The sequence below is a fragment of the Seriola aureovittata genome, chromosome 17, assembly GCF_021018895.1.
Source record: "Seriola aureovittata isolate HTS-2021-v1 ecotype China chromosome 17, ASM2101889v1, whole genome shotgun sequence".
NCBI classification, from domain to species: Eukaryota; Metazoa; Chordata; class Actinopteri; order Carangiformes; family Carangidae; genus Seriola; species Seriola aureovittata.
The window spans coordinates 8,037,519-8,095,336 of NC_079380.1; the positions used below are offsets into that span (position 1 = coordinate 8,037,519).

General features: G+C 41.3%; 3 protein-coding genes across 8 annotated transcripts; 2 read left to right on the forward strand and 1 right to left on the reverse strand.

Annotated features, from left to right (window-relative positions):
• Nucleotides 1–603: 603 nt before the first annotated feature.
• On the forward strand, nucleotides 604–32,862 carry slc1a9 (solute carrier family 1 member 9). 3 transcript variants are annotated; one of them, XM_056401919.1, is made up of 11 exons: nucleotides 604–736; nucleotides 9,710–9,868; nucleotides 10,837–10,989; nucleotides 11,769–12,022; nucleotides 13,833–13,938; nucleotides 14,083–14,209; nucleotides 16,122–16,355; nucleotides 17,192–17,386; nucleotides 20,076–20,210; nucleotides 20,365–20,803; nucleotides 21,444–23,969. In XM_056401919.1, the coding sequence occupies exons 2-11, from the start codon at nucleotides 9,715–9,717 to the stop codon at nucleotides 21,624–21,626; spliced, it is 1,980 nt and encodes a 659-aa protein (XP_056257894.1). In that variant the 5' UTR covers nucleotides 604–736; nucleotides 9,710–9,714; the 3' UTR covers nucleotides 21,627–23,969. The 3 variants fall into 3 exon arrangements, with proteins under 3 accessions (XP_056257894.1, XP_056257893.1, XP_056257895.1); XM_056401918.1 differs by lacking the exon at nucleotides 604–736 and having other exon boundaries at nucleotides 9,514–9,868; XM_056401920.1 differs by lacking the exons at nucleotides 604–736; nucleotides 20,365–20,803; nucleotides 21,444–23,969 and adding an exon at nucleotides 32,569–32,862 and having other exon boundaries at nucleotides 9,514–9,868.
• On the reverse strand, nucleotides 30,141–36,845 carry kcna7 (potassium voltage-gated channel, shaker-related subfamily, member 7). 2 transcript variants are annotated; one of them, XM_056401922.1, is made up of 4 exons: nucleotides 36,282–36,845; nucleotides 35,936–35,971; nucleotides 34,770–35,523; nucleotides 30,141–31,365 (listed from the first exon to the last, which is right to left on the reverse strand). In XM_056401922.1, exons 3-4 carry the CDS (start codon nucleotides 35,457–35,459, stop codon nucleotides 30,427–30,429), a joined length of 1,629 nt encoding a protein of 542 aa, XP_056257897.1. In that variant the 5' UTR covers nucleotides 35,460–35,523; nucleotides 35,936–35,971; nucleotides 36,282–36,845; the 3' UTR covers nucleotides 30,141–30,426. The 2 variants fall into 2 exon arrangements, with proteins under 2 accessions (XP_056257897.1, XP_056257896.1); XM_056401921.1 differs by having other exon boundaries at nucleotides 34,770–35,556.
• Nucleotides 36,846–38,545: 1,700 nt separating this feature from the next.
• LOC130185776 (branched-chain-amino-acid aminotransferase, cytosolic-like) lies at nucleotides 38,546–57,014 on the forward strand. Of its 3 annotated transcripts, XM_056402421.1 has the most exons (18): nucleotides 38,546–38,784; nucleotides 38,875–38,913; nucleotides 39,147–39,244; nucleotides 39,866–39,932; nucleotides 40,042–40,133; nucleotides 41,995–42,099; nucleotides 42,193–42,260; nucleotides 43,299–43,395; nucleotides 47,103–47,174; nucleotides 47,648–47,848; nucleotides 47,966–48,076; nucleotides 49,755–49,874; nucleotides 50,248–50,411; nucleotides 53,094–53,236; nucleotides 53,371–53,456; nucleotides 54,129–54,269; nucleotides 54,779–54,853; nucleotides 55,334–57,014. In XM_056402421.1, the coding sequence occupies exons 1-18, from the start codon at nucleotides 38,703–38,705 to the stop codon at nucleotides 55,373–55,375; spliced, it is 1,803 nt and encodes a 600-aa protein (XP_056258396.1). In that variant the 5' UTR covers nucleotides 38,546–38,702; the 3' UTR covers nucleotides 55,376–57,014. The 3 variants fall into 3 exon arrangements, with proteins under 3 accessions (XP_056258396.1, XP_056258394.1, XP_056258395.1); XM_056402419.1 differs by lacking the exons at nucleotides 38,546–38,784; nucleotides 38,875–38,913; nucleotides 39,147–39,244; ... (3 more) ...; nucleotides 42,193–42,260; nucleotides 43,299–43,395 and adding an exon at nucleotides 45,013–45,370; XM_056402420.1 differs by lacking the exons at nucleotides 38,546–38,784; nucleotides 38,875–38,913; nucleotides 39,147–39,244; ... (3 more) ...; nucleotides 42,193–42,260; nucleotides 43,299–43,395 and adding an exon at nucleotides 45,520–45,724.
• Nucleotides 57,015–57,818: the final 804 nt, after the last annotated feature.

The following is a 57,818-nucleotide window of genomic DNA, read 5'->3' on the forward strand; positions in this document are numbered from 1 at the left end:
CCGTCACAGGCCCACAGGTCATCCTTCATGATACAGAGTAGTGTCTCGGCTATGACGAACCTGAAACTCCTCAGCTTCTTCATTGGTTTATTTCCACAGTAATTCTGTGTATTGATAAAGTGTCATGGTTCATGGAAAAAGCCATACCCTTGTATGCGCAGTATGTAGCAGCTCCACCCCACGGGCCTCCATGCACTTTGAGGCGTCGGTGACTGACATTGATATGTGTCAGAGGATCCCTCACAGGGAAGCTACTGTACAGATTTATTCACTCAGTGCAGAGTCATAGCGCCCTCCGGTGGAAGGGAGGGTAATCATTATACCCCCCACACCCCCACCCCCAACCATCTCTACTCATTTCATTTCCAGAACTCCCTCCCTGATGAAAGGGTACAACTCAGTTTCTTTAATATCAGAAATAATTCAATAAGAATTGTCTTATCTTTTTCACAGTGGTTTTCATTAATTAATTATTTGAATGACCGGCAATATAAAAAAAACCTGTGATGGAAGTTCATGAGGGACGGGACGGGCTGGGGGGGGGGGGGGGGGGGGGGTGAGGTTGGGTGCTGGGGCTCAGAGCACCAAGCTGTTGTATTAATCTGCAAATTTTCTCAGATGACGCAAAGACTGTGACTTTGCCTCCCGTCCCCTCTTCATCTCCACATCCCTCCTCTCTCCGTGTCTCTCCCCGATGCCTCGCTCTTGTCGGATGGGAGATAGCATCACACAGCAGGTAAGCCTGGTCGCCTCCTTGTTGCAGTTTTTTTTTTTTTTACCCTCCCATTCATTCACTGCTGACACCATTTCTCACCTTTGAGTGATTTTGATTTGTTTGGTGTCTCAGAATGGCTCAGTTTGATTGTCTGGGGCTCAGTCGTTTATGATTATTGGCTTATTGTGCGATGTTTTGCCCATGTTTTATTTTTGTTTGCAGTAATTTGGAATCAACAGCAAGTTTGTGATACCTGGTTTCCAAAGTTCGCTGCAGAGGGGATTTCCGCTTTTTAAATCTGCTGTTTGAACATGTGGCATCTGTAATATCTTACCAGTTATCAGCATTGTCTTAGCACGCTGTCTGCTGTCAGAGAGAAGAGGAATCAGAGAGATTTAAGGAGTTTCCAAGGCGTCTGTTGGCCAAATGAGAGGATGGATTTACTGTACAGAGGGAAATAGCTGTGCAAAATTCAGTCCTGCTGGTGTGAGGAGCGATAGAGAAGCTGCGACGACAGATCAAAAAGGAAAAAGAGGAAAAAAGAAGGGAAGCAAGAGGAGAAAGAGAGAGTTTATAAATAGCAGAGCTTTACAAGGGTGAAGAGAGCAGATGTGATAGACAGTCTGTGCTTAAGGAGTTCAAACAACAGATTAATACACTCAGATTATTGTCCGAGGGGGGTGGGGGGTGCTGGACACGTGGACACACAACACACACTCACACACACACAGATGCAGACTAAATCACACAGATACATGCGAAACATACTCATCACACACAAGCTCAAGCATTTTCTCTCACTCACACTTTATGACTCAATTTCACATACTGACAATGACTCTCAGACACACACACACACACACTAATCCTTTCCGTGAAAGTTTCTGGCTGTATCTTCCTCTCTTTCCAAACATCCATTTTACTCTGAAACATTTCGTTGATTAGTTAATGGACATAAATATTCTGATAATTGATTAATGATTTCCGTCATTTATCGAGCAAAAATGCCACAATGCCAATTTCATGGTTCCAGCTTTTTAAATGTGAAGATTTTCTGCTTTTCTGTTTTGTGTCATTGCAAATTTGAATTTTGGAAACCTTTTTTTTTCGGGCAAAACAAAATACATGTCACATTGAGCTCCGGGAAGTCTGGATGGATATTTTTTATGCTTTTTGACATTTTACAATATTTACATGATTGTATGTATACAGTAATCTCACTCACACTGTGTCCACTCAGATTAACAGTTTCTCAAATATAGAATAAAATGAATGATCAATCTTAATCAATGTAGTATTCCAAAAGTTTTAAATATTCACAACTCAAAGCTTTATCTGGACACACTGTCCCATAAATGTAACCACTAAAATTGCAAAACAAGCAGGAAACCACTGATGCTAAATGTCAGTAAGATTATCTTTTTTTCCTGATGTTAGTTGAAGGTCAACTAAACATGTCAAGTGAGGACGTACGGACCCATGTGGTCACATCGAACCACTGAGAGTCCAGATTGACGCTGACCTAAAGGGTTAATACACATCGTGTAACCCCCCCCACCCCCCGCTGTGAATACCATGAAGCAGACACGTGTTTGATGGCAATGGTGCATACGTTGAGGGAATTAGGTACCACTCTGCTTTGAAGTGACATGCAGTGTTTCTGTGAAATCATGCATCTAGATTATGTGCATCTGCAGAGGTTTAGATGCACCCAGCTGGGCCGACAAGCTGAATTACCAAAATGTCTATTATGAAATCATATATTTTTTCAATTAAAAAGAGAGCTGATGCAAAAATTAATCAATATTGAGAGTAATTGTTTGTTGCAGCCCTAAACTCAGGGCTTATTGAACCTTGCTTTGTTTGAATCACTTAGTCGACAGAAAATATAATCAATTTTGATAATCGATTGATTATTTTTCAAGCAGAAATACTAAAGATCCTGTATTTCCAGCTCCTGAAAGGTGAATTAACTGCTTGTCCTAATCTTATGTGATAGTAAACTGAGGGTCTGCAGGTTTTGGACTTTGTAGTATAGTTGGTGGCAGTCAGTGCATGCTTTTCTTATTGAAGGTGGTCCGAGTGATTCTGTGGTGAAAAAAAAATCAACACTATCCATCAGTCAGCACTAGGGGACGTTTGTCCTCATGCACAGGTCAAGGAAGGAAGGGGGGGGGGCAGTGGGAGCAAGAGATGGTAAATGTGGCACATGCTAATTGAGAGTGCCAATTTAAGGATTACCGGGAAAGGAGAAGTCTACCCGGAGTTTTGAATTAGATTGATTGGGACTGCAGGCGAGAGACTGGTGGAGACACCAACGGCAACATTAGGTCAAGTGCACGCAGGTACTAATAGTAGCAGCGTTACGTTGGCATATACTCCACTGCATAATTGCATTGTGAAGAAGAGAGAGGAGAGGAACAGCCAAGAGAAGATCAGAAGAAGAAAAGAAGTACTGGGATCAGGCAAGGACGAGGAATCATGTTAACATCAGTGAAGCTTTCAATTGGTGAAGACTGCACTGTCAGACTGGGAAGGAAATCCAGCCCTGGACTCAGCCGCTGGGACTGGACCGCACCCAGATAGGGCTGGGGAAAACTTTGTGGATGTTTAGACGATCCACCAGCCCATCAGGTTTTGTCCCGGGATCTTGATAGTCAGTCCGACTATGGTGGAGAGACCTCTGAGACTTGAAAGGCATGAAAACAGATGCAGAGATTGCTCTGTTTCTGCTTGACAGGTGGGTAACATTAGTTTTGCTCTGTTCACAAACACAATAGATCAGTATTGTTTTGTCCTGTTTGCTGATGTTTGTGATAGCTAATCACAACTTGTAAGTTAGCAAGCAGGTACCAGTATCACATTGTGTGTCCAGTAATGTAAAATCATCTCCCCAGGGAGATTACTTTCTAGTAGGGCTAAACGATACAAAGTAGAGAATATGATTTGTAGGCCGAGGAATCTCTGCAGCACCACAACGCTTATGGTTCTAACAATGCACCTCAATGTTGTGTCACATTTTACCCTTATCAAAAAAATTGCAGCTCCTGCAATTTTTTCCACCTCCTGTAATTTGGATATTACACTTAAGTATATTGCTATTCAATTACATTTCAATGAATTGTGCAGCCCTACTGTGTAGTTTGCCATGGTATGCTGTTGGTGTGGTGCTAGCAGGAGAGTATTGCTGTCTGCAGCTGCTGTGCTGGCTATGGGAAACTGCCTCGTCCTCTCTGCGTGTTAGTAGCAGCAACTGTAGCCACAGTTCGCTGTCTTGTTGTTTTTTCTATATCATGTATTTGTCTGTGCAACATGTGAAGGGATTTATAGCCATGAAGACCGAAAAACAGCAGAGCAACAGTGACGTTGCCTATCTTGTTAGTTTAGCAACAAGCTTACAGTCCTCTCCTCTGTCACTGTAGTTTTGTAAAAACAATCTGAACAACTAACGCTCACTAGTTTTTCTTCCAGTGTGTTTTGGGTGTTGTTAGTTTGATGACGTTTTATATTATAAGGATTGGTTTGCTTCAGCTTTGAGAAAGAATATCAACTTCCACGCCATATAAGATGATCTGGATTCCGTCGTTGCCTTAGAAATGCGGGTCCATGAATTTGGGGGGCGGTGCATCTGAAGAAGCACTGAAGAGAGCAAATATCAATATGTCTTTTTTTCCAGAATTGCTTACTCTTCTTTTAGTGCAAAATAGTGAAGTGCATGAATTTCATGATACTAAATGCTGATATGACGTGGTCAGGAAAGCCACACAATTAAATTTTCATGTTTATTCATTTCTAGCCAGATGTGTGTTTGACACCAGTACATCATGTAGTGTGTTGTAGTGCAGTGTTGTATTGCTGCAGTGACCATCCTCATCTCCTTCTGTTGTACAAGGGGAGGATGGAGGGGAGGGGTGAGGATTATATCTCGAGCCCTTTGCAAAGCTCACACCAAACAATCAACCATTGGAAGTAATCCTCTGAAACACAGACACCAGCACACAGTTACGAACACACACACATATACACACACACACACACACACACACACACACACACACGTGGATGTCTGCTTAATAATATATTACAATACATATTTCTAAATTCCACACACATAGATTCAAAGAAAATCTACACATCGCGGAAATTTGTTTCATCTCCTCAGTGAGCAGTTAAGCATCTATAAATATGAACAACCTCTAGCCTCAAGATAAAATTGATAAAGTAAAGGTTTTTTTTATTGTTTCGATGATGTCCACTCAAAGCATATGTACAGTATATAGTAAAAGAGAGAATTTAGTAGGAGTTGGGTTCCAGTGATCGGATATTCTCTTCAAGTAGCTAAAATGTCTAAAATTACAAAAATCATTGCATTAGGGCTAAGTAAAGTTGTTTTCACAGATAATTAACTACCAATTATTTCTTGACTAATAGGTTTAGATAGATTTAGATTTATTGCTATCACTTAATTTCTTCTACTGAAGTTAAAATGCTAACTGGTTAGCTTCGTCTTGTCTAGTCTTGTCATTTTCTGATACTGAGTCACTGCAGCGCAGAGTCTGCCCTGAAGAAGTAGCACTTATCAAAGAGCATATTATAACATTTTGTATTGTAAATGCAATGATGTCTGAAGCTATCGGCAAGACTGGTAAGTAAACAGCTGTTAATGCTAATGCTGGCTATGTAGCAATAGCAAAACTAACAAATAGCTCCTTTAAGGTTCAATGTCACCTAGAGTCTCATTTCCACACACATGCTTGACATATATACAGGAAACTAATGATCCTCATGGAGCTCAATGCAACATTGAACCAAGATTAAAGACATTAAATTTACTATAAATATATATTTAAAGTGTTATAGTGTAGTATATACATGTAAATAGAGTAAAACTAAAATGATCCTACATTAATAGCATGTAGTCTCTATTTCTATTGGCTATAAAGGCTAAGTAGATACATACAGAACAGATAGAGTCGGGGAAACCACATCCAGATTCTCATGTTTTATCACAGATAATAAACTTACTGTGAGGTCAGTTAAGATCAGAGGCAGGCAGATTGGGAGGGAGGACTTATAGCTGTATAGCCAACAGGCATCTGTCTGATCTCTTGAATTAACATCCGCGATTGGTTAGAGACCTGGTTGGATCATTAATGTGGACGACCATAAGTGGATACAAGAAGAGGGATTGACAATCCTGTGACAGCCAGGCTGAAATCAGTTCTGAGGCAGTTTTGTCGTGTCCCGCTCTGGTGGTATGTGCACCTTTATCTACAGCAGCTCCTGCACATTTACAGTAATCAAAGCCTGCTCTTCTGGGAGATTAACGCATTCTGTCATCGCGGCCCATCCTCCTGGAAACCATGACGATTAAGAAGATGTGTCGTAAGTACATGACTGCATGTGGAGATTGATTGTGATGGTTATCACGCACTGCATAGGTCATCATCACACATCTGATGGACTAGCAGAGTATTTACATTGACGACCCCCATGTTTATCCAGTTGCCATTATTTTGAAAGTCGCTGTGGTAGACTTTCTGTCTTGCGGCTTCATTCGGCCCATAAGAGCATGTCACTACCGTCCAGCTGGGGTTAGTTCCTTGTTTCTTTGCTCCAAACTTGGCTCACTTTGAAGTCAGTCCACCTTCATTCTTGTGCTTTTTTTCTTTTGCTTCCATCACTAACATGTGTTTCCAAAACTCTCACAAAGACTAGGCTTCCCTTCAAAGGGGAATGCCTCCTGGTCTTCAGCCTACCTGGCAGAGTAGTAATACCTGTGTCGCGTTGCTGTGAAATCTAGGATTTACTGTAAGCTTCCTGACTAAACAGGCTGAACCCGCTGTCTTGAATTGCTGTGTTTTATTAGGGACTCTTAGCTATATGATGTAACAGACCTGTCTATGACCAGTCGTTCCTCTCCTGGCTGTTGCTCTGATACTCTAAACAGCATCTGTTTCTTGTACTTTGCTGAGTACTTTTCAGGGAAGACATTAGAAAAATTAGAAAGTCAGATTCAACCCTATAAGGCTGTAAATATATTCCGCTTTCCTCAGCTGAAAGAGAGCCACTGGGACTGTTCAGTAAGAGCTGGTTCCTAGAGGCCAGCTAGGTTTCGTCTTGAGCCAGGTCTGACATTTCCTGGAGCAGGAAAATAATCTGTGTGTTGGGGAAAGAAGACAGATTTGCAGAAAGCTCTAGGTCCTTCAGTATGTCCTTGCAGCTTATATTCGTCAGCGCCGCCCTCCTCGCAGAACACATGCTGTTGCTTCATTATTTCTGACCTGCTCAGTGAACAAAGGTTTAATATCCAGCGCTCACTCCTACAGAGGATGACAGGCAGCCTTATTCTCACTGTATTATTCTGTACACATGTAACAGGAATTTAAATGGATTTATGTGTTTTTGGAAATGTGTGACCTTTCCTAGATCAGAACTGAATAACCTGCATCTCTAAAATGTCAGTTTGTCACAAACCAAGAAAAACAGCCTTGATCCTAGCTTAGACCATGTATCAATTTTGAATGTACCCACCAGGTTTTGAGAGGATTTTATCTGCCCATAGTGGTCGTTGAACCGTATCAACACATAGAGGAAAGGGTCAAATCTTTCAAAACTTACCACCTTGTCCATGAGTGAATTTCCAGAAAAACGACTGTGAGAATGTCTTTCTCACTCCCATTCCCCTCAGAACACTCGTATAAATGAAGTGCATGTGACCAACTGATGTTACCAAACAATGTTCATGCTAAGAATGACATAAGGATTGAAAAGAGGATTTGTGAAGACTATAACAGTGGAACCCCCTCCCCCTCCTCTCTTCAGTGCTCCGTTCACCGAGGATTATACCTCTGCAATTGAAACTTGGCAGGGCATTCTCCGCCCCAAAATACAACGTTTTAGATCACACAGGCAATCTGCCTTTGTGCCTGGACTGGCGACTGTTGCAGAGACTATAGCAAGGGGTAGAGATATAGCCAAAGGGAGCGAGAGATGAGAGAGTGGAGGTGAAAGCGTGGCACCAGACAAACTAGTAGGTAACAATTTTCATGCCCCCTCCTTGTCTACTCTACTTTTGGTGAATGTGTGCGACTGTATCCCTAGCGCTGCAGAAAATGCCATCGGCACAGCTGATGGATTATAATCATATCTGATTGCAATTGTCTCACTGAGTCGGCTTGTTTGTAAATGTGACATTCATACTTCTGACAAGGGTTTGGCATGGCCATGCTGCTCTCCAGATGTGTTTATATACGATTAATGTTTAGAGATGTAGTCAGTGGGGTCTCTGTCGAGCAGAAATGTGTAGTGTTATTGGACAGTGGACACATTCTTACTTGTTGACTCTTCATGTTGATGGTGATGACTTTGCCTCGGAGGGAAATTAGATTGCTTTAGTAACAATCCTGTGTTGACACACAGGAGCCAAAATAGACTTGAAGTGATAATTATTAACAGTTGACAGGTGTTTATGGCTCTAGGGTGAGAGTTCAAAATGATCAAGCAGAGTTAAATTGACTGGCTAATGACGGGTTTTCATCAGTTTTTCACTATTTGCATCCTCTCTTATTATTCACACTACTGAGGAGACAGTAGTAAGACACATCATACTTGAATTTCATCAAAACTAAATTATCCTTCAGGGATGGCAATGTCAGTCTGTTGGTCCACCACTTTCATCCAGACTGACATATCTCAACAATTATTGGATGGATTGCCGTAATGTTTTGTACAGCCATTCATGATCCCCAGGGGATGAACCCTAATGACTTTGGTGATTCCTTGATTTTTTTCTGTAGTACCACATTTAGACATTTATGGTTCCCAGACCATGTATCCTAATACATTTAGCAATTCCCCTGACAGCACCAGCATGTGGCTGACATTTGTGGTTTTGAGTGAAATCTCTCGATAACTACTGGAAGGAAGAAAAAATGGAAATATGGTGGGTAGGGTTGTAAACATAAACTGCAGGGGCTAGCATGGCTAGTGTGCTAACCACAGCTGTCCACAAATTTGGAAATTATAAAGAATTTTAGCAAATGCTTTACTGTCATTAACGTCTGTCATTGTCCTTACTTATTCTTTCACCTGCAACAAATATATATATATATATATATATATATATATATATATATATATCATGTTTCCTGAATCAGTCAGTCCCACCTTCTCTCTCAAACTCGCTGGACATTTGCGAGCTTCCCAATGTTGTGTTTCGAATGTCAGATGGAATTTTGTGCGAAGCAGAAGCCCAATTTGCGACCACAAGAAAATGTCTCTCCCTGTTCTGCATCGAAATTAATGGGAAGTGAATTTTGGTCTGACTACAGCTTCAGTCTTGTTCTTTCCTGTACTTTTCCAACATGAATTTAGCCATTAAGTAACTTCCACTTAAGCCTGTGTCAAGTCCTGTCAGACCTGTCAGTCACAGGTGGTCCAACAGCCAGGGGCCACATCTCATGGCTCCTTGCTGACTCATTCTTTACTGCATTCATCAACTATATCCTTTCCTTAATCAGCAGCTCCATATTTTGTATAGTATTTAGATTCTGGCAGTTTCTGCCTTTTCCGTTTAGAGGATGATGCACAGATTACATCTCTTGAATTGTTTCTTCATGTCCTGTTTAGCCATCGCCTGCTGTGTTTGGGTTGCCTGCAGTTATGCTTCTTTACTTGCCTTAGGAACCACAGCCAAATACTCAAAAGGCATTCTTGTTGTGTGAGTGAGTGGTAGGTGTCTCTAATCCCCATTTAAGAGCAGTCAGCCACCCAGAATCGTAACAATGTGAATCCTCACTAGCTACAGGAGAGGAATGTTTTGTTAAGATGGTCTATAAACAATCCAGAGTCTTCATATTTGACAAATCAGTTAAAAGATCCATGGGTGCATCATTAACCAACACTTAATACTGTGCACGCCAGTGCATGCTAAAGGATGTCGAAGCATGTGTCCTCCCAGCAATAAACCCATTCCTCCCACTGTCTCCACAGGCAGGATGACAAACCAGCCGACAGCCAACCAGTCCAACACAAACAAGGAGAAGGAGAAAGAAGAAAACCAGCGAGATGACAACACAGAGGTTGCGTATAAAGATGCTGGCCACTGCAGCCGCAACACTCACAACCTGCTGCTGGGACTCACTGTTATGGGTATGCATGGACTGGGAAACTGCAACTTCTATCAGCTTGTGTACCGCAAAATGGATTGTAGTCGGAAAAAACGTTAAGGCATCTTATGACTTCAGAAACATTTGACAAAAAAACCCATAATTCCAGCTTTTGGTTAACATAATTAAACATGCCAGATCCCAAAATTCCTGCATTCTTTACTGTTCGAATAGAATTGAATTTGTGGTCAGTATTATAGACATTTGTGCTGCAGCAAATATTAACACGCACGATCCTAAATGTACAGACTCCATGATCATTTTCCCACGAGACATCTGAGGCTTGTTGTTGTCATTAGTCTTCCTCTGTAAACACTTTGGTATGTTTCTGCATAGCTGCGTTCGTTGTCAAAAAAAAAAAGCCCTGCGAAGTCAAGAAGTGTGTTATTTTTGTCGGTCATTTATCACACAGATTCAAACCCAGATTTAAACCCGTTTACATTACAGTAGACGCTTCTCATCAGTCAGAGGTCTCTTACATGTCAGATATGAAACAACACAGTTTTGGGGGCCAGAGGAGTAGGTCAGTGTGTCCACCAGTACATTATAAACCGAGGGTCTGTCATCTCAAGGTTTCTGAAAACTATTTGAGGTATTTCTGATATTTGGGGCTGATATATTGCACCAATCTAACTAAGTACACAGAGTAGCATTTATCTATGATTTTCTACTTCTCAAGAATCATGGGACTGTGAAACTCTGCTGAACCCAGACTAATGAGCAGCTCTTTGAGGCAATGGGACTGAACAGACTTTTTAAATGGTTTGAGAAACTAATGTGGACCTAATTTGCAAAATGATTGCAGAACAAAAACAAAACTTAATAATTTAATAATGTAATAACATTGATAATGATAGTTATTTTAGTCGAAATACATAGTTTTATCCCTACTTGAAGAGAAAAACTTTTCCAAAAAATTACTCTGAACAATGAACTCTCTCCTCTCCTCAGGTGTTGTTATGGGGGCGGTGTTTGGGATGGTGCTGCGCTACATGAAGGTGACGGACAGCTCTGTCCTCACTATGATTTCCTTCCCTGGAGAAATCCTCATGAGGATGCTGAAAATGCTCATCCTGCCTCTAATCATCTCCAGTCTTATCACGGGTGTGGCACTACACACATGTGCAAGCATACACACACACACACACATCCGATATACAGTAAGGTACATGTGGTATAAGTAGAGCATTCTTTGGAGTGAAGCCGAAGAATGACTGATTTGTTTGTCTACACCACAAGAAATATTGGTAAATCAGTCTCTCAGATCAACATTTGTATTCACAGTCAAATACCTATACAAATATTGGATGGATTGGGTTGTAACGTGGAACAGATATTTATCCCCAGAAGATGAATCTTTAATAACTGTTGTGATCCCCAGACTTTTCATTTAGCACCACTAACAGATCAAGCTATACTAGGAGAGTGCTGCTAAACAGCATAGCATGCATACTAACAAATATAAAATGCTAAATGTTACACCCCAATTAAATGTGGACATGTTAGGTAAGTTAACATTCTTATGTTAGTCTTTAAGATTTTTTTTTACTGCTGGAATCAGACGTTGCTTAATAAACTATACATTGCATAATATGGAAATGCTAAAGTTTACACTAAATATCAGTATGTTAACTGTACGTAGCACTCTTACGTTAGCATGTCAAGAGCAGTTTTGAAACCAAGACAATTCACATAGTGTTGACTGTAGCTAACTAGTTAATGCATCCAACAAAGACAGATAACAGGGTGGGAACATGTGGGACCAGAATACTGCAAGTGTCAAACTTCCAGGAAAAAACACTCTCATTGTCTCTGTGGACATTTACAGGGATCCTTTTGATCATCAGTGAATGTGGACACTAATGGCCATCTGTCTCTTTCAGGGCTGGCTGGTTTAGACGCCCGTTCCAGTGGCAGGATGGGTAGTAGAGCCATGGTGTACTACATGTCCACCACGATAATCGCTGCCATCCTCGGGGTCATCCTGGTTTTGGGGATCCACCCGGGGAACCCCAAACTGAGAGCGGGCGCATCGGGCACAGTCCCAAAGAGCCAGGAGGTCAGCAGTCTAGACGCCTTCCTCGACCTGATCCGAAACCTCTTCCCTGAGAACCTGGTGCAGGCCTGTTTCCAACAGGTACGTCTGGTTTCATTACTCTGTCCTGTTGCAAGCATCAACAAACATAACAAATATGGAATAAATGTCAGAAATTAATAATTAATAAAAATGTGTTATTTTTCAGTCCATAATTTTTGTGTAGTTCTTAGTTTGTCTTATAATGAAACATGCATTATTCAACAAGCTACGCTGAAAAACAGATTCAGTAGAGTGATTTTCAACAGTGAGATTTAGTGTCCAGTAAAGCTAAATGCTGTTTGAGAAGTTATGTCATCCAGTTTGTGTTCAAAGTTGGCAAAGCATCTCACAAGAAGGTACATTTAGTATCTGTTCTGGAGCTTTCGGTCATGTCAAACAACCTTCTGCAATTCCATAACAACTGACTGAACTGACGGTTAAATATTAGAAAGTCCCCTCTGAGTTCCTCTGAGAAAGCCTTAAGTCATCATCATGTCTGTACAAGGGATCAGTGAGAAGTTTGACAGGATGAAGGAACTGCAGGGAGATGTTAACGAGTGGGGATTCTCTGGAGAGCCCAGTTGTCCTCCAGACTTCATACACAATGTTTTCTACATGTGTTCTACCACCAGCAGCTAGTTAGCTTAGCTTGACAGAAAGACTGGGAAACAGGTCTAGCATCTGTAAAGCTCACAAATTAACATGCTGGATCTGTGAGTGTGTACAGGACTATTTCTTGCCTGTGTTTACACAAACCAGACATATTAATTAGTGGCTGTGTAGCTGTGTGTTTACCATATAGATGTGAGAGTAGTATCAACTCTCAGCATTTAACAAAATTTAAAACTATTCCTCTAAAGATTTAGTTTTTAATTCAAATACATTAAACTTAAACTAGAATTTAAGACAACTGAAGTCATGTTTCACACATTTATTGTACTGCTGAAACAATGATTAGTTGATACAAAATTAAAGTAAATTTATCAAACATTTGGTGTCATCTCTTTATCAATTGTTTGTTTGTTTCATACCATTGTAAATTAAATACTTGTTTTACTTTTTGACTGAGAAAACAAGCGACTTGAAGGAATCACTTCAGGCTCAGATAAGCTGATATTTTAATTTGCCATTATTATTGAGCCTTTTAAACGCCAAACAGTTAATGAAGTTAATACATAAGCGGCTGATTCTTAAAAATAATTCAGACCAGTAATTGCAACCCTAGTTTAAATGTTCAAATTGAACGTCCATATCGTCTCTCTGTCATGCGTGTGTCTGAATGATTAGAAGCAGTTGTCTGTGTTTGACTGGCTGAGGATCAGCCCTTCTGCTACTGCTAATCTCTTTACATCTGTAACGCCACATCCTTATTTACCACTGTTATGCATCTGCTGGTGAACAGGGAGCACTGCGGAGAACGAGTTTATAGACTCCTCTCTCTCTTCTCTCCTCCCTGCGGTATCCTCTGTTTTCTCTCTTTGTCTTTGTGCCTTTCTTCACTGCTCTCTCTGTTCTGTCTACATCTCTGTTTTACTGCTTCTTTTGTTTGTACTCATCGGGGATTCTTTGAAGTCATAAAGGGCATAATCGCTTTTGCAGGAAGGATTCGTCCTTCACTTTTCAACCTTTCAGCCATCCTGTCTTCCTTTTCTTTCTCTTTGTTGTCTTTATGTGAGAATCTCATGTTCCCCCTTTGGCTTTTTTCTTTAAACACAGTTTATAGTTCATTGTGCTGCTGCCAAGCTTTTGTTTGCTCTCACACCAAACGAGTTACACAATCAGGGTTTTGCTATGTGAATTGGAATCATGTCAGTTCAGTTTTAGTCTGAACCCCCTGTTTCATCTGAACGTGGTTCTCTCCTCCCTCCAGGTTCAGACGGTGCTGAAGAAGGTGCCGGTCGTAGCACCAAACCAGACTGAGCCCATTTTAGTGAACAGAAAGAAACTGGAATACAAATGGGGCATGAACGTCCTTGGTGAGTTGATGACAGCGTACGCTTCGTGCTGTCCTTCATGCTCAATTTACTTTTTTTTCTTTTCTTTTGCATTTGCATTGCATCGATTTTACTCCGCTGCATGTTGGAGTTTCCGCTGACGTGCCGCTTTGTGTCTTCCTCAAGGCTTGATTGGCTTCTTCATCACCTTTGGTATCTGCATGGGCAGGATGGGCGAGCGGGGGAAGATCATGTGCGACTTCTTCAACATCCTCAATGAAATTATCATGACGATGGTGTCTCTGATAATGTGGTCAGTGTTTTGTTTTCCCCTGTGCGTGTTTGTGTTTGTCTATCTGCGCGTTTGCAAGCATGCACAACACGTGTCTCTGTTTTTGCTCATGTCGGCCAACGGCTGCATTGCTTTGACATTCTGGAGATACCACACAAGGAGGTCGGTGACAGTGATGGATAGGGTGAACACTGTGCATGAGACAAATTGTGGGAACAAGCAACAAGGTTGGACAGGGAAGACTGAAAAGGAGAGAGAGGAAGAGGGAGAAAGTGTGTTAGTGAAGGACACGGACAGATGGAAAGAGAGAGAGGGTTTCCCTGGGTCATGCTGGAGTCTGTGGTATGCTGGGGAGTAGCAGGAGCCAGGGCCCGGAACAATGTTGTGGGTTCCCAGGGGAGGCGTGGTGGAAGATCTCCAAAATGTAATGGATCCACCAACGGCAGAGGAGCCACTTGGCAGCAGAGCAGAAAGCAGATGCGGGCAGGAGGGACAGCGGGACGTGGAAAGATGCGTGTGAGAGCATGCCTTCAGAGAGCGGTGCGCGCCTTGAGGCTTCGCAGGACCCCGGCTAGTCGCACAGAGAGCCAGAGTGTAGTGGCACTCAGAGCGGGGACGGGAAGGGAGGGGAAGGGGTGGGTGGGGTGTTTGGAAGAAAAACAGCAGGATTCTTGTCTTGCAGCTCTCCTAGGCCATCTACATGTGCAGCTGGACACCAAAGGAATTGCGTCCTTGTTCGTATCACTCTCTCAGTATAAACAGATTACTCATGCGCCTATGGAGCCAGCCAAACACCGAGTCCAGTGTATACAAAAACACGTATCATACGAGGAACACATCCATCAGATCATATACGCGGCATACTCCACCAAACAACTGTCAGCGAATGCCAGCGTCAGGGTTGAGCTTGCAGCTGACCTGAGGGAGCAGGCCGCTGTCATGATGAGACCTGCTTTGACTCGGACCAGGAAGAGCTTAAAGGGGAACACCGCTTTAATTCACATGTCCCACAGCGGTCTGTGCTCATGAACAACTGCACTCCAAAGCTGGAAACTAGAGATCCAAGAATGTGTCATGTCTTCAAATGGAGAAAAGGCCTCCTTTGACATTGAATTAAGATTGATTAGGTGTTGGGCTGACATTTCACACTAACACGAGGGGGAAAAAAATATTTTTTCTTCTTTGTCAGAGAAATTGGTCTTAATTTTTAGCTGAAAGACTTTAGCTGATAAACACACTTGTGCAGCAGCTCCAAAAAGAGGATGGTTTACTTTTTAATAACTAAAATGAAAACTATGAGAGTTCTGCAGTAATGAAGAATCAAGGAGTAAAAACATGTTGTGTGTGACGTAAGATAAGAAGAAGAAAGTCAGCAGCAGTAGATCTTCAGTTTTCATTTTCAAGTTTCAAGCACAAATAAACTTCAGAGAAAGAAAGAAAGAAAGAAAGAAAGAATGAAAAAAAGAAAGAAAGAAAGAAAGAAAGAAAGAAAGAAAGAAAGAATGAAAAAAAGAAAGAAAGAAAGAAAGAAAGAAAGAAAGAAAGAAAGAAAGAAGAAAAGCATTGTTTTCAAACCTGGTGGTTTTTCACCATTTCTAATGTTTTATAGACCAAACGATCATCAATCAATTAAATAAACCGCAGATTAATTGATAATGTAAATAATAATTAACTCATAATCATTGCAGACCTTAAATGCATGATGTTGTTTTTGTTGTTTGATTTGCCCGAAGAATCATCCCAGATATTCAAAGTGCTTTACATTATTACATTAATTATTGAAAATTATTTATACTCCACCCTCCTACAGTTATTAATAAAGTATAGGGAATATGTGAAAGAATATGCAGAAAGATGATGTGACTAATAGAAAATAAAACCACTGTTTTATCGCAACCATATCCAGTCATTTTCTCCCCATCTCTGTGCTCAGGTACTCTCCTGTTGGCATCGCCTCTCTGATTGCGGGGAAGATTGCGGCCATCGGAGACCTGGAGATGGTGGCCAGGCAGCTCGGCATGTACATGGTGACCGTCATTGTGGGCCTGGTGATCCACGGCGGCTTGATCCTACCTGCTATATTCTTCGGCATCACCAGAAAAAGCCCCTTTGCTTTCTACTCTGGAATCTTCCAGGCTTGGATCACCGCTTTGGGCACTGCTAGCAGGTATGACAGCCTGCAGGAAGTATGTGTGTGTGTGTGTGTGTGTGTGTGTGTGTGTGTGTGTGTGTGTGTGTGTTCTGTTTGGGCATGTGTTAACACATGTGTCACATGTTTCTTTTACAACATCTATTCCTCTTGCAGCTGCTGTATTTACTGTGATTGATCGGCGTAGCCTGCCACTTGTTTTCAGCTATTTTGGTAAAATCTGAAAGGGCAAAGAGGCAAATTCTGTATTTACACAACTGAACTGACAAATCAGGACAGCAGAGCCAAATGTGTGTAAGCGCAGGCTATCACAGACAAGTCCGTGTCTGATAGATCCTGTGTTGTGGATGTCTGAGCCCTTGGATTAGCCGTCACCAGCCAAACTGTCCACTGCTGTATCCTGCCTGGGTCGGCTCGGCTCGGCTCGGCTTGGCTCAGCTCGGCCAGTCTGGGATTCTGCATTTCTGCTGAAACCAACTGTCATATTGGCACATTACTGAGGCTTTGGTGAATATGGGTAATCCTATCAACGTTTTCTCTAATTATATTATGACCCGAGCTAAGCAGGGCCAGAATCAAATTCCTTTAATTCACATGTTGGAGGATTGCAACAGTGGCCTACACCAGCTGTTAGGAGGAGGCTGTCAGCCGACTCAAATTTCTACTGCTTTTTTTTTTTTTTTGTCTCTACCCCAAACATTACCCCTACACATCCCTCCTCACCTCTACACTTCTGTCTTTCACCACCTGTCCGCCTATTTTATGTCCTTCAACAGACACTTTGCTCCTGTTCTTTGTACATCTGCACCTTTTTTTTTTCTGACTCATCATCTCGTGGCGCCTTCTGTTCTCAGTGCAGGGACGTTACCCGTCACCTTCCGCTGTCTGGAGGAAAATCTAAAGATTGATAAACGCGTGACTCGCTTCGTGCTGCCCATAGGTGCCACCATCAACATGGACGGCACAGCGCTGTATGAGGCCGTGGCAGCCATCTTTATTGCCCAGATGAATGACATCAGCCTGGATGGTGGACAGATTATTACTGTCAGGTAAGGCACATGGGGGAACGGCCTCTCTTGGTGGATTAGTTTCCAGTTTTTATAGTCTTGAGCACAGTGATATTAAGGTGTCAGTATACTCCATCAGATGGTTGAGTGGCCCCCCCCCCCAAACATCTTTTGGACACCTGAAAATCTGACATTCAAAACCACTTCATGCAGGGATTGGCCAGGTACAGATGTAAGAAAGAAAGTGAAACTAGTGAATTCAGTGAGAATTAAGATGAACTTTACTGCTCCAGAAATAATCAAAAGTGCACATAACAACATTCTGTACTGCTTGTTTAAATAAAGCCGACAGTTTACGCCTTAAATCAGTGGATCCAGTGTCGGTCCATGTAACATTTGCTACCAGGCTGCGAGAAAACAAAGAAATTCTTATCATAATTTAACTGAATAATAACGATTTGACTTAAAAGCCTATTATAGGCTATTTGTGCAACAATTACACTGATCTTCTTTTTTTGTCCTGTATCTACGTATGTGTTCGTCTTGCGGTTGCAACTACGCAGTCAATGTGACAGTGAGAGTTTGAAAGTTTTTACAGAGGAGGTAAAAGAGATAAAAGGCCTAACGTGTGTTACATTGTCCAATAATCTGAACTTTACTTCAGATGTGATATGCACCAAAGCTCCCCCCCTTTTTTGGTAATTTCACAACATATAAAGTCTTGCAGTGCATAAAAGTTTGGGAACCCCAAATGAAATGATTTATTTTATTAAAATTTCTATTATTATTTATTATTTTAGCACAACAACATCTAATTTGCTTCAACTTGTGTCAGTAACAGTCTTCACAGCTTGGTTAAACTTTGCTGTGAACGATTCTTTTTTTTGATCTTATGCAAATTACCAGATAAAATACATTAAAATTCACATAATTCACATAATAAAAGCTTGATAATACTTTATGTACTTGAGTGTATGTGACAAGGTGTTTGTTGTCCATTATTGTTGTTTACACCATCTTCTGAATATAGCAGGTAACAGGAAGTTGCAGAAGTACCAGCCTGAAAGTCACATGACACCATGTCAACATTTTTATTGGATTTTGCATGGCTCTAGCTGTGAATAGTTAAAAGTAGTTCTAAGTGTCTGTTTTAATTGTTGAGATATTCAAGTTAAAAATGTTTGCAACGGGCCACACGCTGCGTAACTCCAACTTGTCATTAAAACATTTCTCATTGTAAATATACTATTGTAAGCATGCAGTCAAAGTGACTAATGTAAACAAAATCCAGGAGACAATGTTACGTGACTTACATCAATTTTAGGTATTGTACTGTATTATCTAGAGATCAATGGCAGTCTCTGTGTGAATGCGAAATCGTTTCTGAGGTTTCACCAAAACATTTAATTCTGATTGGAACCAGTCTAGTTGAACCAGACGGTGATTGTTGTGGAGTTACAAATGATGTTCAGCACTTTGAGGGTTGTTTATTGTAGGTCTTTTATCAATCACTGTTTACCACCAAATTCCTAAATCTAATTTTCCAAAAGTTCAATAAGAATTGTTCTAAAATCAAATCCACATGTGCTGTTTAAATGTCTTGAACGCCCTACTGAATGTCCCAGCTGCTGTGGGGTCATATTTGGTGCTGTGGTTTCTCAAAAACAATTGAGATGTAATACAGAGCTCTGAGATCAGACAGAACGGCATCGTGTAGTAAATAAACTGTCCAAACTGGCCTGCAGTCACAGTGGGCACCAACAGTAACTAAACTTTGCGCATATATATGGCGTTTATATGATGTGGTAAATTTAACACATACCACACCTCATATAAATCTGTTGTCCAGCAGAGGGTCTTGTTTTTTAATCCCACAACTCACCTTCTGCAATTATCTGAATGTATCTCTGTGAAGGAGAACGGTGAAATATCTACTGTGACATTAAAATAACTCCATACTAAATGTATGGTAATTGTAACTGTGATAATCCTACAATTATCATGCCAACTCATTCACAGTCTTTCAGTCTAAATCCAAGTGGTATCCAGTACCTTTTAGGGCTCTTCCACACCAAGTTTATTGGCTTTATTGGCGGCCATTCAGCCGAGTAAGCGTGCTGAATCAGCAGCGAAGGCACTGGGTGAGCTCTCTGAATGCCTCTTCAACCACGTGAATCAGCAATTCCCACTATTAAATGTGGTTTCACCTCTGCCTTTTCTGTTGTCGTCACAGTCTGACATCACCGTGGTCTGTAAGTTACTGACAATGATCCTTTGACTGAAACGTTTCGCTCTCTCTTCGCATTTAATCGCCTTTTGCCCATGGAATAAATGAACTCTTCTTGCATCTGTCGAGATGGCAAACCCTTTTACAGTTGTTCAAGAGTGACGCAATGAAATGTTCAACTTTATAGCAACTTTTTTTTATCAGGCATGTTCTCAATTCATATAACAAGTACATTAAACTGTTTCTCAGACACAGAACTTGCACGTCGCCCATTAACTGTAGTCTTTGTCCAAGTACACGAGGTACGGTGTGGGTGAGTTACACAAAACACTACAAGTACTTTGTTGGCCTCACGTCTTGGAGGTTGCATAAAGACCTTAAAACACTTGCCAGAGAGAAAAAGTTTTAACCAACCTTTGACCATCGCATTGATGGAAAAAAACCTTTTTCCAGGTCCTTGCCTCAGCATGAAGATGGTTATGCTTCCTTGTCTCTCCTCCGCAGTATGACCGCTACCCTGGCCAGTGTTGGAGCTGCCAGTATTCCCAGTGCTGGACTGGTGACTATGCTGCTGATCCTGACGGCTGTTGGCTTGCCCACCCAGGACATCAGTCTGCTCATCGCTGTCGACTGGCTGCTGTGAGTCAGATGTCCGATAGGTGGAGGGCATATGAGTAGAGAATGACAGTCTCAAACATTTATTGAGGGGGATTGTAAAAAATATTGGTGTTATTCAGCTGTTGTTGGGTCTCCTCATTTCACTCGCTGACACTGATACTGTTTGTCCACTCAGTGACAGAATGCGTACCTCCATCAATGTGGTGGGCGACTCGTTCGGTGCCGGGATCGTGGACCACTTGTCCAAGGCAGAGCTCACAGAACTCGACGCGGCGGAAATGCAAATACTCCCGCCAGAGGAGGAGCTCGATTTCATCCCTCCGCCGCCGATCCTCACAGAGATGGACCTGATCGACCCTCTCAAACCGCCCGAGCTGCCACCTCGCTCCCCTCGCCCACCCAAACAAAACCACCACAGCCACGGCTTCTCCCAGTCCCACTCCATCACTTACTCCCCATCCCGTTCTGTCCGATCTCCATCACCTCGCTCCATCCGTTCTCCCTCTCCGCGCTCTGTCTGCTCCCATTCTCCCCGGCCTTTCCGTACTCATTCACCACGCCTCCTCCGCAGGACGGAACCGGGCTACTGCGCTCTGCCCAGCCATGATAACCAGGTATCTACCTGCCACTGCTTCTTCAGTTTGTAGTGTAATGTCTCAGATTACATGTGTAACACAATGCTGACACGCTATTTGATTTCATGTTGATGTGTGGCGACTAATATTTTGTACCTTCTTGCTCCTTGAGGAAGTTTGTGTTTTGCAGTGCAAGTTGGTCAAAGATGGGTGGATGGATGGATGGATGGATGGATGGATGGACGGACAGATAGATAGATAGATAGATAGATAGATAGATAGATAGATAGATAGATAGATAGATAGATAGATAGATAGATAGATACCTGCCACCACCATGCTTCACCATTGAGATAGTATTGGGCAGGTGGTGAGGGGTTTTGTCCAGACATGACTCTTAGAATTGACAACAGATGAAACATAAATATATTAACTCAGCTTTGTATTTGGAGGCTTAGATCTTATAGCTTTTTTTTGCCTTAGCATGGTACGATTAGCATTGGGCACCAGAGTCCAAGATCTACCAGGGATCTGTTCTTATATGTTTTCAGGTAAAATGACTATCTCTCCAAACCCTGGTGGATTCCTTGAACGTTTAGCTTGTGTTCAGTTTGTCAGTGAGTTAGTACCGGCCACGTGGTCTGCCTGATCTCATCTGTGTGTCACTTTGCTTTCTCAGATTCCCACACTGCCTCGCTGCTACAGAGAAAGAGACCGGGAACGGGAGCGACTGAGGCGAGAGAGTGAAACTGAGGAGGAGGAGGAGAGGGAGAGGGTTTTGGGTGAAGTAAGCGACGGCGAGGAGAGTGATGACACTGCTTATGATCGGAGGCACGCCATCCCACCAGGCGACCTACCATGATTTGGATTTTTACTACCACAAAGCTTCCCCATCAATTTGTTTCCGTTTTATGACAGCTTTCCCCACTTTAGTGCACCACTCTGCTTTTTAGCAACGGTCCAGCAGAGGTCCACAGTGGATTTCCAGCTGGTTACGTTGCTACTTCTTATATCTGTTATGAGTTCAGTGAACCTGGTCGACAGGACTGATCGATAAGCTCACTTTGAGCGTAATATTCATAGATATTAAAATGTTGTAATGACAACATGCTGTAACATTCCTGAAAACCAGCCCTGACATTTGGTTTTCTGCAACAGAGCTTAAATGGAGCGTTGTTTCCCTTGTTTAATCATCTGATTTCCTTTTTATAACTCTGTTACTGTGTTGATTTGTCATTTTATAACCAAACTTAAAATGATCCCGTATGCCTGAAATTCTTTAAATATGCCTGATACCACAGAATTGTGATTCTGCTCTTGATGAGAAAAGTATGTTGCTGTTGTTACCAGCCTTTTAATGCACAACCACGGGTTATAAGTTGCTCCTTTGGTCAACTCCTTCTCTTCTACTTTTAATTTCTTGGCAGGAAGTGAAAATTATTAAACTTGAAGGAATCGTTTGACATTTTGGGAAATATGCTTTCTTGCTTGGTTGCAGAGAGTCAAAATCCATCTATCAACACCTCTGAACTTCACTAAATAGCACCTTATATCTCTTAAAATACTAACTTGTTTTCCGGGTTCTAGGACTCATTCCTGCAGCACTCTATGTCAATGTGCTGCCTGCATGTTTGTCCCACCTGTTTTGTTGCTGCTGCTTCGTGTCAAATTTATTTTATACATCTGTTTCTTTCATGAGCCAGTAAGATCAGAAAACATTACTGACAGAGATATATTGTTAATAGGTACAAGATGCGTCATATTAAAGGACCTATTTTTTTGCTGTGGCTTCATAGCCTACATTAGCATTAGCAGCTGTTTACTTACCAGTCCAAAAGAAATTTGAGTTCAGAATCAAACTTCATTTCTTTACTCACCAAGAGTGAGTGGAAAAGGAATGCTAATGTTAGCTCTTGTTTCTATCATTTTTTTTCTTCTACTGAAGTTTGCATGCTAACCAGCTAGCCCCGTTCCGTCTCGTCACTTCCCCATAGCGACTCACTGTAGCCTCCACTGCCCTGATGTCTTAGTGCTGCTCAGAGGGCATTTTAAACCCTCTTGTCTTGTGAAGACAATGGCGGCTGAACGATTACCACCACCCACTCCCGGCAAGAAACCATTTTTGGTGGCAGAGAAAACTTACATATAGCTCCTTTAATTGTAGTGCTACAGGTCAAGTAGCTAAACCAACTTCTGAACAACAGATTTATTTTTGGCGGCAGAGGAAATTGCTGTCGTAATCAGGAGCTACAGTGTGTGACTCTGCAGGTGCATGCAGGTCGTTGAATAAGTATTTGCATTAAAGCAGTAATAAGTTAATGTGTCCATCTGGGGGCACCTCGGTGGATCACTTGGTAGAGCGCGAACTACATGCTTTGTCCTGACAGCAGCAGTCCGGGTTCGAGTCTGACCCGTAGCCCGTTGCTGCATTTCAGCCCCTCTCTCTCTCCCTGCCTTTCCTGTCTCTCTCTCGTTCAATGAGCTATCAGAATAAAGAAAAAATGCCCCAAAAAATAACAACAAAAAAAAATGTGTCCATCTTATGCTTTAGTATTTTCTTTGACGAAAAATGTAATACATCTCGTCATAGTTCTCGTTTTTTAATGGTAACTTTTTATTTAGTTTTATTCTCATTTTTGTTTCTTTACACTAAGCTAAGGTAAGCAGCTGTTGGTTGGATATATATATATGTTAATGTGCAGACACCAGAGTGGTATCAGTGGTATCAATCTAACGCTAGGCTATAAAGCCAACAAGCATATTTCCCAATATATATCAAACTATTCCTTTAAATGCCCTCAAGAATACAAGAAGACATTATTTTTATAATTCTCTACCTTCTTGCATCTCTACATTTTCATCCTCAGTGCTCTTCTTGCACGTCACCTCATTTTCCTTGACAGCAGTCACTATTGATGTTAATATTGTCTATATTATCTATGGTTTGTATTTTCTTGTTGTGGTCTGGTGTCTGAAATGATGAGTAACAGGCATGCTGTTTTAATTTTGTTGTATGTTTAAATTTACTAGTTATTTTACTATTACTTGCGTTTATCATTTTGAGTTCTTAATTGCTGTAAATTAACTTCATCAGTCTCCTCTGTCCCACTGAATTGCCTTTCATATTAAATTAAAAATGCCTCCCTACATCCTTAGGTCTTAACTCAGATTCACAGGTCCAGATTGTGTGTAAATTGTATGTAATAAAATCTTAGAGAATTATTTGAAATAACTTCTAATGATTCCTCTGTGTTTTCTCTGCTGTCTAAGTAACTTGTACAATCTGTGGGGGGATTTGCACTCTAAACGGGACGTGCGTCAGTGTTTGGTGTCTAAAGACAAAGGAAAAATCTGGCAGACCGAGATATTACTGGGTGGAAAAGTTGCAACAGACACACAAACAAAAAAAAGAGAGAAAAAAAGAGGCTGCGCTTACACATTGATGAAACAAAGACACACAGAGATACAAACACACTTAATCCTCTCAAAGAATAGTTAGAGATGGGAGAGGCAGGAGAGAGTGAGTGATGGGAGAGGAATCGGAGGGCGGCAGATGGCCAGAAAGACGTCAATCCTTTTCATTCTTCCCAGACAGCATAAGGGCACTGTGGGTAATTGCAAGCAGGACTGACGTTAGCTTTGGGTCACTGCACGTCAGAGAGGAGAGCAGAATGAGGTGGAGGGAAAAGGTAAAATGCAGCAGGTCACTGCTCGGCAGAAATCTGACACTGTCGTGAAGTTTGTCTGAAACGATGGGAAATTTAAGTTGATTGATTGGACGCTGTAGCCGACGGCAGTCTGTGGAATGAGGCTGTAATCTGTCCTGTAGCATGAGAGAGAGCTGTCCCTGCAACACATGACATGGGGATATCACACCATCTGAGGCGACAGGGGGTCAGGAATTTAATCACTGCAGTCATTGAGAGGACTCGAGGTCCTGTGTGTGTGTTTGTGTGTGTGCGTGTGTGTGTGTGTGTGTGTGTGTAAGGGGTGGGGGGATTGTATTAGGAGCTTAATTTGCTCTAAAACCCTGTCAGTTTTCTTTACTTCAGCTCAACTCAAACATATTCTTGAGTCTTTAGTTTTTATTACTGTTGAACATGTGGGAACAATGTTATTCAACAATTCAGTTGTTTGATATTATGTTCCCTGAAATGTAACTAAACTCAGTGGAGATTCATTTACTGGACCTCAAAACTAAATAATTCACAGATAAAGACAAATGGTCACAGTAAACAGCTCAAACTGAAACAAATGAAATATAAATCTAATAATATAGTGATGATGTAGAGCTGCAGAATTTTCTTCATTTAATAGTCTGACAATTATTGTATTGAATAATTGATTAATCTTTTTTTTGAAATATCTGAAAATAGTAAAAAAAAATGTCCATAACCTTAAGATATTGAATTTGAAACGATGATAGGAGCTGGAACCATCAAATATTTGAGTCAAATATTTGATGGTTCCAGCTCCTATCATCAAAATAATTTGACATTTCTGCTTGGAAAAAAAAGTATATAAATGATTAATTATCAGAATAGATTCCAATTAATTTTCTCTTGATTAACTAATCAATTAGTCGACTAATTGTTTCAGCTCTAAATCATATTATTCATGTATAAATCAGTGAATCAGTAGTAAATTCTAAACCAGTTTAATGACTTAATATGATATTTCACATGTGATAAAGGTAGGGATCTCAAAGTTTTATCTGCTACCAGCTTGGTATAATTAACCCAGTTAATTCATGTGGTAATGTACAATTAATCCATTCAGAAATCCATGATTAATATCTGAATTTTTCCCCGCCTCAGAAACTTGAACATGTCTCTTTTTTGGAGAGCACGGAATGAAAATATCATAATGCAAGTCATCTGGATCATATGGAACAAATGAACATGATCATTTCAAGATGAGGAGATGCAGTATTTGGATACTCTGGAGTCTTTTATGTCATACTCCAGTAAATTAAATCCACTGGCACAAGGAGTGAGACAAATGTCCAGGGTTGTGCAGCAGTGCTGTTTCACAAAACACAGTCTGACATCTAGAGGCAGGATCACTCATCACATATGGCAGACTGGAATAGATGCACAGATCATTTCACCATCCGTATTCATTCATATCAGTGAATGACCATAAAACTAAAAGGTGCACCGACGTAAAGTATCCAGTGTGCTTCACCTACTAATAATACTGCATACATGCCTTACATTCTCCCAGAGCCACTGCACAGTCATGTGGAAGGGATTCAGAAATCCATGGCATGATTGATAAAATATGATCTTTATTAAATAACATGAGACATACATATATATATTTATATTTATATATCTCTACTGTACATCCTAAGAATATACGCAAGTCACACCACATCCACACAGTCAAAACAATTCATAAAATGATCATATATTCCACTATTACTTTATTAGAGTAAACCTCAAAAACAGAAACTTTTTTGAGAATTAAACATTCACGTCCTTCAGGTTTGCAAAATATTTCATTCATAATGGGTGCAGTCATCTTGTACAAGTACAATAGATTCCAGTTGTGACTGGTATTCACAAAAAAGAAGTCCCTTTGAAAAAAAAACCCTTCATACCACTCCTGCAACATAATCCACTTCTCCTCTTGCTGTGTATAGCATCTTTGATATCTTGAAAAGCACTATAAATAAAATGTATTGTTGTTATTATTATTAGTAGTACCATTATGTCGATCCATCCATATCCACTGACAACTGGATATAACTGACAAAATATGGTTAAATATACTGCTTCCATCATCATCTTCTGTTCTGCTGGAAACTGCATTTAGCCGTATCGTGGGAAAGGGCTGCCTGTGTTGAACAAGTCGGGTAAAGTCTATCGGCCCACACTGTATATCCACAGGTTTTTTTGAGTGTCCAGATGTTCATTCTTTTTGGCATCAAATGACCAATATACTATCAAATGTTGTTAGGGTTGACATACCTTGTTTACCAAGCAGTCTTCTGCCTTAATCTGTGAAGATGTAAAAAAGGCCCTTTGTCTTTCTTGACTGCAGGTGCAGACACCATACTGTAAAATATAAACCCATGCATAGTTTATAGATCAATGAGTGGGTGTCCTCTTTTCACAGTTATTTAGCCATTTCTAAATCTTTGAGTGTTCCCAGGAGCACAGTGGCCTCAGTAATTATGTCATGGAAGGAATTTGAAACCACCAGGACTATTGTTAGAGTTGGTCGTCCAGCCAAACTGAGTAACAGGGCAAGAAGGGCCTTGGTCAAGGTGGTGACCAAAGCTTTAAAAGTCCTCAAGCTGCCGTAAGGACGATCATCTCAGCAGCCCTCCATCAATCGGGCTTTTAAAGCGGCTAACATAGAAGCCGTTTTGATGGTGGTGACTCAGCAACAGGGAAACATGGTCAGAATTGAGGGAAAGGTTAATTCAGCCAAATGAACAGAGGTCCTTGAAGAAAACCTGCTCCAGAGGGCACGCAAGACTGAGACTGGGTTTAACAGTTTGCCTTTCAGCACAACAATGACCAGGAACAAGCAGACAAGACGATGATGGAGTAGCTTTGGGACAAAAAGCCCATACAATATCTATGGAGAGACCTAAAGATGGCAGTTCACAGATGCCTCCCATCCAGCTTGAGAGGATCGTCCAGGAAGAACAGGACAAACTTCCCATATCCAGGTGTGCAAAGCTTGTAGAGGCTTGCCCACAAACACTCAAAGCTGTAATTGCTGCCAAAAGGGCTAGTGCTGAATTAAGGGTAAATAATTAAGGGTAAGGGTAAGTAAAATATCAGGTCTTTAATGAATTTGCAAAAAATATCTGAAAAACTGTAACCCAATAACCCGTTTGAGTGTAGACTGAGGGGCAAAATTGGCAATTTTATCCATTTACAAAATAAAGCGTGAAACAAGGAAAGTGGTCTGCATACTTTCTGAAGCCACCGTATGGAAACCGATATAGTTAAAACCTATATGTAAAATGTATCTGACTGCATATATACTGTCAACTGTGTGAACCCTTTAAAACTAAAGGAAAAGGAATCTATTCTCTCCCACAGAAAACGCTGCTCCTGAAGTGCCTGAAACGTCTTGTTTGTATCCCAGCCCTTATCCATGACACTATGTTGTAGCCAGTTTGAAACGTATTCAAACTAAGCTAGTTAGAGCGAAAGCTGGGAAGAGTTTGGATAGTTTTAGCCTGTCGCCATGTAGAGAAGACACTGTTATATACAAATAACCGATGGTGCTGGTTGACTATACAGACGGTTGGTGACAGCAGAATAACATCTTACTAGCCACAGCAGACGTTTTCCACTTCAAGCTTCATTTTAGTGCATTTCCTCCTACAACAGGGGCATATATAGAAAAATGTTATATACAAATTGTGATTAAAAGACTAGATCCACCATTATGTCACACAATAAGCCGGGAATTGCCTAATATTTTCCAAACAGACTCGTCCTGCTGTAATCTTTGTTGCTGCAGATGTTCGTGCTGTTCACTCTCGTATTGTGGATCTTTTAAGGAGGCCTCTCTGGGAGGCCAGAGATAATATTGCCTGTTTCAGTACCGGGCTCAGCTGAAGGGCTGCATTATGGGAAGTTTTAAAGATTCCAAGGCGTTCCCAGGCCAGATGAGATATATAGTCTCTCCAGCGTGTTCTGGGTCTACACTGGGGGATCCTACTAGTTGGGCGTGCCTGGAAAACCTCTGATGGCACCCAGGAGATCAGGTTCAGATGCCTGAACCACCTTAACTGGCTCTTTCCAGTGCATAAAACAACGACTCTTCTCCATGCTTCCTCCATATGTCTGACCTCCTTACTCTGTCTCTAAGTGGGAGTCCAGCCACTGCACAGAGGAAACTCATTTCAGCTGTTTGTACTTGTGATCTTATTCTTTCTGTCTCTACCCAAAACTCATGAGTATAGGTATGAGGGTCGGAATGAAATTACACTACAGCACATTGTGTAGCGTAACAAAGACAGTTAATGGAGGACAAAGCTGTGGTGCTTGCTCACACCACAGCTACTGTCAGTAGCTTTAGTTTACAGTGGTGATTAGTTGATCCCCAGACCATCAGAAGACAGTTTCGGCTTCACCAACGCGACAGAAATGTCACTTGGAGGCCCTACAGCTATACTGACCTGAGATCAGCTTTCTCCGTACATGTCCCCAAGTTGTATCCATTACACTGTGTAACTGTGTAGCATAAAAATTGGCTCTGGATCAACTGCATGAACTCTGTCTGCACCACCACCAGCCGATGAGTGATCTCTTTGGTGTCGTCGTCAGCGCAAGGTTACAGCACCGCATTTCTGACATAACTCTGACAAGTACAGGGCATCAACACCTGTAATACTAACTGTTTGGCAGTTGTGAGAGCAAAGGAACAGATAATGGCACTACAGTTCACATCTTTGGATAACACAACCAGATAAATATGCAGGGGTGAAGGGATTCCCAGCATGCAGCACTTCACAGTCTTCATTGTCACGATACGGAAACAGAGACATAAGCAAACACTGTCTACCTGGATTATAAAAATGGTCTATCTATATCTGTATTGGGGTAGGATTAACAATTCTGTGCGTAGTATAGTATATTGAGTATTGGTGTCCGCGTGGCTCCAAATTGTGCCTATCATGCAATCATCAGTTTCACATGTGAGACTTTTGCAGATTAGCTTTTGTCAGAGATACAGTTTCTCTGACATCCCCCGGTTCCACAAATATTCCTGTGTCCAGCTGGAATGAAACATATTCCATCTGTTTCACAGTAAATCAGATTTTTGACCCGCTCCTTTATTTAGCCAAAGGTAGTGGCGTAAGTTGACACCTTCATATGACACATTACAAACCTTGAAACTTGGTAAGATGTAAGAAATGACAGAGCCATACAATAAAATATGGCTCTGTCATTTCTTTCTTAATACTTTTCTACGAGGTTTGCTTATACAGGACTGTAAAGTTTGGTGCTAATTATAGGCAAATGGAAACCGTGGTAAAATTGGCATTCTTCAACCAAGGGAACTCTGATCAGACTGTTTTCAGTCAGTGCACAGCAGCTCAATTGAACATTAAAAAAATAATAATGAAGTAATTTCTGGGAAACTTCCTCGGAAATTATTGGCAGGTTCATTAATCTATATTAATCTTGTTTTTCTTGCATTGCCTGAAATGAGCAAGCAGGTACCGTACGTCACTTGTGTCAGCCATGTTTATGGGCCTTAAGAAGAAGATTTGCTACTTGAGAAAGTCTTTAAATCTACTTTTCTGTGCAGCTAATGGAATATATGTTATTGCAGCTCTACGGAAAGTCCTTTAAGGAATCTGTCTTTACAACAACAGTACGTTTTGTCAAACAATGTGCAGGGTTTTTCAAAGAGTTACTTTTATTTATTTATTGAGAAAAACAGATGCTTGCTGTATACCTGTGTGTCAAATATAATCATGCAGAAGTCTCAAATGTAAAAAGCATGATCACATGAGAGACATAAACAGGGGCTTGTTTCAGTCCAAGTCCTTGTGTAGATGTTTCCTCCCATGTCATTCTGACATCTATTTCAACAGTACTTATCCAGCTTGGCTCTCTCCTTCTCTTGACAAGATACTGTTTGAATTTTAGCCTGGCAAGTCTCTGTCCATCTGCTCTCTGTCAGACCTGAGTGACCAGAGGTTCTTTGAGGTAGAACTTTATTCCTCTCTGATCACCAGTCGCCTGTCCAGCACAAAGTCCTGCCAGAAGAGTCCCATTGAGCGGAGGACAGATACCCCTGCTGCTCTGGGCGTACAGGGGCGAGTAATCTCCCGTGCAGTCAGGCCCGTCATCCAATCCATCCTCATCTTCCTCCTCATCATCGTCCTCTCTGTCCTTTTCCCAGAGTGATGTGGCGACATGGTGGTACTCTGTGTGTTCCTCACACTCCATCTCTCGGTGATAGAAGTAGCTGAAGTTGGACACAATGACGGGCACCGGCAAAGAGATGGTGAGCACGCCGGCGATGGCGCACATGGAGCCCACCAGCTTTCCCCCAACCGTCTCTGGGTACATGTCACCGTAGCCAACTGTCGTCATGGACACCACCGCCCACCAGAAAGCCTCAGGGATGCTGGTGAATGCCGTGTCAGGTCTGTCCACCTCAGCAAAGTAGACGGCACTAGAAAAGAGTATGACGCCGATGAAGAGGAAGAAGATGAGCAGGGCAAGCTCACGGAGGCTGGCCTTCAGTGTCTGGCCCAGGATCTGGAGGCCCTTTGAGTGACGAGAGAGCTTGAAGATCCTGAAGACCCTCACCAGCCTGATGACCCTGATGAGGGCCAGAGACACGGAGGGCTGCGCGCCTTTGTCCTTAGCCAGCTCTGTGCCAATTGTGACAAAATAGGGAATGATGGCGAAGAAGTCGATGGTGTTCATGACGTCTTTGAAGAAGTGCGTCTTGCTGGGAGCGCAGGTGAAGCGTACGATGAGTTCAAACGAGAACCAGCAGATGCAAATTGTCTCTACAATGAAGAAGGGGTCCTGGAAAGGAGTGAAGCCAGGTGGGACCAAGATGGTTTCGTTTGCTATGGTGGGGTGAGGTATGGTGGTGAATTGCTGGAACACATGAAGGAGAAAAAAGGGATGAAGGAAAAGTGGTTACAGTTGCAAAAATCAAGGCATATGAACTATTCTGCCCAACAGACACTGTTGTACCATCTGTTGTTTGTAAAACATGAGCTGGACAGAGAAATATGAGAATAAAGTGGAAAGGTACAGCAATAGTAAATAGCTCCATGGAGACGAGTGTAAACAAAGGGAAAACAAGGATGAAGCAACCTGAAGGCGGAATGAGGATAAGTGAGAAGAAGCAATCATTGTGAAAGTTTGTCCTCTGCACATTTGGGGTATTACATCTGTCATCAGGATTTGATCGAGCCAGTGAGATCTGTGATACTGTGCTAACTTTTCTCTCCTCTCCATTTTCACCCCCACCCCCCCGGCTTTATTTTTCCTTACAGACTTTTAGATAAATCAGTTTCTCTATATTTAAACACACAAAAAACATTACGCTCATGTGACTCTGGGTTGTGTTACACCCAGACACCGGCATGACCGAGGCATTTGACACTTCGTTTTACCCGCCTGCTTGTTTTTTTCTGGGAAGTGGGTGCAGGTTTGAAATTACTCGGCATTAGTGTCTTTTAACAAGTTAGATAGAGTTACTCTAAGCGTTTTACAGCCTTGCAGCACATATTGTCCCAGACTCTGTGTATTTATGTTTTTATGTTTCTCTCTGTCCAATTGCCTCACGTCCTCATGTCTGTTTCTTTGTATGCAACACAAACTCCCTGCAAATCTTACAAAATACATTTTAAGACAGACACAGCTCAGTTAAGGGTGTCCTCGCAACATCCAGGGTCAGCTCGTCCCAAATCACAAGAAATTCTGCTTTGCATTGTTGCCGTGCAGACAATTTTATTTTTCTTTGCTGACGTTTTGAGGTAGCTCTGCGGTGCCCTGTTGAAGTAGCCTGTAGTCTATATTAAAACAACTCTGACATGCCAACACTTTGTACATGGCAACAGTCTTTGGACATTGTAATTGTCTCAACTGTTTTTACTGACTGAGATACTTTCCTACAGCAAGTCCCAGTCCTTGTGTTATCCTAAAATGTGTTCTTAAATTCAGCTTCAGGGTATATTTCAAAGTAATAGTCGTATTAGTGTTTTTGTTTCCCCAACAGTGTTGCCTTTCTGAGGTGCGATGGAGGATACATCCTCTGCTAAAGCTTAAAATGCTTCTTCTTTTTTTTCACAGAAAGCGGACTCTGGGTTTTGTCCCCCATCACTTGCCTTTGAATTACCTGAGGAGGGGATCTCCTCTCGGCCATAATGGATAGGAGGAATAACAAGAGTGACAAAGAAAGGTTGTTTTATATCATATACATATTTAAATGTGAGTGTTGTTTTAAGACAGACTTTAAAAATATGTATCTGTCCTTTAAGGTGCTGTTCATTAACTGCAATTTCCCTGGTTCGACACTGTCAAGAGCTTTTGTTTCATGTCACTTTCCATCTCTCTCGCCTCATCTCCCTACTGTCCAAACCTCCGATACTGACATAAAATACCTATATGAATTAGTTCCAGTGGAAACTATCGATATCCAGAGTAATCTGTGTCTGTGTTTTCGGATTTGTAATGTTTTATATTAATTTGGGTGCCACAAACATCATTCCAATAACCATTACAATATATTGGGATGACAGCAGAAATCACAGAGGTCAATATATCATAACGGTAAAAAGGTAAATAGAGGCAAACCAGAGGTAAGTGAGGAAAAAGCATTTTTGAGATTTGGGTGAATTTGCTCTTTCAGTCTTCTAAACGACACAGCTGAGAGTTGTATAAATACTTTTTTTTTTTGTAACACTTTAAGTCCCCCTATTTAGCATTTAAAACCACTACATAAATATTTCATGAATAGTTTGTAACACAGATATCAGGACATTTGGAAGTGTTTATTCATGTACAGTATTGTCAACAATTACAGCTCATACTGAAACATAATTACAGCTGTGTTTTACTATATTGCTATTCACTATCTGTTTATATAGTAGCCTCCCCCCATTGGTGCCCACAGGAGGAGTTATAGTTGCTTATAAATATCTGCTTACAACCAAATTTATTACATGTTTATATTGTGATTGTAAGTGCTAAATAGGGGACTTAAACTTAAGTGTTAGCATTTTTTTTCATATGGAAGCAAGTACGTGCATGCTTCAGGACGTAAGAAAACACATTTTGTTTGTTAGATTTCCACCACCACGTGTTAAGTGAGTGATTGCGTGGGGACGGCTGTGCGCGTAGGTCTGAATTTGTTTGTGTAGTGTCCAAAAGCGTCAAATGCTCTAATCATGTGAGCGTCTCTGTCTATGTATAGGAGTAACGGAGCAGTGTTGGTGGTGATGGGGAACGTAAATCCAAGTGACCGCTGCTGCGTTGCCACCTGCGCTTCACCAGCCCGAACCCCCCAGAATCCACCTCGTCTCCAGGCTACCGGAGAGCGTGCGAGGCTAATTTCATTTTTGCGGCGGTCATCAGAAAAGTTGATCTTCAAGCCTCTTTTCCAAGCCGTTTTCAGTGTGTAGCCTATGAGTCACACCGTTTATTAATACAGACGTTCGTTTATGTGTTGATGTGCTCTTAGGGTTGTCCTTCCTCTATATATAGACCTTTAGATCTCCAGGGGGTAACGTGAGACAAGCTCATCTCCTTTCCTTGCCTTCACACTTGCCTCTCTACCTTTAACTCCCTCCACTCTGTCTCGCTCTTCTCAGCACTATTGGAGTATCCACTCCATGTTAATGCATTTGTTGGCTCTGGCAGTTGTCCCCCAGTGGCTGACGAGGCATAGTGTCCCCACGACCTATCCCTCCACTAACATTACACATCCATGCAACCTGCTCTGTCTGCCTCTCTTCTTTCCTTACTCTTGCGTCTCGACCATCGGTTTAACTGCTCCCCTCATCTCCCTCATTCCTTCCCCGTCAATCTGCGTGGATCAGATTTAACGACATGTCCAAAATAATCTCGCCCTCGCATTCTCCTCTCTATCTGCCACCTTTGCTCTCTCGCTCCTTGTTCTTGATTCTGAACTTTGAAGTTTTCTTCTCCTCGGCCCTCGCTTTTAGTCGCCGTTTCACCCTCAACGTCGATGGGGGAGATAAAGACGTTTTCACCCCGTGCTGCAAGAAGTGGTTTATGTTTGGCAAGGTGACGCCTGTCAGCACCTGTTCTCCCTCTATGTTCACCTCATCACTTCCTCGCAGTGTTAACCTCTGTTGTCTTTGCACCCTGTCAGCTCCCTCCCTATTTCTTCACTCATCTGGTTGTCTGACTCCATCACATGAATTCCCTCTGACATAACCTCCATCTGCAGCCTTGTGAATCCTCTGTGTTTCCTATTACCACTCACAAGTGGCTCTTGTACGTGTCAGCACCATGTAAGAACTCCTCACCTCCCTCTGTTCCTTCTCATTCCTGAACTCGGGCAGAGTCTCCAGGCAGAAGATGAGAATGGAGATCACAATGACCATGACACTGATGATGGCGATGATCCGAGCTCCACTGGAGGACTCCGGATACTCAAACAGCATCCAGAGGCGCCGCTGCAGCTCGTTGGTGGGTAAGGGCCTCTCCTCCTCCTTGGGGAAGCCTTCGTCCTCCTTGAAGCGGTCGATGATGTCCTCTCCGAGCTCATAGAAGCGTATCTCCTCCAGGAACATGTCCAGGGGGACGTTGGCGGGCCTCCGCAGCCTCCCGCCCGACTGGTAGAAGTACAGGATGGCGTCGAAGCAGTAGCGGCTCCTGTCCAGGAAGAGTTCGTTCCTCAGCGGGTCAAAGTAGCGAAGTCGACGTTGGGGGTCGCCCAGCAGTGAGTCGGGGAACTGGGCGAGGGTGCTGAGCTGGGTCTCGTAACGCATTCCTGACACATTGATGGCCAGGCGTTCAGTCAGAGCCCAGCCGCTCCTCCACTGGCAGCGACGGTTCTCCTTCCGGGCCTCTTTGCTCGGCTCCTTCTCGTTGCTCTCCTTCTCCAGCTTGTTGTGTTTGTCTTTGGTCTGCTTGTCTTCATCACCAACCTCCCCAACTATCAGTTTTTCCGTCTTCTCTCCTTCCCTCCCTCCTCCCTTGTCTTGATTGTCCATCTTTATTCTTGTCTTTGTTTTTTCTTCCTTGAGTATCTTGTCTTTCTTTTCTTGCCACTTTGCTCTGAAGAAAATAAATCAGGTTTAACCTGTCATTCTGAAAAAACACAACAAGGGAAACATCACTGGACTAGATATGATAAATGCCCAAGGTACACCTCAAGAGAACTAATGCAGTATAATAGGAAGGTTATGAAGTTTAGGTTGTTTATTTTTAGTTGAAACTGTTTTAGAGAGCTGTCGACCACCTGTATTGTGTATCTATTATTTTGTCCCTTTCTATTAATGAAAATAGGCAAAATAGCAGAAAAACCCTCACAATGATCACACAGTTGAATCAACACCTCTCTAAAACAGTTTCAACTCACTGAACTTTATAACCTTCATGGAGTATTTATTGCACGGCTGTTGGATTAGACTGTGGTAGTCTGAGCGAGGTGCACATTATAAACTGTACGTGAAAATCAAAAACTCACCTCTTCTCTTTTCACTGAGTTCAGCGCAGTGCGTCTCTGCACAATAGAAAGACATTTTCTTAACTTGTTACATGCATTATATATGAATGAACATGAATTGTGCAATGATCAAAATTAGTAGAAGTGTGCTAGAATAAAAATAATGAAAATACTGACAAAGGAATTTAAAAAAAAGGAGAATTAGTGTGAAATTTCCCCAAATGTTTGCACATTTTTGTAGATTTTTCATAAAACTCTGCAAATTTATGCAATTTCAAGCTTTTTTCCAACATATTTTGCAGCATTTTACTGTAAATGTACAATGTTCAGACCTTCCATGCAATGCAGTCAGCTTCATGCTCATCACCTGTTTATCACCATGTCCAGTGCTCCCAGTGGAAACCAAACTCAGACTGGTCTCCGCCTCTCACCCGTCTTCCTGCTGATTCCATTTAATCACACCATTGAGTGACCATGGCTCTCCTACTGCACCTCCACCTTGGGGTGCCTTAAGGGCTGACCCTTCCCTCTTTCTGAGACAGTTTGTGTATTAATCCCCTCATCATGATGTTCAGACAACCCCTCCTCCCACTCTTTCGTCCTCCTCAATGTTGTCCCACCTTCATGTGTCACGTTTGGGAAGGGAGGGGAGGAGGCAGGGGGAGCAGTGTGGCTCCTTCAGGAGCTGCTACAGTGTTAATCTACAGCCAGGGGTGAAGTTAAGATGGTTAAGCTTGTTTGTAGGTCACTCACTGTCTTCACTTGCTCCCTTGTGCTCTTTCTCACGCTCCCGGGAATGCTGTCAGGCCGAAATTCAATCTTCAACCCTCTCCTCCTCCAAGAGCACCACTGCCTCTTCTGCCCCCAGCAACCCTTCCTGCCCGAAAATGTCAGCCTCTTCACCCCTCACTCTTCCTTAAACATACTGTACATGTTTGCACGCATGTGTTCACATGAACTTGCATACTCACATAGCAGAGGCAAAAAAAAAAAAAGGAAAAACAGTGATCATGATTTACATCCTATGGTGAGACCACAAACATATGATGAGTACTTCATCCTGGTTTCTGTCTCTGTGTCACCGCTGCCTGCTTTCAGAGCTTTGCTGTCATCATCTATTTTAATGTTAGAATATAAATTTGACTGTGGTTTGTGCAGAATTGAACACAGATTTAGAACAGAGCAAATAAATCTGTCCAGAAACTTGACCTGCCAGACCAGACTTCATTTTATATGAAATATAAATCTGGATGAGTCTGGTTATTTTAGACACATCATGAAGTCTACACTGTGTGTGTGGCACTGTGTCAGTGTGCACTAAAACCACAACTCCCATAACACAGTGTTCTGACACTTGAAGTGTTGCCTTCAAATACTCAAGTAAATTTGTATTTCTGACTTTTTAGACTCACGAATGAAACGCATTTATATAGTCAGCTGCTTTTATTGACAATAAAGAATTTGACATGAATTAGAATAATTTTTGGAAGCAATTGTTTGATTCCACAGAAAAAAGTTTAGTCTGGCCACATCAGTGTCTAGTTGTAGAAACACATTTTAGTTTCAAGCTTTTTATTTTAGTTACATGTTTTATGCCAGCATTTTATTTAAATTTTTTTTGCATTTGTAAAATTGCAGGTGTCGTGGTTTTACTGCCTGTATGTCAGATGTACATCAGCCATGTAACTGATACGTACAGTTACATTGCTGCCTTTCCATTTCCTGCTACTTTATACTTCTACTCTATTAAATTTAACTGGCAACTTCATTTGCTGGCTACTTTACAGGTGAGGATTTTACATAAAAGCGTGATAAACTTAAAAAAATATATACAGTACTAGTTAAAGATTTAAGTGTTTATATAATCTGTCAGATCTGCTCCCTGTCCCAACACCTTTCCAACGTCAAATTGAGGGAGGTGTTGGGTACAACCATTTCTTTAACTTTCTGTCCACTCCGGAGTGCAAAACATATCTTCCAGTATGAAAATCTACTCCGCCTTTCTATTTGGCCGTCCAAAACATGGTCATACAAATTACCACTGATGGAGCATACACCGACTTTAAACCAGTGTCTCCAGTTGTTCTGGCGTGTGTCCCCTCACTTAAAACAATGTATGTGAGACCCCTTGTCACATTTCAGATGTTTGAGTTGTAAACAGAGATATTTCCCCGCTTGACACTGTTTGAGACACAAAGAGATGAAATCATCTAGTGTTTCACAAAAGTAGCAAAGGTTAGAGAAAAGATTTTTTAAGATATGATATGAAGTATTAAAGAACTAGCACCTTGACCTTTATCACCTACAGCAAAATGCTGCTTGTGCACGAATGCATCAGTATTAACAATCTAATAATGTCATATATAATAACAGCTGTTTTTTATGCAGAATGAAACACTTTTACCTTTGATACTAAACCTATTTTGCTTTTAATGCGCACAAGTGGGATTTTGCATTCAAAACTTTTGCTAGTAGTGTTTTTTTTTTTTGTTTTGTTTTTTTCTTATTATTATTTTAGTATATTTTAAGCATTTCCACTTTGCTCTCATGCGAAGCATTTTTAAGTATCAAATAATTGGATTTCCAATATTCCTGACAGCACCTGAAGGCAGCAGAGCAGACCCCATGATTTTGTGAAACTTTGAACCTCACACAAACTTTGGCGATAAATGGCCGTGATTATCAAAAGTGGGTGAACAAGAAGAAACGCGGAACTCCGGTGTTGACGGTGTGAAGCTGCTGGACAGGGGCGCAGCTTTACGCCGTTTTACGCTCAGACTTCATCAACATGTCCCCGCGCTACCTCAACAAAGTCGTTATAGTCACCGGAGGATCCAAAGGGATTGGCAGAGGGATCGTCAAAGTGTTCGGTATGCTGGTCATGGTTATCTATGCTGTGGATTTGTTCGTGTTCAGAGTAGGAAGTGGCGCACTAAATATTCTGCATCTTTTGTTTTCAGTGGAGAATGGTGCAAAAGTGGTGTTTTGTGCACTAGGGGGTGAGTAATAATGTTTTTATTCAATTTTTATTCCACATTAAATCTCATATTAATTGATAAAAATCAATCAGAACGTTGCTTTATCATCTATTGGGAAGGTGTATTGACACCTGTGATATGATTGATGACTACACCATATGCATCTGTTATGACTGAATATTTAAAAGGATTTCATCCTAAATTGAGACTGTAATCTGTCTATAATTCACCATAATCGTGCATATGGTTTATAGGTTCAGCTGGTGAGGCTCTAGAGGCGGAGCTAAACAAAGCAGGGCCAGGCTCCTGCACATTTGTCACATGTGACATCTCCAAAGAAGATGAGATCAAGGTAAAGTCTGACAGTGTTATTGTGCAGTTATATACTGCACGTGGTTTTAATGAACAGGGACTAGTCCTGATCACAGGACCTGTCCTGATCATCACCCTACATCACATTAAGAGCACATTATAAGTCTAAATATGTCCAGTCACAACATCTAATGATTTAATTGGCAACTGTTTAAATCTTTAACTGAATTTACATTTGAAGGGTTTTTTTATCACCACAATGTCGAAGTTTGTATATAAGCCATCATTTAATTTTTTTTTTTTAATTTTACACTAAGTGCAGTTCAAAATGCTTCACAAATTAAAATAAGGGAGAAAATAGAATAATATTATGATATTTTTCAAAAGAGGAAATAATTAAAATGGGGAACAATTGAAATTGGACATACTTAAAATATAAAATGAAAGTAACACAGTAATAGTGAATAAAAATGTATATAACAGCAACAGCAGCAATCATTACCCTGACAACCATCTTGGTTGGTGTAATCCTCTAAAATAGAAGCAGCGCCTCTAACACGCTGCAGCAACGTCTGTGTGTTTTCATTCAGTCAGTCCGAACTGGTTTCTGTTGCAGCTCTTTTGTTGGTAACTGGTTTTTCTCGTGTGACTGTCTCCGCAGAGACTGATTGCGGTCACAGTGGAGCGCTGTGGACACATCGACTGCCTGGTCAACAACGCTGGGTGGCGTGAGTCACTTGGTTTTTTTTATTTCCCTCAAACAGAAAAAGATGATGAGGACACGAGGCCTTTCTCTTGCTTCATTTCTCTTTTTGTTTTTTTTATTTTCTTCTTCAGACCCACCTCATAAACCTACTGATGACACCACAGCAGAGGAGTTTAGAGATCTGCTCAATCTGAACCTCATCAGCTACTTCTTGGCTTCTAAAGTAATGTTTCCGGCTTGTGTGTGCACATTTAAAACTTAAAATACAAATAATTCAATATCATTTTACCCCATAAATGCTGACTTCTATGGAGTACGGTGGCCCTGAGAGCTCAGTGCACTGCAGCTTAAGGAAACACATGAAAATAGACAAAACACAGGTTAATTCATAAAACATTGTTATTTGACAACACAAGTGCTGCAGATACACACAATACAACCACAGAAGCTGCAAGTAGCACAGAAGATAACAGAAGTGTTTCCGGGGGACACAAAAAAGTAATGAACCTGTAGCTGTCTTCATAACTTTAAAAGTCACAAAGCATTGAACAACAAGTGTGACCCGCGCATCACTTCTTTGTGTCCTCTAGAAACAACAACGTCGTCTATGCTACTCACGGCGCCCTTCTGTATTTGGTTGTGTTTCGAGCCTTTGTAGCATGTTTGTCTCTTTGCTTGTGTTGTGTGTATCTGCAGCACTTGTGTTATCAAACTGATGAAGATTTTTTTTCCGAATTTGCATGTGTTTTCTTATGTTGCAGTGCACCGAGCTCTCAGGGCCACAGTAATGGAGACACAGACAGGCTGTGAGTTTTATAAGCAACTGAAAATCAGCACTTAATCCTTTATTATTATTATTATTATTATTATTATTATTATTATTATTATTATTTGGAATGAATGTCAGACAGGGAGACAGGACAAAAGGGAGATAGGGATGATGTCCCCAGTCAGGACCCAAACTGGGGATGTTGCAGTTCACGGTTGGCGTCATATTGGCCGGGTACACTAGAAAAGAAGTGGTTGGTATGGGGAGGAACTCCAGGCATAATGGAGCACTTCCTCAGACAGTCTCTCCTGGAAGACATTCATAGTGCTGCACTCAGTTGTTCACGTGAAAACCGGCAAAGTTATGTAACTAAAGAGAGAAGTACAATCCCAGAGTGCTTTCTCAGTTCCACAAAGCTGACCAATCACAGTGTGAAGTGGGTGTGAATGTTGGATCAACGGTTTTGGAAAGTTACAGAAGTGGTGTGACACGAGCACTACACGGTGTCGGGGGGAGGGGGGGGGGTTTCTGGAGCTATCTGACCATCCAACAAGCAGGTCGGACTGACTGACTGCATACTGACCCTTTAACCCCAAAACCATGGGACACCGCTACTGAACACTTGATGTTGAAATTTAAACATGAAACATGAATTTTAAGTAAATTTAGATATTTTGGTTTGAAAAACATCTGAATGTGTGTGATCAGAATTCCTTTTTTTTTTTTTAATTTCCATTAGGAGATGTATGCGTTTTTTCTGCTTATACAGGTCCTTGTTGTGTTTAATGGTTTAGTAATGATATTATTAAGAATTATTGTTGTATATTTCTGGGATGGAGTGAAAGAAATGTGATATAATTTGAATAATTTCATGCACTTGGTAAATAATTCTAGTCCACATCATCATCCCTGGTTTTTTATTGATATATTTCATCCTCTGTTTAGTATGACTGTGAAACTGGTATTAAATAGTATGAGGTATTCAACAGTCTTAAGTTTGGTGAACCTGCAGAAAGTCTGTTCATTGTCTAAAGTTTTTGAAATTGCGAACATCCAAATGACCGGACAGTTGTGAAGAAGGGAATTCAAACCTCATCATGATATTTTCAGTAAAATATTTCAGTGCTTTAAATTCAGCAGTATTTAAATTCCAACATCAAATATTCAGTTTTGATTCAGTTCCACAATTAAGTTATCAGTTACTCATTAAGTTACAATTATCACAGCTTCATTTTGCTTTCACATACCCATAGACATACTGTATGTACAGTACATAGGATCTTTGAATTGAACGGAGGTCTCACTCTCTTTGCAGTATGCGTTGCCGTACCTGCGACAGCGACAGGGTAACATCATAAATGTTTCCAGTCTGGTGGGAACCATCGGGCAGAAAGATGCTGCACCGTATGTCGCCACTAAGGTGAGTCAACCATCCGTGAAACAGTGGTTCAACCTGCATCATTCCTGTAATCTCAGAGAAGAGAGTCATGTAATGTGATCTCTTCTCCACAAGGGGGCGATAATCTCCATGACAAAGGCGATGGCTGTGGACGAGAGTCGCTACAATGTGAGAGTCAACTGGTGAGTCAAACTGGTTTCTGGGTTCAGTTCCTCAGCTTCCTCTCTGCTCAGAAGAAAAGAATTACTCCATGATTTCACTCTCGTCACATGTTTATTTAGATTTACCCAGTTAGCCTCTAATTAAAGGGGCTGTCATAGTGATGTAACTAGTATTATTCTTATAATTAATCAATCTTTATCTATCTCTTTAATTTTTTTAATTTTTTTTTTTTTACTTATTAACAATGATGGAAGAAGTTGTGAAGTAAAACAAAGTAAAGTAAGGTAAAAATACTCAATTATGAGCCTCAAACTCTGATTAAAGTAAAAGTACAAAAGCAATAACAACAAAATGTACTTACAGTATGAAACTTAAAAGTATTTGCTCTGTGGTGAAATATCCTGTGACTGATGTATTATTATATGTGACATTATTAGAGTCTTTATACTGATGAATCACTGTGTACGCAGCATTTTACCTTTGGAGCTGCTGGAGGTAAACTTCAACTAGGCACAGTTTAGTGTGTGGTTCCAGAAAAATTTGTTTATACGGCACCATTCAGACACAAGGCAGTTCAAAGTGCGTTACAGAGCCATGGAAAATAAGACATTAAATTATATCGAAATTGCATTTAAAAGACAATGAAAACAACAATTCAGGGGTTGGGTCCCTTCAAATGGTCACAAGATAAATCTGAGATGATTTATGGGAGAGGAAAGGAAAAAAATTCTGCTACACATATTAGCAGGCGCTTTTTTTAATTAATAATCTCTGCCTTTTGTGAAATAAAAATAATTGTACATATTATTACCATCAAATATCAGAACTGGCAGTAAGTACTTTTCTGTAAACTGACTTAACTGATTCATGAACCAGGAAATAATATGAGAGTATCTACTGCTATTAACAAAAGACAAACGCATAGTTCCAGTTTCAAGTAAAACCAACACGAACTCTATAAAATGATATAATTGATGTAAAGTTTATATTATGTACAAGTATTTAACTGTCTACAGATCTAATAGCACCCTTTGTTCACTGTCTGCCGTGTGTTGCAGCATCTCTCCAGGTAACGTGCTGACGCCTCTGTGGGAAGAATTAGCAGGACAGACTCCAGACGCAGCAGCCTCCATTAAAACGGGAGAAAACGCTCAGGTAAGTTCCCACAGAGGGAGACGGGCTCATACACAGGGACAGAAACAAGAGGAAAATATGTAAAGTAGAAGTGGTCGTTTCCGTGTCACGGAGAGTTTTCACCAATAGTGAGATGTCCTTGTGATGTTAGTGATGTCTTGAATTCTGAAAATTATAGAAATTATCATTAGAGGATTTTATTACAAGACATAAATCCTACCATAGTTGTGAGTTAGGACAAACCTTGGTGCAGCACAACACACATGACATTGATGCTTGTTGCTGCTGCTCTGTGTTTTCCATCCACACCCACTGAAACTATTTGTCCCTGCACAACAGGAGCCAGTAAAAACTCCACGTCTCATTATAAATCAATGTGAGACAGGCAACAGTTCCTATATTATTGTTGTGTTAATGATCCACGCATTGCAGTGTGCCCTTTGGGTTGTAAATGCTAACAGCCTCTTTCTGCAAACTGGAGCTTTCTTTTCATCCCAATCTGAGAAGGCCCTCGAAGCAGCAGGACTGTGGTGCTGAAGAGTCTCAGCTTGCACTTCATTATTCATAGTGGAGAGACCTCAAATATTTGACAGGACGGTGTAATAAAACAATAATTATGTGAGATTTTTACATCGTTACCAGATTTTATCCCATATAGGATGATCGCTTCACATTTAAATGTCTCGGTTCTTTACTTTGGTCTTTCCAGTTACTGAAGTTATGATAATGGAGGATGAGAGAATGAATATTATGTTTGGCATTAGGAAGTTTTCCTGGTTGTGGGTTCAGTAAATAAAGATCAGTGAATCTGCATTTTTCTTTGCATGGAGTCTTGTGTTAAAAAAAAAAAAAAAAAGAGCCAAGCTCCCTTTGTTTTACAGTGTAATACACAGCACAACTGTGGGAACAGCTGCAGGAGTGAACACACACATTAACACAAGGGAGTTACCCCATGAAACCACAAACGTGAACAGTTGGAAACCGAGCAAGAATTTCCAGTAGGGGATAAGTAAAGTATCTATCTATCTATCTATCTATCTAGAATGACAAATGACATGTTTCCTTCTCAAACAGCTGATAGGTCGCATGGGGACTGAGGCTGAGTGTGGACTGGCTGCCCTGTATCTCGCTGCTGATGCAACCTTCTGCACTGGGATAGACCTGCTGCTCAGTGGAGGAGCTGAACTCAACTATGGCTTCAAGAGTCAGATCCCGTCGTGACCCTCTGGTCTCTACAGTCTCTTTATGGCTGTGGAACAGCTGGTTAAGCAGATGGATTTAATGCAGATTATACACATGTATGTTTCAGTGTGCTGGTTACATTACTATGATGACTACTAAATTGTTTTAATAAAAGGGAGGGGGTTCATTCAATCAAATAAAGTCTCATTTCATTCATGGAGCTCTGAACATTTCCTGGTGGAGGTTAGTCAGCTTTAAATTTTGGCATCCTGACCAAATGTGTAACACGACCTAGTCCACTCCCCACTGATCGACCAATCAGCGCCATCCTCTTCGACCTCTAATAACCTCCCCTTCTGGGTTTATTGGTGTGCACCAATCATATGTTACGCTTTTTGTCACGCCTCCGGTGACTTTCCTAATGAGGGTACACTGGTTAATAAAACCGGTCACTATAACTACATTTTACTAATGTAATTTTAGTGAAGTCATTTTCCTCACTTACATTCTTGTGTCTTTATATAGAACAGTTCAGGCGATGATAAATTATTGATCCAGAAAAATAAAAATTACAAAGTTGTGACAGGTTTTTTAAAACATAAAGTAGCTGCTGTAGGTCAAGTGTTTATTTAAAGGACTAATAACCACGAAGGGCATTTTATGTCTGAGAGGTTTCTGGCTTCACCTCAGCTGAGCGGCGTCTCGTATTTCAAAGCGGAACCCAAGTTGACTTTGGGCTGAGTGTTTTGTTTCTGCACGAACAAATAATCTGGTTTATCTTGGTTACGTAGAGGAGATGGCGGCCCTCCGGACGGTGAGTTCATTGACCGACGTGTGTGTGCTGTTTGTTGTCTTTTTTCCTGTCTGGGTAGATGATTCACTCAAAAGCTTGATAAATAACCCATTGACCAGGAGAGATAACACGTCTTTAAAGTCGGCGCGGACTGCTGCGTCTGTCCCGCCAGCACCGAGGGTGGCGAAACAGTGCTGCACGGAAAGAACATAAAACCAAACCTCATTCAGAAATATGGAAACTAAATTCGTCTTACTTGACGGCGAAAATAAACATCTCGTAAAACACGACTGAAAGGCTTCTGCAAATGTTCATGCTGTGACACCAGGTTGGGCAGACCTCCGGTCCAGCAAGTTCAACCTTGATCTATGAAATGTACGTTTATTTACTCAACTTTACAAATCTTATCATCCTCCACGGTTTTGGTGGATGGAAGTAAAAAATCATGTAGATCGTTAGTTTTGATACGTGTTTTTCGTAGATTAGTAGTATGCCGAATTGGAAAATATATCCTACTACATCCGGAATAGTCATTACTTAATTACTGTGTCGTTGCGTAAGTTACATAATAAGCAACTGTTCGTCAAATTGTCGGATTTGAGAATGCAGTCTGGTGAGGGGCTTGAATGTGGATTTACCAAGTATTTCTGCAGAAAATGTCAAGTATATGTTATTACCGTGTTGTGACTTTGCTACAGATTTTGTACATGTAGTTATTGTAGGTAGCCAATTCATTTACGGTGCTGCTAGCCCAGATGTAAGGCACAAATGCTAACGGGTGTTAATGCTAGTATTTGCTAATTCAGTTTTAATTTAATTTCAGACCGTGGGTCAAAATGAATAAAAACAAGAATTAAGTTTCATGCATAACATTTACATGTGCATGTCGCTGAGGATACAGCAAAAACAAATAAACCTTTTCATACTCGTGGTCGCAATAAAGGCAAAACTTGCATCATCCATTCAACAAAATGCACACTTGTGTGCAACCTGTAGGAATTACCAAGGCATGATGCTCTGCTGCTCTCTATGGCGGTGTCAGACGTGGCTGCTTTTATTTTGATGAAAATATGACTGGCACCCAAAAAAAAAATCTTTGCACACACAGTAACAGCACCATATCGGGGATGTAAACTCAGGATTTGTAAGAAACCACCACAGCAGATTAAAAGATGAGAATTATGAGTTTACTGAAAGCACCACATGTTTAATTGTTAAACTGCCTGCACAATTAATCTATATTCAAGTTAAACAGTCGTGGAGATGATATCACACCTTGCCTAACCCCTTACTGACGTGAAAAGAACAGAGTTACACATCTTATGTTGCACTTTTCCAACAGCAAGCCGATGTTGTTGGAGGCTTATCAGGTGTGTCCCACTCTGCCTTATCTTGCCTTGCAGTTATTTTGTGGCCTTTTGTTTCCCACTAGCATACTTTTAAACTTCCTCACCTTGCATTGCTGCTTTTGCAGAGTAGCCTGCATATGTGCCTGATTCTATTTACAGTAGAGCACTATGCACCAGCTGTGTTAGTAGCTACATACTTTGAGCAGTAGAGTGATTGGTGCTGTGTCACACACGCCCACAAACATACAATGTCAGACATGGTGTCCCTGTGTATTCCCAAGGCTTGAGTTGAGACTGCTTTAACTTCAGCTAATGTGTACCTAATAAACTGCCATCTGAGTGTATGTAGATTTCCACAGTGACTGTGCTGTTTTGCAAAGAGCTTTGTCATGTTTCATCTACAGGCACTCCATGGACGACTTGTTCAGGCCCTCCCCTTTCCCATTGGCTCCCTGCGGTTTGCCAGCTCCTTTAAGGTAATGAGGGAAAATATTAACATTTTCTTTCTCACCAGGTAAGGCTGCGTCATCTCCAACCAACCTGATTTGCAGCCTGGCCTAAGTGCAAATGCCTGGTTTGTAGATCATTATGGAAAGAAGGGAGTGACAAACAAACAAACAAAAAAAAGACAGACGGATTGTCTCTTAACTTTTACCAGGAAAAGTTATTAGGATTTAAAATTGTGTTTCATCTTTGTCTTTCCTTCTCTGTCTTCCTGTCGTATTTATTTAATTCAGTTTAATTGAACTTGATTCTGTCTAATTGACCAGATAAGTCAGCACTTTGACTGACTCTGTATAGTGCTGTGCTAATTGTCCTTTTAAAGCATGCTCATTCAATGACATCAATTTAAAAATCAATTGCTGTCTTCGTCGCCCGCTCTCCTCTTGTCCCGTCTACTTCTTCGTCTCCGCCCTCCGTCCGGCTTGCTCATCCGCCTCCACCTCAGGCAGCAGATATCAACATCGAACGCAACACAGCATGCAAGCCCAGGCCCGACCCCTCCACCTTGGTGTTCGGCAAACAGTTCTCCGACCACATGTTGACCATCAACTGGTCGGAGAAGGACGGCTGGGAGGTTCCACAGATCAAACCTTTCGAGAATCTGTCGCTGCACCCTGCCAGTTCTGCCCTGCACTACTCTATAGAGGTGAGAGAGGAGAGCTCTGCCAACATGCAGCACACAAATCAGACCTGTTGTGGCATTTTATGTCTAACACTGAAAAATAAAGAATAACCTCCATAATATCATATTGTTTCTCTCCAGCTGTTTGAAGGCATGAAGGCTTTTCGTGGCGTCGACAACCACATCCGTCTGTTCAGACCCATGCTGAACATGGAGAGGATGCACCGGAGCACCGACAGAAGCTGCCTTCCTGTGAGTTTGTGCCCCAACTCATCCTTAGAAACCCCCCACACACCCCGTCAGTGAGGGTTCGTAGTAGGGTTAGGCCCTACTTGGAACATACTTGGTATCTTTACACTTGACCAGCTCCTAGGCCGGTTATTTCATCCTGAAAAAGCCGCTAAAACAGCATCATGAGACACTAAAGCCTTGTTCAGACAGATTCTAGCCCTGCATGAATAAACTCACACCCTGGTTTATTTTGAATGGGACCACTTCGACACAGCAGGCTCGGACAATCAAAAAAACACAGGCTTGAACGTGTTCCAACTTCTGCTGCACCGCAGCACAATATCATGTGTCTGTCATATACGTGCAAGCACACATTTCGTGTAGGATCCTTTGAAATGTGTGTTGTCTTAACATCACAATCATAGTGATGAAGGACACCTGGTCGAACACCCGGTGGTATTTACCTTAGACCGTAATGTTAATTTACTGCTGCTTCTCAGAGTTGTACTGGAGTCCTTGGTTTCATCTTCTGTACCTGTGCCAACACGTCCACAGCCCTCACATCGTTGTGCCACAGTGCTGTTGCTGGTCTGACTGTGTCTCAGATTCCTCTGATTCTCTGAGCTGGCAGGACCCGGCAGGTTTCATTACAGACTAACGCTGTGAAGCTGTGAGCCGTTATGTAACCGCTTGGCGCCATTCCCATTTTTGGCTTACTAAATCACACGACGAAACCACAGCCACATGGTCAGAGTTTGTTCTTTACTGTGTGCTCCGTGGAACAAAAGCATTTTTAAGAAATCTAGAAAAAACATGAAATATTTCACAATGTTTCATGAATTAAGATTTGTAGTGGATGGTTGATTCTCATGCAAAACTACTACAATCTGCAACTTTTCAGAGACAACAGCCTCCCACCATGGTGGTTTATGTAAAGTAGGACCACATTAATTACTCAACTAGTCAGTTGGCAGAGAATTAATCAGCAACTGTTCCAATAATCATGTAAGTAATATTGCAAGAGCGAGTGTCAGACACTGAGGGTTTCCAGCCTCTGAAATGTGAGAATTTGTTGATTTGATTTGCTTTTCATTGCAGTAAATTTGATATTTGGGGGTTTTGGGACTAATGGCGTCGTCCTGGGGAGTTGTTTTTTTGTGTTTGAGAATTTGTATAGACAAACAATTTATGAATGAATTGAAAAATAATTAGCAATGAAAATAATAATTTATTGGTTGCAATCCTAATTCTAATTTAAGTGAAATTTGTTTACATAATGCTTTACTTACGTGACCTGTCATTCTGTAGTAATATGTTGCCTTTAGATAACACTCTTTTAAGTATTTCATCCTCATTTAATTACTTTACAGTTATATTTACTGTTTTAGATCAAAGAGTATATTGCAGATGGAACAGGTACTTTTTTACACCCCAAAATTTAGGGTTAGAGTTAATGATTGATATATTTCAATCGTTATGATTATTTGATTCATTTCAAGGAGAATTTTAAAAACTTATAATATGAATATTAACTCTCACATAGCACAGGAATGAGGCATCTGCCTCATCTGAACTAAACGGTCGCATTCGTCCACATTTCTAAACCCTGTGAGTGAGTCATTGAGTCAGTGAGTGAGTGAGTGGTAACGAGCAGAGAAGAAGAGCCACTAGTTAACGTCCTCGTCTGTTTTCTTTGCAGCTGTTTGATAAAGGTGAACTGCTGGAGTGCATCAGGAAGCTGGTGGAGGTCGACCAGGAGTGGGTCCCTTACTCCCAGGACGCCAGCCTCTACATCAGACCCACCTTCATAGGAATTGAGGTGATCTTTAACATCAGTGTGCAAAGCACGGAGAAGTGCATAGGAACCTGGTGCTTTCAGTCATGTGCAAAAAAATGACATGTGCAGGTTCCCGCCTCAGCTGAAGTAACTGCTGGGTGTCTGCAGGTCTGGAAAAGGGTTGAATTAATTTCCCTCTCCCTCATCTAGGTCCAGGTCACATTGATTGATTAATGACATTGCTAGGAATTATTGCTGTGATATAAAATCAATAGATTAATGGACCTATTAGATAATTGAAGACCTTATTGTCCCTGATGATTTTCTGTGACTGAAAAAAGGTTTTCAAATTAATACATATTCTAATTACCCGTCTTCTCCTCTTCTTCCCCCTGCCTCCCCCCTCCTCCTCCAGCCATCCCTTGGTGTGTCTCGGCCAGGAAAAGCCATGATCTTTGTCATCGTCGGCCCCGTGGGGCCCTACTTTGCCACAGGGTCCTTTAACCCCGTGTCTCTGCTGGCGGACCCTTCGTTTGTCAGAGCCTGGAAAGGAGGCGTCGGGGCATATAAAATGGGAGGGTGAGTTTGGTGTCGTTCCTCTTTCAAGTCCAGTATCCTGCAGGTGTAGTCTGCCTTGTTTAGCAAACTGACTCTTAAGATTAAAAGCTCTCCTCCTGTAAACCTGGCTATTCATGATGCAAATTCAAATTCAGCGGCGCGCTCATCCTGAACTTCTCCTTGTTTTTTTCGTGATATTTGCTTGTACCAGTGTTCCAAGTTAGATTCACCCATCCCTCTTTGTTTCAGCCTGAGGAGTTCTGGTTATATGAATATGTGCTATATAAAGCTGGATGTCCCGCTCTGTTTGTGGACAAGTTTCATGCACAAAAATCAGCAAAAAGAAGAATTTTATCTCGCACAGCTTCAACGTCCCGCTGTCAGAAATCAGCGAACGAAAACATGACAGTTTATCAGTGTTAGTGGCCGTATTAGAGGACCTGAAACAACTTTTAATACAGCTGCCGACAACATGTCATCAAGGCAGAGCCAGACTGCGACAGACATAAAAAGTGAAAGGTTTGGCAAAAAAAGTCTGATGCCATAAAACATCTTGCAAAAGCAAAGTGGCCCATAATTTATAAGATGGGAGGGTGGATGAGACACTCATGCAAATACCAGTTAAGAAAATATTAGCTTATACAGTAGGTGATGTTACAACGGCCTGAACTGTAGCCCGTAAGTTCTAAAATTACATGTAAAAGTTCTCAAAGTAAATCAGCGAGCAGTGATGACGATGATATGGTGAACAGAGTATTGATTTTGCATCAAATCTTATTCATTTATGCATGTATTTTTAAAATGCATTGAGACCATATAACCCTCCAGTCCGACCCACTGAGGCGACAGGCAGACTCGTACACCAGGACGACTCCTCAGTGTGGTATGTTCCAAAGTGGAAACTTGTTGCCAGTGAATTTCCACTCTGCTTATGAAGCTGCAGAGACCTGCCACAGAGCCAGCGCCAAACAAAGAGAGCGAGCGGGAGCAAGAGAGCTTTTTCAGAACAGACATTTTGTCTCGTCACAGCAGGAAAAGATCAGATTATTAATGTTATCAGGCACCTAAAGAGATGATATGTCATTTCCTGGGAGGTGGAGAGGGTTATGGGTACTTGTGACGCAGACACATGATTGATAAGCAGCCTATTTTAAACCTCAGTGGCTGAAGCTCCAGGATCACAGATATGACTGGTTTGACCAGTCAAACAGGTGAAGAGTCAAAGTGTTGCTGTGTTTCACACTGTGATCAAGATAAAAAATAAATAAATAAACGGAACGAGGTCAGACAAGGACAAAAAAAAAAAAAACCCTAAAAACTTCCATAGAGCCTCTGAAAACAGGCCTGCTTCCACATGACTCTGGGATCCTAACGTAGCACCTGCTCAGCTCCAGTTTGATTACATAACACCGCCGCCGAATGCCCACTCCACTCACTGAGCCAACAAAACCTGCTCTGCTCTCGCCAGCCGGCGAGGATACACTTCAACTCTCAGGCCTGGTTTAGTAGCAGTCATCAGGGGACTGCAGGGCAGCTGGAGGCCGATACTGATACAGGTATTTGAGACCCTATACCTGCGGTTGGTAATTTAAAAAAAAAAAGTAAACAAACTTTTTATACTATTTATATAAACTTTTTTATATTTCTCAATTTTAACGTTAAAACAGACAAACTCAAAAAAAATGATGTTCACCAGTCCTGAACATCTCAACAACACCAACAACAGCAGATCTGACCACTCTTCACCCCATGAGACTAAATCCATAATAACATGAATAAATAAGTAAATAAATGCAAAATAAGTAAAAAAAAAAAAAAAGCTTGTATGCTGATACCAGTACCAGTTTCTGTGATATAATAACGGCTGATAATCAGCCAAACTCAAACCAGACTCTTCTCAAGAGCTGGAGGAGACCAAATCAGAGCTAAAAGGAGAGTGAGTATTGAACTTGTGTTGCACAGAAAAACAACCCGTCTGTATCATTAGAGGCTTGTTTGCTAAAATATTATCAGTAACAACTTTATGAGGTGAACGCAGGTCAGGGGTGTGTGTTTCTCTGCGAGCCGGGAATTGACGCGCGTTACGAGGAAGACGCTGACAGATTTCCACAGTGTGACTCAACTGTGAGTTGTATTGTTGATTGAAATCTCCGCAATCTGCAGTTTGTATTGTTGTCCATAAATCATTTCTCAGAATGTCCTTCTTCTTGGCAAGAGTGAAACATTTTGTTACAAAGAAACCACTGTGTACTTTGTAGGATCGAGGAAGTGTAGCGCTGTTTTTTTTTTTTGTTTGTTTTTTTTATGTGATGAGAAAACAGTAACCAATTGAAATCATTCCAGAGTCGTCTGTTGTTCACGCTGATGTTTATCAGCAGGATACTTCCTTCTCAGCACAAACACCCCTATAAGGAACAAGAAATACACATCCACTTCCTTTAATTCATGAATTTACCACTGATGCACTACTTCTCAGTAGCTCAGCACATGGCTAAATTTTTGCGTAAAATATTTAAAGCGATGAAATAAAGAAACCCAAGATATTCAGCAAGCACATGTAGAACACAGGAGAATAGTGTATTAAAAACATGCCTGATAATTAAATTACCTCTGGAACCTGACGTCTATTTTTCACCCATGTTTATGTCTGTTTATATTCACTGTGTCTCTCTTATTTGAACTGCGTCCCGTCCCTCTCCGCAGTAACTACGGCCCCACGATAATGGTGCAGAACGAGGCGGTGAAGCGCGGCTGTCAGCAGGTCCTGTGGCTGTACGGAGAGCAGGAGGAGATCACCGAGGTCGGCACTATGAACCTCTTCATCTACTGGACCAACGAGAAAGGAGGTCAGTCTCTTTGATGTCTTGAGCTTTCTCACAGGTTTTTGTGGACAGCTGAAATATGTTCCTGGACTTTTCTGTCCATGTTTTATTATCAGCTGCTGAGCTCATCTAATGAAAGTGTGTGTTTGTGTCTGCAGAGAGAGAGTTGGTGACTCCTCCCCTCGATGGCATCATTCTCCCAGGAGTCACCAGACAGTCTCTGCTGGACCTCGCCAGAGCCTGGGTAAGACGACCGAAGAGGGGACCCAACGCAAACTGTCGTGCAGACCTCAACAGCTTTTTTTTTTTAACAGTATCATTATAGTTAATCATATCAACTCATAAGTGGGATTTTTAAACTGATTTTCTCCCACATTTTTCTTACTGTACGTCTCAAAGTTTCAGTTACGCTGCTCATGCAAAAGTTCCACCAGAGATCCACTGTGGGACGGTTTGATCCAATTTAAAAAAAAAAAAAAAAAAAAAAAAAATAGGCATCATGTTCAGTTTCTCCCAATGTGAAAGTGATTTTAGAATCACAAACCAAAAGGCAGTGTTGTGGTGAGCTGCCAAGGCAGTAGGACAATGTGTTTTACAGTAAAATGTCCCATCAGCCCCCTCTGCTTACTGTATTTATATCTATATTCAACAAGGTGGTTTTAAGTACAGTAGATAAATCCGAGTAAATCAACTCAATAGGAAATCACAAACACTCATCTTTGATAATTTTACATCTTCACACGTCTGTAAATTCTTCAAATAAATGTCAGGTGGAACTGCTCACAACGCACTGATGTATGCTATCAGTCGTGAGGGAGTCACAAACAGACATTTCTTTATTTTGAGTCAAAAACATTCAAAAACACTGCATTACACTTTGAACCCATGTTGATGTTCGTTGGTTTCTGTGTCGCAGGGGGAGTTTAAGGTGACAGAGCGTACGATGAACATGAAGGAGCTGCTCAAGGCTCTGGATGGTGGCAGGATCCTGGAGGTGTTCGGGGCAGGGACGGCCTGTGTGGTCTGTCCGGTGGGCAGCCTCCTCTACAGAGGGAAGGTAGGAGCTCACCTTTTCTGCATGTTTGTCTCTGTCAGTTTGATGATACTGTTCTGCACTTTGTCTGTCAGAAATCCCTTGTGGACCTTGTTCTTTGCTTATAATTAGCTCATTCTACTGTTGAACTCATTGAGTGTGTTTACGTGCAGATGGCTCAGAGAAATCAAGTTATGTGGGAAATTGGATAGGGTGGTTACTGTTCATGCACTTTCCTACAGCAGGAAAGTGTCTTATGACTAGTAATGATTCCTCCTTTTATCCACCCTGTCTGCAGTCTTCATCGTGTACATGCGTCTATGTAAAAAATCAAGATAAAACTGTGCTCTCCCGGAGAGATCTACCTGGGTAACCAGGTTTCTCTTTTACATGATGTCTCAGAAACCATTTCACTGCAGATAGCCGACTGTAGTCCGGTTGTTTAAGCGCATGTACACACACTGATTGTAAATCATTCTGGACAAAGGGCTAAAATGTAAATGTTGGTGTTTGTTCCTGTCTTTTTCTCTCAGACGTATCAGATCCCGACGATGCAGAACGGTCCAGATCTAGCAAAGAGGTTCCACAAAGAGCTTACTGATATTCAGGTACGTGCACTAATACTAAAGCTTCGCGCTCAGCTTTTATACTCACAACATGTTACAGCTTCCTTTAAAACATGCGTGCATCATGAGGTCGAAATCATTTTTATTGTGTGTTAATCTGCTGATTATTTTTTCTACCAGTTTTGTGATCGTTTAGTCATCACAGTGTTCAGTTATCTTTTCATATAAAGCACAGAAAGTCAGCAAATGTTTACTTTGGAAAAACTGAACTTTTTTCACTATTTTTATTTGATAAATGACTGAAACAACTGTCGAGATAGTTCCTGATTATTAGCCTGTTGATTATATAGAATCGTTTTATCAACAGCAGGTTGTTGCAGCTCTAGCTTGAAATTTATAATTTATTACTGCAGCTGAATTTTTATTTTGCAGCTTTAACTTTTACATTCACAAAGAAACATTTTCTGCTTTTTGATTTATTTCTCTTTCCCTCTCTTTCCTGGTCGCTCTTGCTTCACCCAGTATGGACGCAAAGCAAGCGAATGGGCACCACTCGTTGTTTAAACGGCCATTTTGCACATGCCAGTTGTATCAACGGTTAATCCCATAATTCCAGTTTGGACGACCAGCCCCGTCACCACCACCATCATCCCCCTCTTCCTTTCCTCTCAACCCACTAATACACTCCAGTTTACTCACAAGCCGAGCAGACAGGACGCTTCTCTCTGTCTTCTCGGGCAACTTTCTCTACGGACGCTCATAGGAATGCGGTTGGTGGTTTGAATGTGACGGCTTGCTTAGAGAAGCAATATTAACAACAATATGCAACGCTTTGACTCAACACAACCCTTAACCTCGAGGTGTGAACATCAAAAGCAGGAAAAACAGCTGTTATTGGAGGAAGAAAAAAAAAAAGGAAAAGCGAATGCAAGAAAACAGACGATAAATATTGATCAAAACATAAAGATGAGCTGTACCTGGTGGTCATATCTACTACACTAGTATGAGTGCATTCAGATCTCATTAGAGTGTCTGTCCTCATATTCACTTGCTCATAGCTAAGAGCACAAACTTTCATCATCATCGACATTGAATTCTGGTCTCAAAAGACGCACAAACTGACATATTAATGCTTAGGAAGTGAAGTATTTGCAATACTAAAGCAGCTCTGTATTTGGTGTGTAGGACTTAACATTATACATATTTTCTAAGTAATGTTGCTCACCAACATGTGTATTTCACAATACAAGTGTTTCACTTGTATTAACAATAAACTGTACCGCTCACCACAACCTGTGGGGAGTTTGCTCCGGAGACTTTTAACTGTTTCAGTGGCATTAGCTGAAAATAGAAGGTCAGGTGAATACCTCTAAACGCATCATAGGATGTTTTGTTACTGTCGTGTTGATAACGATCTATCTGAGAGAGCTGCCGTAGTTCTTCTTGGGGCCATTCCACTTTGAACACCAGAGTTTGCACTGACCTTGGGTTAATGTCAGGTTTGTATCTGAGCGTGACTCAGATTTTTAGCACGGATAAACAAACGTTTTTTTTTACATTTGTTGGTTTTGTTTGTTACGAATACGACTGCACAACAACTAAAGATTGAGATTTTTTTTTAAATTTTTTTTTTTAAAGAAAAAAAGGCAAGGTCAAAATGAACGTTAGCACACACACACTCATAAGTGGTAGGACGACAGAAGGAGGCCTACATGCTGTAGAAAGGAAGGACTGTTAGATGCTGACACTTCCTCCTGCACAAGTTACTGTGTAATCATTATGAAAACAATGTATAGTAACAAATAGAATGTGTTGTTATTTTAGAGGTTTTTAAATTATATTTTTTTCCTCGTATTGATGTGAAATTAGGATTTGTCGACTTGTCTTCCAAAGTTCTCGGATGTGTCACCAGTGTTTTTGCTGTATCCTCGGCTTCATGTGCTTCCCTCGCTGGTTTTCCTCTCTTTTGAATGTAATTTTATTTTTACACACAAACTGTACGACACCTGTCCCTCTCTTCTAAGTGCCTGACCTCAGTCTGTTAGCTTGTTGCTGTCAGCTGCTCTTTTATTTTTCCAGTTTGTGCACTAGGGGATTTAGCTGGATTCTTTAAGTAATGTCATTTTAGTTCTTGTTTTTTTTTAAATGTGTTGTTGTTTTAACTCGGCTGTTATGTCTTTACATTAAACATGATCTGAGTTGAGTGAGTCTCTTTCTTTTTATGTGGCCGTGCTGTGAGCACAATAACTCAAGAATGATACATAATAGAAACGTCATAGTTAAAGCACAGGTACTGGTTCTGTTAGCATTCTTAATATTAGTCCTGTGAGTATATAAATCCATGGATAGTACAACTGAACGGACCTACCAAGCACAAACCCAGGAGCTCGGGAGCTTGGGACTCCTGGGCCAGAGTTTCTGAATGAAGTGACTGCAAATATTTCTGGGTTTAGTTCAGTTAAAGGCCCATATTTTACACTTTTCCAATGTTTTATTTGAAGTGTTGATCCATAAGAAGATATATTTGTGGTTTTAAGAAGGAAAACCCTCTCAGTGTAGTTTTACATCTCCTCTCTCAGGAGCTCCGGTAACAACAGGTCAGTGAGCCAGTCAGAGGAGAGACTCTGAGTCTCTCTTATGATTGGCTGACTGTTTTCTGAATGATTAAATAAAAATATAGCAGATTTCAGGTAAACACTCAGAGAAACTAAATCCCACAAGGTTGGATGGTAAGTTCAGGTGGGTGGGGCTAGGGCCATGGCTGAGAGCAGTGACTGCTTTGTTGTGACATCACAAAGTTACAGAAGTCCTGACAGCTCGTTTTAAGGCTGTTTCTGAATACAGGCTGTGTGCATTACTCCACGGACTGAGCACTTCAACACCTTTACAGTAATAGTATAGAGCCTAAACCATCAAAAAAGACATGGAAATCTCACTTTCTATAATATGGGACCTTTAAGATACATTAAATGACCACAAATAGATGCAAAACAAACACACAAAGGCA

Excerpts from the sequence above, each read along its gene's own strand:
- LOC130185776 (XM_056402421.1), top strand. The coding sequence starts at position 38,703 with ATGTCCCCGCGCTACCTCAACAAAGTCGTTATAGTCACCGGAGGATCC. Across the intron at positions 42,100-42,192 it reads CACCGTATGTCGCCACTAAG|GGGGCGATAATCTCCATGAC; the intron begins GTGAGTCAACCA and ends CTTCTCCACAAG. Across the intron at positions 53,457-54,128 it reads TGGACCTCGCCAGAGCCTGG|GGGGAGTTTAAGGTGACAGA; the intron begins GTAAGACGACCG and ends TCTGTGTCGCAG.
- slc1a9 (XM_056401918.1), top strand. The coding sequence starts at position 9,664 with ATGTGTCCTCCCAGCAATAAACCCATTCCTCCCACTGTCTCCACAGGC. Across the intron at positions 9,869-10,836 it reads GCTGGGACTCACTGTTATGG|GTGTTGTTATGGGGGCGGTG; the intron begins GTATGCATGGAC and ends TCCTCTCCTCAG. Across the intron at positions 20,211-20,364 it reads ATCGCTGTCGACTGGCTGCT|TGACAGAATGCGTACCTCCA; the intron begins GTGAGTCAGATG and ends TTGTCCACTCAG.
- kcna7 (XM_056401922.1), bottom strand. The coding sequence starts at position 35,459 with ATGGACAATCAAGACAAGGGAGGAGGGAGGGAAGGAGAGAAGACGGAA. Across the intron at positions 31,366-34,769 it reads ATGAGAAGGAACAGAGGGAG|CAATTCACCACCATACCTCA; the intron begins GTGAGGAGTTCT and ends CATGTGTTCCAG.